Below are 68,900 nucleotides of genomic sequence, written 5' to 3'. Positions count from 1 at the left end.
TTATCGGCAGTTCATCCCGGACAGCTGTTAGACTTAGCGGCCCGGGTGCCCACTGCCCCCCTGCCCCCCCCCCCCCCCCCCCCCCCCGGTCCAGCCCGCCCCTGGTGTCAATGGTCTTGTGAAAGTAGCCAGACCCAGAGACAGATAAGATCTCTGAGTAGTTTGTGTATGCAGAGGAGTTAGCAAGGCCGAACGAGCAGAGGTGATAACTCAGGTCTTGTGAAATGCCAGGTCTCAGGACATCCATAATTTACTTCGAAAGCCCTGTGTCATTTTGGGCATCCATCTAACTTAGGTGAAAATAAAATTCCTAAGGTAGGGGTGAAGAGCCAACAAGAAATTGTTTATAAATCCCTTGTACCAGTAGTACAGTGTTCATTTCTTTGAGGGAGTCTTTCCAGACTGAACTCTGCCATCGTTCTCAACCGTGTTCCCTCACACTTCAGGGGGTAAATGTATCAATCTGCGGGTTCTTCAACACCCGCGTGTTCAGCCTTTTCCGCGATTAAATTTCAAGCGGCGCTGCATTGTAAAGGGTTAACTTCCCTTTACAATGCAGCGCCACTTGAAATTTAATCGCGGAAGAGGCTGAACACGCGGGTGTTGAAGAACCCGCAGATTGATACATTTACCCCCAGGTCTTAACTAGTAAGTAGTAACTCTGATTTTATTTCCTATTTTATTTTCTGAAACTCATTTTTGCAACATTTTATATGTCTTGTTATTCATTTTTGTAAATACGCCTTGAAAATATTTTTCAGATTAAACATATTTAATCTAGCGTATTTCTCCGTGATTCTTTGTGAATTTACGAAGACCAGGGAGGCTCAAGCTACATGTGTATGTGAATTAAGTGTGAAACATTAATAAGTGGTTCTGGTGAACTTAAGGGCACCATAATAAATCCTTTGTGATGGCAGAAAAGGTGTATTCATTGTTAAGTGACTAAGGTGACACTAGTTTACTCTTCCATCTTGTTTAACTCCAACCTTGAAAGGCTATACTGATATGGCTATATAAATTAACCTTGTGTGTGAGAAGAAAAGAAAAGTGTACAGATTCTGTCAATATCCTCCTAAAATTATTTGATTTTTGAATTGATGATTTGGGCTACAACTACATTTATTGTGTGTGAGCCACAGGGAGCAAACATGGCCCTTGGCTTCCTCTGCCCCAGAGATTGTACACCGTGTGTTCTTCATATCTGCTTAATTGTCATAATATTGCTCTCTGCAGCCATCAAATGTAATATACAGTTCTTCAAGCTTAATTATTATTACATATTGTAAAGTGGGACTCAGTGTTTCTTTAACTTCCATAAATACAATAACACATACAATAACTTCATTATAAATTAATGTTTCATTAACTTCCATAAATACAATAATATAGTGCTGCGGAATTAGTGGCGCTATATAAATAAATAGATGACGATAATGAAGTAATACCAATATTTAGAAATTCTCACTTGGGACACAATCTTTTGGATAATTTTTGACTGATTCTAATCAGACCATTCTGAATTTAATTTCCCAAGTAATGAGTATGGGGACCCCACCTTTCTTACGGCTTGTTTCATTACGGGTCGAACTGGACAAGTAATTCAACTGGTTTCTATTATTTGAAATTTGCAAATTTTCTTCACCGGAACGCAACATGAAACCTAAAATTTGCAATATATCATTTCAGTTAAGTTAGTTGTTCTGCCTGGTCAATTGTTCTTCTCTTTAAACACAATTAGAGCTCTATCCAGCACTGTTAATGTTTTCAATGTTCAGTAATGCTATGAATAGTGTGTTAACATTGACCCAGACTTGAAGCCCGTTAATTATTAGCTTCTGTGCCCTATGTCAAAAACATTTGCAGAAAAATCAATAAATGGAATATTTATATTGGCACACAACATCTCTTCACCCCCTCCCATTTACTAAGGTAAAATACATCAGGAAATTTGTAAAGCCATGCAGATCTTCTTCCAAAAGTGAACGCAAAATCAATAAAATCAATGTAATATATATATATATATATATATATATATATATATATATATATATATATATATATATATTCTCTATTTTCAAATGTTTAGTGCAAGTAAACAGAGTACCAAAATATGTAGGGGTGTCCTTCAACTCTATCCAATGGAACCGTGTAGAGGAGAAATTTATCTGTACCTGATAGGGTGGGCTTATTCATACAGAAGTGGTAATTTATTCTGTTGAACCATTCCGTGATAGAGGTGGGCGAGGAGGACCGCCACTGAGGGGGAATAACTGCCTTTGCCGCGTTATTCAGATATTTTAGCAGAGACTTTTTGTAAGTGAGTTTTGAGGACAGGGGTAGGCTGGGCTGGGGGTCACCCGGCCATCTGCATTTTTTTTCCTTAAAATGTTCCTAATAGGCTGCTGAGTCGAGTCTTGCCCCTCAGGCTGAAATTTGCCAGCCTTCCCCTGAATGAGAAGTTGGGAAGTGAGAGAAGCCGGAACACAGTGATCTCTGAGATCTCCGATCCTACAATTTCTTTAGATAGACTGAGCACCGTTTTACAATATGCACCAAGTTTAGGACAGTCCCACCAAATGTGTATGAGAGTTCCCAGAACGCAAGTTGCACCCCAACATGATGCAGAGATCTCAGGGGGAGAATTTGTGAATTTGGTTAGCCGTCAAATACCAACGTGATAGAATCTTAAATTTATTCTCAACTACTAATAAGCTGAAGGAGCTTGTATGTGTGGCCAGAAATATCTTCTGCCATCCATTATCCATAGGCCTAGGTAAATCACGGTTCCACGCATTTACAAATTGCGGAGCTGAGCTATCGGTGTAAATTTTAAATGGTCCTCTGTGCATATACCGAGGTGGGACAGGCAGCAGGATTGTTTGGTAGAGCACCTTACAATCATCTAGCTTGCTGCTAATATCTAAAAATCATTGAGGCTGATGCAGAGTTGAACACGACTTAAATTATGGCCCAAAAATCCACACACAAAATAAACACTTTTATCGGCCTATCAGCTATGCCCGACGCGTCTGAAGATGCCTCCAGCTCTGCATCTGTAGGGATATGCACCAGGTTTACTGCAGGCGTACTTACATAGACATAGACAGAACCAGGTCGTGAGCACAATAAAACTTTGTAAACTTTTATTTTCATAGGGAATAAAATGCATTTCCTATTAGGCTTCATATAATACAGCAGATATAACCTTCTTTCTCTTGCATGAATGAAAGTAAAAACATTTTTTTTTTTTTTAAATATACAAACAAAACCCTATAATATATGCAGGATCAATGAAGAAAGCACCTGGCAGGTTCAGAGGGGAAACCGCAATCAGCCAATCGGAAGACGTTAGCTAGAGGTAGCGATAGTCATTATCATCTGTGTGTATAGGTAGCAGCCCCTAGACTGTTCAAATAATACAGTTGTAAAAGGCGTATCTGCATCTGCGTGCGAGTCTTCATTGGCTCGTAATTCTGTGAGCACGCCCTTACTGTACTCCGCCAACCTTAGGATGCCCTTTCCTCCATCGTTCCGCTACTCCAGGTACAGGCAGGCGTAGGTGGCAAAATCACTCAAGTCTACTTAGTTGCCTAGGCCTGCACTCGCTTTCTGGGCATGACCAGTTCGAATTAAAGTTTGAAGGAGACTTGATGACAAGGAAAAGAGGGAGGAGCGAAAGGAGCTTAGATGGAAAAGGGAGGGATGGGATGTGAATGTATTAAAAGGAAGAGAAAAAACATAAACAGCTCTGCAAATTCTGCCCTGATGTTGTGATCCCTGTCTTGGAATGCAGGGAGTATTTATTGCAGTATGTTCAAAACACAACATTTAATCTATTTTCAGACACCCCTGTCATGCTTAATTTGTTGGTAAAAAAAAGTAGAACACACAAATAACATATATAATATTAAAGACTAATAATGTTAGGGACTTTCAATGATATTGATGTATTCGACATATATTGCTTACATGATAGAAACATAAGGCAATCACAAACCTGTTCATGCGACAGATCAGAGGTTCAGGCATTTTGACTTTTACATTGTTGGCAAGTTTTTGTTGTACACAGTACTATAGAATGTGGTTAACTGACATCTATGCTGATATGTTACCTAAGGGAATTTTTTAACTTCAACATTATTAGGCTGGGTACAGACTACAGAAAATTTCTCCTGATGCCATATCAGTAATGATTTTACCTATGACCCGATGAGCATGCCAATTCCTGTATACACACTATACATGTTTTAAAGATTTACCCTCAGATCTGTCATAGCCATCTGCTGAAAAGATCGTGCCTCTGTAGTCTCTGGAGTTCCTGATTGAAAGTGCATACACACTCAGGGCCATCTTTTCCATTGGGCACGATGGGCAGCTGCCCGGGGGCCCCACGGTCAAGGGGGCCCCATAGGCACGGCTCTTAATGAGAATAAATAATCCTGCAAAAGAAAAAAACCTGGAAAAAAAACCTACAAGGGTCACTGAGCAAGTACATCTATCTATCTCTATATATCTATATCTATATCTGTATCTGTATACATCGATATATTTATATCTATATCTAGGGGCCCCGGTGCACTGCTTTGCCCGGGGGCCCATAATTTTGTTAAGATAGCCCTGTACACACTGCAGAATTGGAACAACATTGTTCCATTGTTGAACGAGATATGCTTTAGAATGATAATCGGTCATCGTTTGAGTGTACACACTAATGCGATATCGGGCTAAACAGTCATTTATCATACGATTGGCACGATAAATGGCTGAAAAGCCTGTAGTGTATGTACCCAGCCTCACTTTTTGTCAATGCTATAAGGATATATTAACTATATAAACAGAGGGATTAGGTGTCACCACAAAGCTTCACCACAGACTGGAATATAGTATTTTCCCAGCTGTGTGTCTTAAACATAAACTGCAAGATTTTATCTTGACATGCGGTTCCTAACTATAGAAACTGTGTCTGCAATTTTTTTTTATCACGATAGCTAAATAAATGAGTTAATAAAAAAAAAACCTCTATACCTCTCCACGCTATTTGTAAATTGATACACCAATTAGTTAAGCGTTAGCAGCTGCCAAACTCTCTTTCAGTCTATGCGTGTATGTTTGTTAGGGAATTTAGACTGTAAGCTCCTTTGGGGCAGAAAGTGATGTGAGTGAGTTCTCTGTACAGCGCTGCGGAATTAGTGGCGCTTTATAAATAGCTGCTGTTGATGAAAATGGAGACCGTGTAATTTCCGCAGACAATTGTACCAGGAAAAGGAAACAATGGCTGCGCTTACACTCATCAAGTAAAGACTATCTCAGAACCCAAATTCAATATCAATTTATTTAAAAACATGCCTATATAAACATTCAATACAATGGATATACATACAAAAGCAGCTGGTATTTAAAATTAACAGATAAGCACAGTTACATTGCAGTCATATATAGCGTTAAATATGTATTTTCTAATACGAGGTTATTAACCATTATCTGGACTGCCGAGAATTCACAACAGATATAATGCAAGATTTTAAGGAGAACGTTTTTAGTTGGGGGTGGTTAAATAAACACAAATACTGAGAGAAATTTTCCAAGCACTCTGGCTGCCAAGGCAGAAAGTCTCACCGCTTGTTCACAAATCTCCAAATCAGTATCCCTCCAAGGGGTATATTTACTAAACTGCGGGTTTGCAAAAGTGGAGACGTTCCCTATAGCAACCAATCAGATCCGAGCTGTCATTTTGTAGCATGTACTAAATAAATGATAACCAGAATCTGACTGGTTGCTATAGGCAGCATCTCCACTTTTTCAAATCCGCAGTTTAGTAGATATACTCCCAAGTGTCAGTTTGTGTATAGTCTCCAACTTACATAGTAGGAAATCTGTTTTAGTAGAACCACATCAGATGAAAGTACAATAGAGCACAGAAACGCGTCAAGTCTATGTTTATTAGGGCAGCACAGTGGCTAAGTGGTTAGCACTTCTGCCTCACAGTGGAGGTCATGAGTTCAATTCCCGACCATGGCCTTATCTGTGAGGAGTTTGTATGTTCACCCCGTGTTTGCGTGGGTTTCCTCCGAGTGCTCCGGTTTCCTCCCACATTCCAAAAAATTCACCCTAGTCTCTCTCTCTGTCTCTCTGTATGTGTATGTTAGGGAATTTAGACTGTAAGCTCTAATGGGGCAGGGACTGATGTGAATGAATTCTCTACAGCGCTGCGGAATTAGTGGCGCTATATAAATAAATGGTGATGATGATGGTTATTATGCATGCTCATTAAGCTGAGTTTCTGGGCATGCTCAATTGCAAATTCTGGCATACAGTGGAAGTGCTTATAATTGTAATATATATATTTTTTGTTTGTTGTTGTTTTAATATGTTAATATGTTCAGTTTCTATTTTAATTAAAAACAGTTTGTTTTAAATCAGACTATTTCTTTCATAGACCTTCATATATTGTCCCTGCAGAACTTATACGATAGCCTCACAGGTCTGATGAAACCCAGAGTTTGTGGTGAAGGTACTGTACTGTATTTGAGATCCGTCAGTGTCCTTCCTGTGGACAAAAATTGTAGGGTAGCAACCAGTCACTGCTCTGCAGATATGGGTCTCCTTAAACCGGTGACCTCCTTCTGGGTGGGTGACAAGCTGGAGCAGCTCCTGGAATGTGGGGTCATTCATCCACAGGAAATTCCTGAAGTCATCGAGGTTGTTGTCCCGTATCTCCTGTAGCAGGGGCATGTGTGAAAAGGAGTCTGCACAGCAGCCACTCCTTGGTCCAACAAGTCCGATTCTTTCTTCTTCTTTCCCTCTGGTTCTGTGTTTCCAGTGTTCTTGCCATAGCGAGAAGCAAAAAACCACAAGCTTTTTGTTGATTTATAGTGGCCATTATATTAAAATAAATCTTCATAAGTGTGCAAACGGAGATGACGAACGTACGCTATACACAAAGCTGTACAATAGAATGAATGGTGATGATGTATTTCCTTTTCCTGAATCTTTGTTTTTGGGTGTGGTGTGTACTGAGGTTCAGCCTTTTATTTAAATTTATGGAGCATATTGCTGCTGGGAGGCCATACATTCTGTACAGTGTGTACGGACGGAGTTACAATCTTTTGAGACTATGGCTATGACAGACAAAAATCACAGCTCGGACGGTAAATTGTGTAAAAATCGTGTCAATCGTGTACAGTCATGGCCAATAGTTTTGAGAATGACACAAATATTGGTTTTCACAAAGTTTGTTACTTCAGTGCTTTTAGTCCCTTTGTCAGATGTTGCTATGGGATACTGAAATAAAATTACAAGCATTTCATAAGTGTCAAAGGCTTTTACTGACAATCACATTAAGTTTATGCAAAAAGTGTTGACCCGTCTTTTTATAGACCTCTGCAATTCGCCCTGGCATGCTGTCAATCAACTTCTGGGCCACATACTGACTGATGGCCGCCCATTCTTGCCTAATCAATGCTTGGAGTTTGTCAGAATTTGTAGGTTTTTGTTTGTCCACCCGCCTCTTTAGGATTGACCACAAGTTCTCAATAGGATTAAGGTCTGGGGAGATTTCTGGCCATGGACCCATAATTTTTGATGTTTTGATCCCAGAGCCATACCAGAGTATACTCCACAAGGTGTCTAAAGACTTCTGTAGCAAGACTTTGCCATCCCACCTGTATTTTGTAAGCAGGGGGGCTGGCTGGGCCGGGGGCACGTGCCCCTTGGGCCGGGCCCATAGTGGGCTACCTTGGGCTGGGTCACCGGGTTACTTGCATTATTTTGCTTCTAATAAGCTGCTGAGCCGAGTCCCCTCTCCCCACTCCCGGGCTAAAATTTGCTAGCCAGCCCCTGTGTAAGTCAGAGTGGCATGTCTGTCATTTCAGAATAGTCAAATTTAAATCTTTTAACTGCTTGGAAACGTGTTTGCGATACAGTCTTCAATTGTCCCTGATTCCAGGTTGTGGCTTAAAATTTGTGGTTTGCCATTCGCAGTTTGAGGGTTCCCATGTAGAGTAAAATTTGTCTTTTAAAATATTTTTATTATTTAATATTTGTTAAACACAATTTCATTAATAAATTAAAAAGTATCCACAAGACACTTGTATAAATTGAATAAAGTGTTTTTAACCAAAGCAAATCCATCATATGATGTACTTTGGGGGGAATGGGGAGGGGGGGTAGGGTTACTCTGACCCCATAACCCCCACTACAGGGCAGACTAACCTGACATTAGTTAATAGGTAACAGATCATGAAGGTCTGAGTTGTTACAATGTAATATCGATGAGTAAACATCGTCACTTACTCAGCAAAAAGATAATATATAAGTGTGGTGTAATATGAAGATTGTCTGAACACTCATTTTATATTCATCAGATCTGCATCGGAAAGTCAGGGTAAGACTGATTGTACTGTACCTACCATGCTTCAAATAAGAATGATCATTATATAATGCACAGATCATTAACAGCATATTATGTCATCAGTATAGTATAGGGGTCTATTTATTGCAGTGATAAAATATATATAGAATTGTGTACCATTACCCTAATTATTTTGCTTTCAGCTGGAATACTTTAATAGTAATTAATGTATGTTTTTAGAATTTCCATTATGTCTCCATTCCCTGGCTCTGTGTAATAGAGCAGTGTCCTATAACCTAGCTGCGAGCATGTGAATACCATCTACTTAAATCAAATCTCAATGCATTTTAGGAATCTTGTAATACATGTAAGGAAGAAATCCGCACCAGAACCGTCTTTGTGTAATTTACTTCCTACTGATAGTATATCCTAACTCTATATTATATTGGGTGCTCTCCTAGAACAAATTAAGATACGTCAAGAAAAGACAAAAAGGTTCTAATATTGGAGGTACATTGAGTTTATTAGCTACCAGCACTAAGACACAAGAATAATACGTTTATAGTTTGTTATTAAAAAGATAGTTTTTATTTCTCAATTTTAAAAACATACATATCCAATATATGATATAGTGTCATTCAGTCTCAAGCAAAATATTACAGTTTAAAATAGATTAGAAGAACGAAATTCTCTGTGAGCAATAGATTAAAATCAAGGAGGAAGAGATACCATACTCTCACAAATTGGTAGGTCCCTGTCTCCTGTGCTCATTTTACCTCTAACTAAACTCTGTAATCTCTCTCTCTCTACTGGTATCTTCCCGTCATTATACAAGCACGCAGTGATTACTCCTATTCTAAAAAAACAAAATTCTGATCCAAACCCTCTCTTAAATTACTGCCCCATCTCTCAGCTCCCATTTCCCTCCAAGCTTTTCGAGAGAATTGCCTGCACTTGCCTCACACGCTTTCTTTCTGCAAACAACCTGTTGGATCCTCTTCAGTCAGGCTTTCGCTCCCAACACTCCACAGAGACTGCGCTGAACAAGGTTGTCAATGATTTGATCACATCTAAATCTAAAGGCCATTACTCTCTTCTAATTCTCCTAGATCTCTCTACTGCATTTGACACTGTTGACCACTCTTTCCTTATACAAACACTACAAACCCTAGATCTTGAAGGCACTGTCCTATCCTAGTTCTCATCCTACCTAACTAATCGCTCTTTCAGTGTTAATTTCTCTGGTACAACCTCCACTCCACTTTCTTTATCAGTTGGAGTACCACAAGGTTCAGTCCTAGGTCCTCTGCTATTCTCTATCTACACCACTTCTCTTGGAAAACTAATAAGCGTCTTTGGATTTCAGTATCATCTCTATGCAAATGAAACACAAATCTATCTATCTTCTCCTGATCTTTCTCCATCTGTGTTGTCTCGCGTTACTGACTGTCTTTCTGCCATTTCGTCTTGGTTGTCTTCTCGCCAACTCAAACTCAATCTTTCAAAAACAGAATTAATAATATTCCCACCCAAAAACAGAAGCTTCCTGCCTGACATTTCTATTTCTGTTGACAACATGACCGCAAAAACCCACCGTTAGCCCGCTGCCTAGGTGTAATCCTTGACTCACAACTATCCTTTGTTCCCCACATCGACTCTATATTTACATCATGCTGCATACATCTAAAGAACCATTTCCAGAATACGTACATATCTTACAGAAGAGCCTGCAAAAACTTTAATTCATGCACTCATCATCTCCTGAGTCAACAATAGCAATTCCCTCCTTACTGGTCTTCCCAAAATCAAACTCGAACCCTTGAAATCTATTTTGCATGCAGCGGCTATATTGATTTTCCTTGCAAATCGTATTTCTTCTGCTGAGCCACTTTGTCAGTCTCTACATCTGATGAATTCAATATAAAATTCTTCTTCTAACATACAAGGCTATCAACAAAATTGCACCACATCTTTTTACTTGTCTTAAAATATATCTCAACTCAACACCTCCGTTCTGCACAAGATCTGTGCCTCTCATCACTTCCTCCCATTCTTGGTTACAGGACTTTTTCCGGGATGCATCCACTTTGTGTAATTGACGCTTGCACAACAAGACCTTCTTCTAGTCTTCAAACATTCTCTGAAAACCCACCTCTCCAGTCAAGTTTATAATATTCCTCAACCACCCTCTTAATCTCCCTAAATCAGGGCCATCTTTTCCATTGGGCACGATGGGCAGCTGCCCGGGGGCCCCACGGGCAAGGGGGTCCCATAGGTATGGCTCTTAATGAGAATAAATAATCCTGCAAAAGAGGGCCATCTTTTCCATTGGGCACGATGGGCAGCTGCCCGGGGGCCCCACGGGCAAGGGGGGTCCCATAGGTACGGCTCTTAATGAGAATAAATAATCCTGCAAAAGAAAAAAACCTGCAAAAAAAACCTTCAAGGGTCACTAAGCAAGTACATCTATCTATCTCTATCTATATATCTATATCTAGGGGCCCCGGTGCACTGCTTTGCCCGGGGGCCCATAATGTTGTTAAGATGGCCCTGCCCTAGATTACCCTATTACTACCCTCTACACAGCTAACACAAGACAAAAACCCTCTGACCAACTTAGTTGTGTGACTGAACAGACAGCCTACTAATTATTTTTTAACCTTTGCATTCTAGCTAGACAACTATGCAATATGATGTAGCACTTATCCTTGTGTATCAAACCATTGCCCTATAGATTGTAAGCTTGAGAGCAGAGCCCTCTTACCTCTCTGTATGTGTTTTATTACTGTTTGTTCCCAATTGTAAAGGACTAAGGAATCGGCACTATCATCATCATCATCATTTATTTATATAGCGCCACTTATTCCACAGCGCTTTACAGAGAACTCATTCACATCAGTCCCTGCCCCATTAGAGCTTCCAGTCTAAATTCCCTAATATAGACACACACTCAGAGAGGGAGAGACTAGGGTCAATTTAGATAGCAGCCAATTAACCTACCAGTATGTTTTTGGAGTGTGGGAGGAAACCAGAGCACCCAGAGGAAACCTCGCAAACACAGGGAGAACATACAAACTCCACACAGATAAGACCATGATTGGGAATCGAACTCATGACCCCAGTGGTGGGAGGCAGAAGTGCTAACCACTAGGCCACTGTGCTGCCCACTATATAAATAAATGTTGATGATGAGGATGAGGAAGTGAAATTCCTCTACTGAATGTCCAAAGGGCGTGACATGGTCATTTTGGTTGGGAACTTGATATACACCTTCCCTGTAACACATTTGGCCCCCTCACTTCTGTAACAAATCTCTCTCCCCACTCTTACTTAATTTATATTACACACAGAGCACAGATCAGGTGTATGTGTGTGTGTGTGTGGGGGGGGGGGGGGGGGGGGGGGCGGGGCGGGTCAATTACCAGTGCTGTGCAGCTCTCTTCATAACTGTGGTCCATTCATCTCGAGGGGGATTTTACATGCAGTGCTCAACTGCATTAAAATGAATGGGCCATACCAATCAATGGGAAAGATATAACACCACGCTGTTTAAACTCCTTATGTCTCGGTGGTTATGTACACAATCTGTTCCGTTACACATGTATAGACACTGAAATGAAGTAAGTAGCACCCAAAAAAGTTCCTCAATGCAACAGTGATGTAATACACATGCAGATGTAAGTATGGATGCGTGGGCTTTATTATAACCTGGTTGCATACATTGCAGTTGTGTTAAACAGCCTCGGAACACCATTGGGTAACAAGCTTAAGACTCAACCTGCAGCCTTGTGGTTTTATATGGTCACAGAAGCTTCTAACATCCCTTTAATTTACGTTAGACAGTGCATTATCCCATGTATAAGGTAATAATAATACATAAGTTATGCTTTGTTTTCAGTGTATATTTCTTCATTTTAACTGTTTTGTTTGTTTGTTTACAGTCACACGGTGTCATTGTGCCATAGAATAGAGAACTCTGCCCAGAAGGTGAGATCCTTAGATGAGTAGATTAAAGGAATATCATATATATATATATATATATCCATTTGTTGCAGAAAGTAGATGAACATATCAATTCCATCATCTAAAAAGCATCATTTTATTACTGTTTGTTTTGCTCTGACGCCCCTCTTGTTTATGCTGCTGTCTGTAAAATAATTTCTAGCAGTCTCTTAAGATTTAGTTTTGGGTGGTGACAAATAGACAATAATTTATTAGTTAGAACTTAACCTTGTAAAATCTCTCTGTATATATAGAGATTAACAGAGAACAAGAACATTTATGTAAACCCATCATAAGTTGGAACAGTAATAAAAAACGTAATACATGTTATGTTGATGAGATAGGGGCTAATTCCTTATGGGAAAGATAATAACAGATAAGGGAGTTTATATTTGCAGAACATTTCCCTTGGGGCAGCTTCTGTGTGAGGTCACCTCTCTCTGTGACTGAATGTTGAATGACCCTACAGGATGGACTTTCGGAAATAGTGTAGAAAATGATGAATTCATGAAGCTCTTGATTTTGTATTTGTACACGTTACGAGAACCCAGAAGTGACTTAGAGATAATGCTGCCATGTTTACCTACATTGCACTGTCCTCAATTAGGTATTTTGGATCCAGGACAGTTATTAGTTCTGTGTTCCTATCCAAGCAACTGGGAGTTAATAAATCCTATAATGTTTTTGTTTAGTTTTTTTTTTAAAAATCAATTGGTGTCTGTCTGGGAAAACTATTTCAAGATGAGGATCTCTGAACAACACATTTCAATGTTTGATTATAATGTTTTGTTCTCGTAATCATTTAATTTCATAATAAATGGGAAGTTTTCTGATTGTTCTTCTAAGAAGTGTGGGGAACAATTGATACATAAGGTAGTGAAATAATAATAAATAATTGTAGCTGCTAGTGGAGAAGGTGTATGTGGCTACTATACGGCAGAAGCAGTATCGGCTACCAATTAGGAGGGATTTAGAATTGGCTTCCCCCAAACACCCCTGTGCTTTGTACTACAACAGAGAAAATGCTGCTAATCAAGCAGATATTTTGGAGAGTGTGAGGAAACGTTACATATTAGCAGATATTACTAAATAAAATGATATGTGTTCTGTTAGTTATATTTACATATTTACCATAAATACATCAGTAACAGTGACATTAGAACATCCTTAAGCTTGTAAGTGTGGACAAGGGTGATGTTGTGTTATGGTGCAGAGCCATAGTTGTTGCAGTAAGTTGACCGACAGACCATCTCTATAGTGCAAAGTATAAACTCTTTATTTACACTCCTCCTCCAGCACCATACTTGGGCTGCAGATAATAAAGTAACTATATACATCTCCTTACTCCACCTGCACAGTACTTAAAGGGGTGACATGGTTATGGTAATAGGACAGTCACATTTAAAGTGGTGACTAAGCGGACATCACTAACCCCTCCTCTGTGGGGGTAACATCACTACTTCGGCTCTGCCACCGTTTCTGGCGCTCTCTCAGCCCTGCACACCCCTCCTCTGTAGGGTGACACTTCAATGTACACAACACTGCCTGTCTGCTCCCAGCAGGATGTCTCTGGGTTCATTAACTAGTACGTGACTTTTTCTACCAGACGCTTTGGTTTGAAACTAGAGTATTTCTCCAAGACCCTCCAGTCTCCATATAGGAGATTAATGTAAGCCTATCTTCTTTTTCTGGTTTCTCTGCACCTTGATGTCTGATGTTTTTTGATAGTTATTTGATATGGGATGGAGAAAATGTTTTTTTTGTTTGCTTTCGCCACTGGGGGATATTACAATTACAATGTCCTGCAAAATGATAAAGTTAATTTTGCTAAAAATTCAGAACTTATCTACGCTGGGAATATTTTTATTTGAGAAAGTTAAGATATTATCTATGTAGAGAAGAACAAGACCCAATATCGACGAGTCTTCCTGACTGCGCCCACAGAATATGTAATACTATATATGTGCATGTCTGTTGATCGTACCTGAAAATGATTGTCAATATGTGACAGCTATTATTATGTTATATGTATCCGAACTTCTTCAATAAAAATGTTCATAAAAAAATACTATAAGCAACAGATCATTTGTTATTAATTCCATGACTGTAACTCTCAGGCTGACAAAATATCTTCTCTAAAATGCTTCAGATTGTCCCAGCTGTCACCTCACCCCGTGTTCCTCTTCTCAGGTACCTCCAGCAAAGATGTCCTCAGCAGCAACATTTCTCATCATATTTGGGATCCTCTTCAACATCTCCCAGCTGTCCTGTCAAACATGGGACAGATTCCGTGCAAAGCACCTTACTACGTTACCACAGGCAGGCTTCGACTGTAACAGGGCCATGAGCGATCCAATATATATAGTAAATGGGCAGTGCAAGGCTTTCAATACCTTCATTCATTCCACTACTGGACCAGTAAAAGATATCTGCAAATCTGTCACTGGCACAAAAAATAAAGAAAGTACAACTGCATTTCCACTCACTTCATGTACAAAAGGCACCGGATGTAACTATACTGGACGTTCTCAGAATTCTGTAATATGTGTAACCTGCACTGATGGAAAACCTGTACACTTTGTTAAAATAGGAAAATGCTAAAATTTGCAAATTGTGGCTTTCCTCTTTCCTCCTACTCTCCTCTGTATAACACATAGGAAGCAATAGACTCTCCTCTGTATAACACATAGCTACAGATAGACCCTCCTCTGTATAACACATAGCTACATATAGACCCTCCTCTGTATTACACATAGCTAACGACAGACTCTCCTCTGTATAATACATAGCTACAGATAGACTCTCCTCTGTATAATACATAGCTACAGATAGACTCTCCTCTCTATTACACATAGCTACAGATAGACTCTCCTTTGTATAATACATAGCTACTGATAGACTCTCCTCTGTACAATACATAGGAAGCAATAGACTCTCCTCTGTATAACACATAGCTACAGATAGACTGTCCTCTGTATAACATATAGCTACATATAGACCCTCCTCTGTATTACACATAGCTAAAGATAGACTCTCCTCTGTATAATACATAGCTACAGATAGACTCTCCTCTGTATTACACATAGCTACAGATAGACTCTCCTCTGTATAATACATAGCTACAGATAGACTCTCCTCTGTATTACACATAGCTACAGATAGACTCTCCTCTGTATAATACATAGCTACTGATAGACTCTCCTCTGTATAACACATAAGAAGCAATAGACTGTCCTCTGTATAACACATAGCTACAGATAGACTCTCCTCTGTATAACACACAGCTACAGATAGACTCTCCTCTGTATAATACATAGCTACAGATAGACTCTCCTCTGTATAACACACAGCTACAGATAGACTGTCCTCTGTATAACACACAGCTACAAATAGACTCTCCTCTGTATAATACATAGCTACTGATAGACTCTCCTCTGTATAATACATAGCTACAGATAGACCCCTTTGTATAACACACAGCTACAGATAGACTCTCCTCTGTATAACACACAGCTACAGATAGACTCTCCTCTGTATAATACATAGCTACTGATAGACTCTCCTCTGTATAATACATAGCTACAGATAGACTGTCCTCTGTATAACACATAGCTACAGATAGACTGTCCTCTGTATAACACACAGCTACAAATAGACTCTCCTCTGTATAATACATAGCTACTGATAGACTCTCCTCTGTATAATACATAGCTACAGATAGACCCCTTTGTATAACACACAGCTACAGATAGACTCTCCTCTGTATAACACACAGCTACAGATAGACTCTCCTCTGTATAATACATAGCTACTGATAGACTCTCCTCTGTATAACACATAGGAAGCAATAGACTGTCCTCTGTATAACACATAGCTACATATAGACTGTCCCATGTATAACACATAGCTACAGATAGACCCTCCTCTGTATTACACATAGCTACAGATAGACTCTTCTCTGTATAACACGCAGCTACAGATAGACTGTCCTCTGTATAATACATAGCTACTGATAGACTCTCCTCTGTATAACACATAGCTACAGATAGACTCTCCTCTGTATAATACATAGCTACTGATAGACTCTCCTCTGTATAATACATAGCTACAGATAGACCTCTCTGTATAATACATAGCTACAGATAGACTCTTATCTGTATAACACACAGCTACAGATAGACTCTCCTCTGTATAGCACACAGCTACAGATAGACTCTCCTCTGTATAATACATAGCTACTGATATACAAAAGAGAGTCTAACACATAGCTACATATAGACCCTCCTCTGTATAACACATAGCTACAGATAGACTGTCCTCTGTATAACATATAGCTACAGATGGACTGTCCTCTGTATAACACATAGCTACTGATAGACTGTCCTCTGTATAACACATAGCTACAGATAGACTGTCCTCTGTATAACATATAGCTACAGATGGACTGTCCTCTGTATAACACATAGCTACTGATAGACTCTCCTCTATATAAAACATAGCTACAGATAGACCCTCCTCTGTATAACACATAACTACATATAGACTGTCCTCTGTATAACACATAGGAAGCAATAGACTCCCCTCTCTGTAAAACACACAATGAATATGTAACATTTCTGCTAATAACATAGTGATTGGTGTAAAGCAGCTCAGCCAGGTAAAGTCTCATGTTACACAGCTCAGAGTCTATGTATCACTATATAAACCTGCTTATTGTGATTATCATATACTGAACTAATAAATACCTAATTAATGCTGCTAATTGTTTGTTGTTTTTCAAGAATACTGTAAACACAAAATACCACAAGAGGTGAGGCCACGATTTGTGGGCAGGCCACGTAGGCCCATACTCTCAGATGCTCTCTCTCCTTCCTCCGGAGAAGAGAGTAATGTCAGCCCCAACTCTCACTCAGGTCATAGTTCACATGGTTTTTGGTTTAGTTAAGTTTATAAGGTTTTTCTTTTAAATCAGTGGTGAAGTGGGGGGTATATGGTGGTACGCCATACCGCCACTTCTCCTGCTGCAAATACCATTCACTTACATTCTCCATACCGCCACTTCTCCTGCTGCAAATACCATTCACTTACATTGTCCATACCGCCACTTCTCCTGCTGCAAATACCATTCACTTACATTCTCCATACCGCCACTTCTCCTGCTGCAAATACCATTCACTTACATTGTCCATACCGCCACTTCTCCTGCTGCAAATACCATTCACTTACATTGTCCATACCGCCACTTCTCCTGCTGCAAATACCATTCACTTACATTCTCCATACCGCCACTTCTCCTGCTGCAAATACCATTCACTTACATTCTCCATACCGCCACTTCTCCTGCTGCAAATACCATTCACTTACATTGTCCATACCGCCACTTCTCCTGCTGCAAATACCATTCACTTCTATTCTCCATACCGCCACTTCTCCTGCTGCAAATACCATTCACTTACATTCTCCATACCGCCACTTCTACATATCCACTCCAACCACTGTTTTAAATAGTATTTACTTATTTGGAATAGCTTTTAGTTTAAACAGATAAATTTTCACTTCAATAGCATTTATTTATTCATTCCAATTGTGTTATTATTATTATTATTATTATTATTTTTCTTTCTAATAGCACATTGTAATAATAAATAGGAAGGCAGTGAACAAACAGGGCAATGAGGGGAAGGGAACAGGACAACGGGCTTAAGGGATCAAAAGTGTACACCCGGCCCTGCAACTGACATAGAAAATATACATAAAGGAAATCAACAGGAAACTACAATGTTTATAGACAAGACTTTATGGGACTGATGCAGAGTTGAACTTACGTCAGTTTGCGTAGTGTAAACTTGCAATGCTCATGCCCACAATGCTTGTCTATGCGCCCCTACAGACATGCGCGTATCTGGCCTCCTTATAGCTGCATCGGTGGGAGGGGGCAGGCTGAGACCGTTGACACTGGCTGAAATACACATATCTGCCTGTGCGGAGATGTATGTTTCCCACCTGCTAGAGGGCAGCTGACAATGATAATTTTGTGTAAACCAGACGCATAAGCTGCCAATGCAGAGCCGGAAGAATATCAAGATGTAATAAACTGCTTATCGGCTGATGCCCCCCTTCCTCGTTACTTCCTACCCCTTTCCCTTGAAATAAAGACATGAGAATCGTTTAGGGAAAAAGAGGTCACAGCTTTATTTTAACAACAATTTTTTGCAAAGGTGGCCAGAAAAGCCGTGCACCCATCAGCTTCAGCCATCGCCAATAACTCACAACCTATAAGAGGGGGGCTTCCATGCCCCCTGACGCCTCCAAGCCCTGGGGATCCCACCTCCTTTTATCTTGGCTTCCTACCGGACCCCCCCTAAAGTGTGGTATCGAGCATATTAGCCGCACTTTCAAAGGGGGGTATCCTCCTGGCCGACACTTGCGCCCCTCATGGCCACTGATTGCAGTGCTATTCCACCAAAGCTAGGTTCCCCTGCCTGGAACCGCAGCCCGCCATCTTAAAACCCTGCTGTGACCCCTATAACGCCACCAAAAAACCCCAACTATGTTGTCAACTCTTATTCTCCACCTTGATTGGATGATTGCCCCATCTTGTCTGTGTAAATGTGTCATGATAAGTCTAATCCTGACATACTTGATCATACTTCCCCACTTGGGGTTACTGAGGCTCAATGAATGTCCCACCACCAAACTTGTCATGGATACTCCCCTGCACACACATGCAAAAGAACCACCTGCAACATTTGATACTTTTACTTGTCCATTTAGAAATTGAGACTAAACAAAGCGGGCCTATCGCGGCTATACAGGAAAGGGTAGAGTCAGATCCAGATGAAGGTAAAAACCATAAAAAAACCTCCCTGGACCAATTTGCCAATCTAGGCCCAGCTAAGAGGAAATTTAGGTAAAATCCCTTCATGCTCCCAAAATCAACGGTGGCAAGCAGTGTTCACCCTGGATACTCTCCCGCACGGAAGTGCAGAGCATTGAAAAACCGCATTACTTTTCCGGATGCACCCCTTGTACTTTTAACCAGTCCCAACCTCTTTACGTCTCTTCTGAGCAACCAAACTTGCAGCACCAATCTTAAAGGAGTGAGCCCCACATGCTTCCTCTTCTGATCTTACTGCCTTACACCTCCGCTTGACTTGTAGGGGTTGCACACAACAATGCTTCCTATATTTCTCCACCATGAGTGTATAGTTTTATATAAAGAAGACCGATCAGTTATGACCACTCTCTGGAACAAACCTTCCTCCACCCCTGGCACCCAAACGTTCCAATTTTCATCTTGAACACGTTGCAACCTTAATTTTCTTACAGACATAGCTCCCTTCCAACTATTTCCTACATTTGTTGACCTACAAACCAAATATGGCATCCCTTCATCTTGCTTCTTCCAATGTTTACAACTCCGCCATTTCTACAACACTATTAGATGCCAGGGATTGACCTTCATCAGACCTCCCCCTTAGTGTTCTTTTGCTCCTTGCGCTCGGTGACTCATATCCACTTTCTATCGCTAATCTTACAGCATAAACACCCCCCAAAGGAAACACATGAACTCAAATGGGAGGAGGACATGGGGGGGGGGGGGGGGGAAACGCTTTCACCGGAAGAATGGGTCAAATTTCGCCATCATATAGCTAAAACTTCGATCCGTGTTACAATTAGCGAAAAACGCTCAGAAAATATATTTAGATGTTATCTGGTTCCCCAAAGACCACATACGATCTACCCAAGCGCTTCCCCGCTATGCCGGCGCCAGTGTGGGCAAGCGGGTACCCTGTCCCACGTATGGTGGAGTTGTCCGAAATTGCATCCTTTTTGGGACTCTATACGCCGCCTCATTTCTAACATCACTTATATCTCTCTTCCTGCTTCTCTGTCTTACTCTCTACTGCCGGTCCCTTGCCCACATTCCTAACCATACGTGTTTGATAGAGCCATTGATGTTGTGCTTGTATGAGTGTGGGAAGGGGGGTCCTCTGGCAACCTACACAACCTTTTCCACTGAATCAATTTTATGACAGTCTCGTAGCCGGCCCCTCCGTTTTTCTCCTTGGCTACTGGTACCCCTAAACTCTGAAACAATGCTTGCATCGAAATTAATAACCCTCAACATCTTAACGTCCCCGTGCTGAAATTCTCAAGGTAGGCACAAGAAACTGAACACCACCTAGTTAAGCATCTGTCCAAAATAACCGCTGTCCAATTTAAACCCCATAAACCTAAAGCTCTCTAGGTGTATTGGCAGCAGCCTAAAAACAGACTCAAACAGACTCAATATCTATCTTGGCCCTCCGTGCTCCTTTCCACAGCCTCTTTACTATTGCTATTGTGTCTTCAAATGATTGATATATCACCCTGAGTGGGGATATGACTAGCCCTTTGATTTTATGGGGGGTTCTGTAAATGGTCCTACCATCCTCCCCAAGACGACCTACTGCCCCACTTTGTCCTTGACTACTTCTGGCCACTCTCCCGTTGACTTTATATTTTTAAACTTTCCCCTTTATTGGCACTTCCCCTTCGATGGGCAACCTAAACTCTTCTTGAATACCCATTGTACAAAAATTTTGCTGCTTCCTTATTTGGATACTAATTTAACCATTTCTGATTCTTCCTAAATTTACCCCGTTCCCTCTTTGCATGTTGCCTTTTTTTGCGAGTGCACTCCTTAACAGGGACGTCCCCCCACCAATGCATGCATTGGTGTCTAAATCTGCATGCACCTCCTCTGTCACATTGGGCATTGTTAAAGCCAAGGCATTTCCCTTTCGACTGCACGTGCACTCCGAATCTCCCATATGCTCCATTTGAGCTAGGCCTCCATTGACCTATATATCTTCCCCCATGCTCTCATCCTGCATTATTGGGTTTGTGACTCTTAGCTACGTCTCAATATCTTTAAAACCCAAACTAAAAATTCTACACCTGTCTTCCTTCTTTCTAAACTCTTTGTCGTATTCCCTCCAAATCTTTCCCTTGTTAGCCAGAAAAATGTTGTGTATCAAATTCATGTATTTCAACTAATTAATGTGCTCCTCTGGTCTAGTCTGCAAATAACACTCCCCAAACGCCTACATTCCAGTCAGCCAATTAGAGTAAGACTTGCATTCCTCTTTCGTTGCCGCTCCTCTACTCCTTGCTCTATCTGCCTGTTTCTTAGCTTCTTCTGTTATTGCAAATATATCCACATACCTACTCCTTTCTACCTTCTTTCTAATCTTCCTGCGAACCCCTCTATCTATAAAGGTGTCCGCACATACATATCTCTCGTTTACCCCTCTCGACTGTTCTTCTACCTTGTCTCTGTCTAGCGCTCTATTCTCTCCTCCTTTCTCCTTTCCCTTAAACTGCTTTTTAATTAATGGATAAATAATAACCACCGTAGGTGCTTAATGTACCAAAAAGGGCTGCCAAAAACAATGAAAAATTTGGGCACACAAACCTAATTACAAAAAAAAATGCATAGAAAAAAGTTTTCAGCTCCTAAATGTACCCAAAGCTTAGGAGATAACAGAACAAAAAAGAGAAAGGAATATATCACAATCAGTACAAAAGTCCACAGTTCTTTTTTCAATGTGATCTTCCTCAAAAGTTCTATTGGTGATGATGTGACATATAACTGTATATCTAGAAATCTGAAGTCCAAAGTGACAAACACCTCACCATCAACTCCGTGTTAATGAATAAAATGGATTCCTACCATATAGTAGGAAATCATAAGCATTGAAAGGTATCTTTACATCCTTCTTTCCAGATAATAAATGATCAGAGGGATTCAGGGATGTCTCTATAGTCTTCCTCTTTCGTCAATAAGCTCATAAGAGCAAGCATGTAAAAAAATAGGAGTGGACAACTCTAGCGTAATAAAGTCACTACTTCCAAATTTATTTCTATAAAATGGTTCTATAAAAGGATAAACATATCACACAAAAAGCAGCATATGGGTGTAAGGTAATGCTCCTACCAGAAAAACGAGGCTATAAGCATATTTCCCGAAGTTTAAAGATGTTAAAGTCTCCCGGGATACAAATATCACTTCATGTCCATATAACTCAAGTCTCGAGATGTAAAATCAATAGGATAGCACTCCACTCCCTCTGTTAGTTCAACCTCAATCCCCCGACCGATAAAAGGTCTTTGTCAAGGAGATCAAAGACCTTTTACCGGTCGAAACGCATTGTAGGATTTATGTCTTAAAAAAAACTAAAGTGTATTGTGACACAATAAAAAGCTTTACTAAAACATGAAACTCACATTTGTATATGTTTGTTTATTCTGGATTACCGCAGTAAGAACACATCTCCCAGCATTAAGAATCACAAAATCAGGACACAATTACCCCACCCCCTGCTGCTCCCACAAACATTAAAATATATATTAAAAATATGGGTAAAACTTCACCCACTTTTGGTTAAGCCCCCCCCCGAATCGGGACGTCCCACCAAAATCAGTATGTAAGATTTGTAAAGTTATTTCTTTTGTATAGATATGATATTATGTGCAGCTTTTTCAAACTTGCCAACTTTGGCAATCTGTTTTCCAGTAGGTCCGGGGTGCAGATGGATGTGTGGAGGCGGGACTTGTGGAATCACGTAATTGGCCCCGCCCCTAAACTGTCATTGCCACTTTTGGCCTATAACAGCAGGTGGCGGGGCCACGATGACGCATGAATCGCGTCACTAAGCCGAGCATCCTGGTTCTGCCCACCACAATCGCTGCATCGGGGACAGTAGACCCAACTACCTGATTTGCATGTAGCCACGCCCCCTCACACTCAGATTGAAATTGTTGGCAAGTATGTGTAATACCCCGTGTGGTGTTATTTAGAGTAATTCTTTGAAATTGCACCTTACCAGTATTAGATAGTTCTCTTTCTGGTTTTAACACTTCAGATTTTCTATGCACCAGAGAGGTCAGGAGATTTATCCAGAGATTTAAAATGACACAAGTGTATTCTGAACTAACTTCCTTTTATTATTATTAATTATTCTGATATTTATTTTAGAAGCAAACAATTATTTTTAAACAATATCTTATCACTTTAAAACTATTTACAATTGACAAACCTTTACATTCACCATACTAATAACACTGACATCTCTAATATTAATATATATATAACTTAATTTCTCAATACAACTTTAAGATCCACATCGAAGATTTCAATAACTATCTGAAGAAGTGGTGCACGTGGTTGGGGCCCATAAATTTCTTTTTTTTTTTTAGTAAGCAGTTCAAGTATATATAACATGTATCTAAGTAACTGCTGATGTTCTCAGAGTGTCAGTGATGTAATGGTGGGAGTTATGCTGCACTGTGTCTGCTTAACTGTTATTATACAACTCCAACTTGTCTCTGTATAGATATATAGATGTATACAGATACAGATATAGATATAGATATATAGAGATAGAGATAGATAGATGTACTTGCTCAGTGACCCTTGAAGGTTCTTTTGCAGGATTATTTATTCTAATTAAGAGCCGTGCCTATGGGGCCCCCTTACCCGTGGGGCCCCTGGGCAGCTGCCCATCGTGCCCAATGGAAAAGATGGCCCTGTCTACTGCTTAGTAATTTTCAGCACTTTCCTTTTTCCTCACACCTCTCTTTTGCTCACTTCTTCTCTTCTTACACTTTCTTCACTGTTAATCTGCTTATATATCACTTTGTCTGATTTTCATTCTGTTCCTATTTTTCACTCTCTGTTTATCAGACACAGGGATCTCTCTCAGTGGTCCTGAGTATCACACTCCTCTCTCCCTGTCACCCCCGGCAACCACCAACTACTCCCAATTGTCACCCCCGGCAACCACCAACCACTCCCCACTGTCACCCCCGGCAACCACCAACCACTCCCCACTGTCACCCCCGGCAACCACCAACCACTCCCCACTGTCACCCCCGGCAGCCACCAACCACTCCCAACTGTCACTTCTTCAAGAATTTTGTTTTAAATCTTTATAAACACTTATAACAATTAACAAATTAAATGAACAAATTAAAAACATATAGATACACCCCAGGGTACTCAGGTTTTGGGGTATCACATATGCGTTACAGAACCGTCTAAAAGCAGTGGCTGTGTGCTGATCAATGTCGATTCACAATAATGAACATTCGTTTTCTCTCACACCCCCCCCCCCCCTCTCCCCGCTGTATTCTCCCTGGTGCATACTGGACCTCTCCATCTACTGTACAAAAGAAGAACACTGGGATTTTCAAATGAACTGATACAGAGTATAATATCGATTTCAAAGCAACATCATATTAACATCCAGACACACTAGTACTCCTAGGGATAAATGTATCATAGTCCGGTTTTTTCAACTCGCCGGAAATCGGCGAGTTGACCACTATTTAAAGCTGCGCTGGCTTGTAAAGGGCCACTTTAAATTTTAGCGGTCAACTTGCCGATTTCCGGCGAGTTGAAAAAACCTGACTATGATACATTTACCCCCTAGTTGTTTAAACAAACCACAATATCATATTCCTAAACAAATGTTCTCCATTGTTCATCAGTGGGGTGCCTATGTAAAGTGTATTGTGACCAGTGGTGTTTCCTTTACTTCTATTCTCAGTTAGCGCAGTGCCTCCACCTTGGTCCAAGTGCAGTAAGTAGGCTTTTCGTTGGGTAGTGTTTTTGACAAGTAACACCAGAGAGAGACCAAGGAGCCCTCCGCACGCTGCTAACAAAACCACAGGCACACACAGGAAGAGACTGCAATAGGCAAATTGGTCTTTGAAAGCCACGCCGGCACTTTTATTGATTGGGCACTTGCTCTCAAAGGATTGTCATGTCTGTTTAGACTTTATATATGCCAAAATAGAATATTTCTTATATAAACTGTATTGTAAAAGTATGCCTTTAAAACAAATGAAATATAGTAAATGTATAAGAATACAATACATTAACCTTTCTTACATAGCCAAGAGGTACCTCTACCTTAAATGCTTATTTGCATTTATTCTCCAACTGTTATAGAGTCATTAAAGAGAGCAAAGCATCAAAATTGAGTAGCTTTACACCTGGGCAAAACCATGTGGCATTGGAGGGGGAGGTAAATTGAAAATGTGGGGACAGATTTATAGTCGGGGTAGAATATGTCCTAGATCAACTTTAAATTTCAGTGTAAAACTGTTAGAGATCGCGGCGGCCGCGGGCACCGCCGCGACTCTCCTGGATCCTCCAATGACGTCCCGGCCGTTGCGACGGTAACCAGGACGTCACTTCCGGTTTCCACGTCCTGGTTACCTGGGCAACAACCGGGATGCTACAGATTCCCTGTTGCCGCGCCCGGCCAGCTGGTTAATAGGCGGGCGCGCGCGCACAGGGCTAGTTAGGTGAGAGCCAATCATGGCTGTCCAGGTGCCTAGGAGGCAGCTTGTAGAGGAGTCAGTTATTAGTATGCAGCTGAGCACTGCATTACGATTGGCCACCAGCACTTCTATCTATTAGGCTTCTCCTGTGTGGGCTCCTCTCGAATTGGCTGCTTGAACTATTTAAGGCAATGAGGACTAAGCCTCATTGCCGGTTATAGCGTTCTGCCCTCAGTTCTGCTGCCTGCTTGTTCTCTCTGTTGGTTATTGCTACCTTGGATTGACTACCCGTGTTTTGACCTCTGCTTGTTCCTGGACCTGTGAACCTTCTCTTCTGACCTTGACCTTTTTGCCTTGATTCCGGATTTTGCTTCTTTGCCTGTGTGTCTGACCCTTCGCTTGTCCCTGGATTTTGTATCTGTGCTAGTGACCTTTGACCTTGGATTCCCTCTTCACTACAGCCCTCTAATCACTCCACTCCTGGGTGCTCCTTTAAGTCAGTAAACGTTACTCGACCCTCGGTCGGCCCGCAGCCAAGTCTGTCCCCACCACTAGGGGCTCCAGCGAACACCGGGCCTTCAGAGTAGTTCCCGAGTTTCACTGTACTGACTTGGGAGTTTCTAACAAAAACTAAAGCTAACAAGTATTTGTGTGCTACATGAAAAAGCAGGCAGTATTTAACTTATGTGCAAAATCATAAACTCAATTGCAACCCTTGCATTGTAACATGGTTTGTCCCAGAGAACATTTACTCCTTTTTTTGCCTTACTTTCCTTAATGACTCAGGCCCATAATGTCTTCCAACAATAGTACATTCTAAACTCAACACATATCCACTAACTTAACATGTTATACATCAATATATACATATTTAGCACTAAAATACAGTTAAGTGGTCTTATGAGAAAATTAATGACAAGCAAATGTCTCTCCACTTCTCTATCCCAGAAACAGTGGACTATGGTGGAAAAGGAGAATCAAGTCGCTGGTGTCAGTTCTCCTTATCTTTGTCAAACATAAATATCTTTTAATGGTGACTGTAGTATCTCTCACTTTTTTAATAAGCACCATCTGTAGTCTGTCTTTATCCCAGTGGAATATGACTTGAAGAAGTCAGACATGTACACACTTTCCTCCTTGTCTCATCCTATTACACAGGCCCAGTCCTGCAGGCAGCTACCTCTCCCCTGTACTTCACTGTAATGAATGTCACTGCTCTGAGGTAAATGTTGTTGTTTAGTGCAGATGTTCACAATATATCTCAGTCTCTGATCCCTAACTGTCTTCCCCTATCACTGCCCCTGATTGTTTATCACAGCCCTACTAAGGGGTGGACAAATTATCTTCCCACCAAGTCCCTATCTACCAAATAACAAGATTCAGAATACTCAGTCCCATCAAATAATAAATAAACATGGGTTACTTATCCATTTAGATTCCGTCTTCTCCTCAGACCTCTCACAGGAAGTTCAAAAGATTGTATAATGTCCTGCACAGAGCTAGGATATGCCTCAAAGTATATAGAAATCACAGTCTACATAAATGAGGGGGTGCTCCCTACCATAATAGAACATAAAAAAGGATCAGAAAAAGAAGGGATTTGGAAGCACTCCTGTCCACATTGAAAGGGTAACTCAATAATTACCACTAAATAGTTACGGGCGAAAGGCCTTTATTAATAAATAGAAAACATATCCATCTAGATGATGGTATACAACCTCATTGGTAAAAAAGTGAAATATTAAAAAAAGATAGAATATGGTGAAAAGAAAATAGAGCAATGTGTATTAAAATTAAGGATAGTGGAGCCAGGTAATATGAAAATATATTTCTCTAGGTGTCCATATCTGATAATAGGACAGAGTAGATCGTATATAATAACCTGGTATAGGCGCCCCAAATGACTGTGGCAAATGCCTAAGATTGCCTAGCTAAGATATGTATGAAGCGCTCTTGCCAAGGATATCCTAAAGTGTCAGCCCCATACTAAATGATAATTATTAATGGGGATTGGCAAAAAACCCAGGTGAAAGAATATCACAGATCGGTATATGCCATAGGATTGGTATTAGAAGTCCCTGAATAATTGATATAGTACCATCAATGTGAGTGTATTAACTGCTATAACGCATGCCATAGATTCCCTAGCCAAATATATATCAAGCGCTTAGTGAATTCAAAACAAAAGACACACAGTCAGTAGTAACAGAGCGCTAGCGGCACCACCGCTCGCTGGCTCCACTTCCGGGTATGACGTCAATGTTGACGTCAGTTACCCATAACTGTTATGGGTTATGGGTAACTGACGTCAACATTGACGTCATACCCGGAAGTGGAGCCAGCGAGCGGTGGTGCCGCTAGCGCTCTGTTACTACTGACTGTGTGTCTTTTGTTTTGAATTCACTAAGCGCTTGATATATATTTGGCTAGGGAATCTATGGCATGCGTTATAGCAGTTAATACACTCACATTGATGGTACTATATCAATTATTCAGGGACTTCTAATACCAATCCTATGGCATATACCGATCTGTGATATTCTTTCACCTGGGTTTTTTGCCAATCCCCATTAATAATTATCATTTAGTATGGGGCTGACACTTTAGGATATCCCTGGCAAGAGCGCTTCATACATATCTTAGCTAGGCAATCTTAGGCATTTGCCACAGTCATTTGGGGCGCCTATACCAGGTTATTATATACGATCTACTCTGTCCTATTATCAGATATGGACACCTAGAGAAATATATTTTCATATTACCTGGCTCCACTATCCTTAATTTTAATACACATTGCTCTATTTTCTTTTCACCATATTCTATCTTTTTTTAATATTTCACTTTTTTACCAATGAGGTTGTATACCATCATCTAGATGGATATGTTTTCTATTTATTAATAAAGGCCTTTCGCCCGTAACTATTTAGTAGTAATTATTGAGTTACCCTTTCAATGTGGACAGGAGTGCTTCCAAATCCCTTCTTTTTCTGATCCCTTTTTACTCTCACAGGAAGTGCCAGCTGTTTCTCTGACAGGACAGGGCTGACAAGTCTGACCGGGGTCTCCCTCCTGTCAGAGCTGATACTCCTCTGTCCCTCCCGGCTGTTTCCTCCTGGACTGATTTTCTTCAGAGACTCACAGGGCTTCTTCTGCTGATCACATGACAGGGTTCTTCTGCTGATCACATGACAGGGTTCTTCTGCTGATCACATGACAGGGTTCTTCTGCTGATCACATGACAGGGTTCTTCTGCTGATCACATGACATGGTTCTTCTGCTGATCACATGACAGGTTTCCCTGACATAGTGCACATGTAGGGGCCATCATGTCCGCCGGCAGTACACTGGTAATGCAAAATTGAGAAGTTTTCCCATCCCCAAAATCAGGACAAAATAGGCCCCACCCAGTTCAGCTCGAACACGCCCAATATGCACAGAAATGACCACTGTTGAACTAAACTCTGCATACTTAAATGCAAGCTCAGCCCCTTTCCAGGTCCACGAATTGGGAGGTTGAGAGGTATGCCTTGTACCACTGTTTAAATTACAGTAATTACTTAGAGGTAGATTTATCAAACATTATAAAAGTAAAAGTGGAGGTGTTGCCCATAGCAACCAATCAGATTCTAGCTATCATTTATCCAGTACAGTCAAGTAAATGATAGTTATTATCTGATTGGTTGCTATAGGCAACACCACCCAATTTTTCTTGTTAGAAGGTTTGATAAATCTACTCCTTATTATAATACTGTATGTTAGTATAATAAACATGGCATAGGACTGACCTGATACCATTAACATCATCATCATCATTTATTTGTAAGGTGACACGAAACTCTGAATTACCCTGGGATCACTGGAGGTGATAATTGCCATTACAGGTTATTGATCTTTTCCCATGTTTTAGAAGCCACTATACACCTCGTGCTGAACAGACTGACACTGCATCACATTGTTATGACAGGGGAACTAAAGAAATAATTATTTAAAAAAAATAACTGAACCAAAAGAACGTGTCAAGTCTACATTTATTACACGTTTACTACACTGCGTTTCTGGACATGCTCAATTGCATTTGTGTGTGTGAGAAATGTTTCATTCCTCTGGATCATGCTGAGCGCTTCTCCACACATGCTCAGAGTGATCTGGTGATCAGTGACCTGTTAGTTATACATTGCCTGCACCTCACTAGTAGACTATGCTGATGTATCTGCTCCCTTACCCCTGTTACTGACTATGTTTACTGAATCACTGAAGCCCTTACTGCTATATTCCGGCAGGTTAATTAGTATTGATGATATATATGTTTTGGTATGTGTGTGGCACAGTGGTTAGCATTGCTGCCTCACTGAGCTGGGCCATCCCAGAGAACCATCTGTGTAGTCTTCGTACGTTTTCCCCGTGTTTCTGCTCCAATTTTCTCCCACATGGCACAGGGACTGATGTGAATGATGGAAATCACTGTGTAATATGGAGGCGCTTTACAAATAAACAATAAATATTTGTGGCTGGGAAACAGGTAATTAGGTTATGTTGTAATTTATCCCGTGTGTGAGGACACCAAAGACTTATCTACCATAGGTGTAGGGGAGCAGAGCACATGGGCCATTGAGTCAAGGAAGCTGGTGCCATTCTCTTGACCTGTGGGCACCAGAAAATAACCCAGGAGGTCGGCATAACAGTGATAACTCCACAAGGTGTCTAAAGACTTCTGTAGCAAGACTGGCATTGCTTTGCCATCCAGCCTGTGGCATCTCTTTTATTTCAGAATGGAAAAATGTAAACATTTGAACTGCTTGGAAACATGTTTGCGATACAGTCTTCAATTGTCCCTGATTCCAGGTTGTGACTTAAAATATGTGGATTGCTATTCACAGTTTGAGGGTTGCCATGTGGAGTAAAATTTGTCTTTTAAAATATTTTTATTATTTAATATTTGTTAAGCACAATTTCATTAATATGTTTGAACAATTATAAAGTATCCTCAAAACACTTGTATAAATTGCACAATGTGTTTTTAACCAAAGCAAGTGAATCATATGATGTACTTTGCAGGCAATAGGGGGGGAGTTGCTCTGCCCCCATAACCCCCCACTACAGGCCAGACTAACCTGACATTAGTTAATAGGTAACAGATCGTGAAGGTCTGATTTGCTACAATGTAATGTTGATGAATAAACATTGTCACTTACTCAGCAATAAGATAATATATAAGTGTGGTGTAATATGAAGATTATCAAAACACTTGTTTTATTTTCAGCAGATCTGCAGCAGAAAGTCAGAGTAGGACTGTGATTGTACTGTACCATGCTTCAAATAGGAATGCTCATTATATAATGCACAGATCATTAACAGCATATTATGTTATCAGTATAGTATAGGGGTCTATTTATTGCAGAGATAAAAAAATGTAATTGTCTACCCTATTACCCTAATTATTTCGCTTTCAGCTGGAATACTTTATTAGTAATTAATGTATGTTTTTAGACTTTCCATTATGTCTCCATTCCCTGACTCTGTGTAATAGAGCAATTTCTTATAACCTAACTGCGAGCATTTGAATACCGTCTACTTAAAGTAAACCTTTGTTGTATTTTAGGAATCTTGTAATATATAGTATATCCCAACTCTATAATACATTGGGGTGCTCTCCTAAAACAAATTAATATAAGTTGAGAAAAGAGAAAAAGGTTCTAATATTGGAGGCACATTGGGCCTGATTCATTAAGGAACTTAGGCAAGAAACTGAGTAAGTTTTTTTACTTAAGATTTTTGGACAAAACCATGTCACAATGCAAGAGGTGAAAATGAGTTTATTATTTTGCACATAAGTTAAATACTGACTGTTTTTTCATGTAGCACACACACTTGATAGCTTATTTGTACACTGAAATTTAAAGTTGATATTTGTGTGCTACATGAAAAAACAGCCAGTATTTAACTTATGTGCAAAATAATAAACTAATTTTCACCTCTTGCATTGTGACATGGTTTTGTCCAAAAATCTTAAGTAAGAAAACTTACTCAAATTCTTGCCTAAGTTCCTTAATGAATCAGGCCCATTGAGTTTATTAGCTACCAGCGGTAAGACACAAGAATACTACATTTATAGTTTGTTATTAAAAAGATAGTTTTATTTTTTAATTATTTAAAAATACATATCCAATATATGATATAGTGTCTTGCAGTACCAAGTGAAATATTACAATTTAAATTTGTGATTAGAAGAATGAATTCTCTGTGTGCAATAGATTAAAATCAAGGAGGAAGAGATACCATACTCTCACAAATTGGTAGGTCCATGTCTCCTCTTGTCATTCTATCTCTAACTAAACTCTGTAATCTCTCTCTCTTTACTGGTATCTTCCCGTCTTTATACAAGCACGCAGTGATTACTCATATTCTGAGAAAACAAAATTCGGACCCAAACCCTCCAAGCCTCTTGAGAGAATGCCTGCACTCGCCTCACACACTTCCTTTCTGAAAACAACCTATCGGATCCTCTTCAGTCAGGCTTTCGCTCTCAACACTCCACAGAGACTGCGCTGAACAAGGTTGTCAATGATTTGATCACAGCTAAAACTAAAGGCCATTACTCTCTTCTAATTCTCCTGGATCTCTCTGCTGCATTTGACACTGTTGACCACTCTCTCCTCATACAAACACTACACTGTCCTATCCTGGTTCTCATTCTACCTATCTAATCTCTCTTTCAGTATTAATTTCTCTGGAACAACTTTCGCTCTGCTTCCTTTATCAGTTGGAGTACCACAAGGCTCAGTGCTAGGTCCTCTGTTATTCTCTGTCTATACCCCTTCTCTTGGAAAACTAATAAGCTTCTTTGGATTTCAGTATAATCTCTATGCGGATGATACACAAATTTATCTATCCTCTCCTGATCTCTCACCATCTCAGTTATCGCATGTTACTGACTGTATTTCTGCCATTTCATCTTGGATGTCCTTTCGCCAATTCAAACTCATTCTTTCAAGTTATTAATATTCCCACCCACCAATAGAAGCTTCCAGCCTGACATTCTGACTTGAGCCCCTACAATCTATTTTGCATGCAGCGGCTAAATTGAGTTTCCTTGCAAATTGTTTTTCCTCTGCTGAGCCACTCTGTCAGTCTCTACATCGGTTCCCTGTTTTTTAACAAATTCTATATATATTTTTTTTACTAACATACAAAGCTACTATCAAAATTGCACCAACATACATCTCCTCACTTGTCTCAAAATATTTCTCAACTCAACACCTCCGTTCTGCACAAGATAGAGCACATAAATCCAAATCAGGTGTGTGTGGGGGTTCAATTACCAGTGCTGTGCAGCCCCCTTGATATCTATGGTCCATTCATCTCAAAGGAAGATTCTACATGCAGTGCACAACTGCATTAAACTGAATGGGCTATAGAAATCAATGGGAAAGATGTAACACCACACTGTTTAAACTCCTTGGGGGGTATTCAATTGTTGCTTTTAACGCGCTAAAACAAAAAAAACGAGCGCTCTAAAAATATTAGCGTTAATACGGTAATATGCGCGTAAATACCATTAATAAGGTAGTTTACTCGCTGAATTTCATCTCGCAGCTCAGGGACGCTAATATTTTTAGAGCGCTCGTTTTTTTTTGTTTTAGCGCGTTAACGGCAACAATTGAATACCTCCCCTTATGTCTATGTGGTTATGTACACAATCTGTTCCATATGGTCACAGAAGCACATGGTAACTTCTAATATCCCTATAATTTACATTAGACAGTGCATTGTCCCATATATAAGGTAGTACTAAATAAGTAAGTTATGCTTTGTTTTCAGTGTATATTTTTCATTGTAACTTTATTATTTGTTTGTTTACAGTCACACGGTGTCATTGTGCCATAGAATAGAGAACTTTGCCCAGAAGGTGAGATCCTTAGATGAGTAGACTAAAGGAATATAATTTATATATGTAATATATATGTATATGTATATATATATATATATACATATACATATATGTATATATATATATATATATATATATATATATATATATATATACACACGAGGTATGTCTATTAAATAGCGAGACTGTGATTCCATCTAGTAAACAAAGCAGTCAGAACCGTTTATAACTGCATACGTAGTAACCTTGAACCTGTCTGAACCTGCATGACAAGCTGCAACACTCTAAGACGTTCAGCCGATTGTGAATCGCCATTTAATTTGGTTGTGTTTTCTGTAGTGTGCCGAAAAATGCTAAGTTTAAAAGTGGAACAACGTGTCAATTTGAAATTTTTAGTAAAATTGCACAAAACACCAACAGAATGTTTTCAAATGCTTACTACGGCCTATGGGAATGACTACATGTCTCGTGCGCGTGTATTTGAGTGACACAAAAGATTTAGCGAGGGATGTGAGAATGTCGAAGATGATGAATGCCCTGGACGACCTTGCACTTCAAGAACCGAGTAAAATGTAAAAAAAAGTCAGTCAGCTTGTTCGAAAAGGCCGTGTTCGAATGATAGCTGAATCCTTGAACCTTGACAAAGACACCGTATGTAAAAATTTTACGTGAGGATCTTAACATGATGAAAGTTTGTACAAAGATGGTCCCAAGAGTTCTCACACCAGAGCATAAAGAACGTTGCAAGGAATGTTGTGTTGACATTCTGCAGCAACTTGACACAGATCCAAACCTGTTTCATAAAGTAATCACTTGTGATGAGACCTGGATCTTCCAGTACGATCCTGAAACCAAAAGACAGTCAGTGCAGTGGGAAACACCGTCATCACCAAGAATGAAAAAAGCTTGTCAAAGCAAGTCAAAATTCAAAGCAATGCTCATTGGTTTTTTTTTATATCAAGGGTGTAATTTTGGAAGAATGGGTTCCAGAAGGCACGACAGCTAATCAGCATTATTATAAGGAAGTTTTGCAAAAGCTGAGAGAAAGAGTCCGAAAGAAACGGCCGCAACTGTGGAAAAATGATTTCTTTCTTCACCAGGACAATGCGCCTGCTCACACAGCACTTTCTGTGAAGCAGTTATTGACTGACAAACACATTACTACACTTGAACATCCTCCATATTCGCCTGATTTAGCAACTTGCGATTTTTATCTTTTCCCAAATGTTAAATCAGTGCTTAAAGGGACACATTTTGAGTCAGTTGATGCTGTAAAGAAGAAAAGGGCAGATTTGTTGAAACAAGTGACAGAAATTGATTTGCTCCATGCCTCCGACCAGTGGAAAACAAGACTACAGCGATGTATTAGTGCAAATGAGGAGTATATTGAAAGGGACAAACATTAAATTTGTAACATCAATAAATAAAAGTGAGTTATTTAATCAGACTCATTATTTAATAGACATACCTCGTATATACATATAAATTCATTTGTTGTAGAAACTAGATGATCATATCAATCCTGTAATCTAAAAAGTATAATTTTAATACTGTTTGTTTTGTTCCCGTTTATGCTGCTGTCTGTAAAATAGATTTCTGCCAGAAACTTAACGTTTACTTTTGGGTGGTAACAAATAGACAATAATTTATTAGTTAGACATTAACTTTGAAAATACTGTGTGTATATGTTTACCTACATTGCACTGTCCTCAATTAGGTATTTTGGATCCAGGCCAGTTATTAGTTCTGTGTTCCTGTTCAAGCAACTGGGAGTTAATAAATCCTATAATGTTTGAGTTTTTAAAAAATCAATTGGTTTCTCTCTGTGATACCTGTTTCTAGATGAGGATCTCTAAACAACACATTCCAATGTTTGATATTAATGTTTTGATCTCGTAACCATTTCAGTCCATAATGAATTAGAAGTTTTCTGATTGGTCTTTATGTATCTCTGTATCTTACTATAGACTATCTTTCTAATTGTTGTTTTCTGGTGACTGCACTTTGTCTGAGCGGTTCTGGATGTTCCTTTTTTCTAAATCTTTTGCTGTAAGTGATATTAAATTAAAATCCTGTTCATGGCTACTTTTCCATTTGTCTAAGTGACAAGTAATGTAGATCGCTATTGGTAATTGCTTAGGAATGCCCTGACACGAAACACAAGGGAAACACGGCCCTGCCCAAATGAGCTTACAATCTAATAGGTGAACCAGTAACGTCATCAACATTTATTTGTAAGGTGTCACAAAACTCTGAATTACCCTGATAATTGCCATTACAGGTTACTGATCTTTTCCCATGTTTTGGAAGCCACTATACACCCCGTGCTGAACAGACTGACACTGCATCACATTGTTATGACAGGGGAACTAAAGAAATAAGAAATTTACGCTGGGTTTCTGCACATGCTCAATTGCATTTGTGTGTGGGAGGAATGATAAACTCCTCTGGATCATGCTGAGCGCTTCTCCACACATGCTCAGAGTGATCTGGTGATCAGTGACCTGTTAGTTATACATTGCCTGCACCTCACTAGTCGACTATGCTGATGTATCTGCTCCCTTACCCCTGTTCCTGACTATGTTGCTGAATCACTGAAGCCCTTACTGCAATGCCCCTGCAGGTTAAGTAGTATTGATGATATATATGTTTTGGTATGTGTGTGGCATAGTGGTTAGCATTGCTGCCTCACTGACCTGGGCCATACCAGAGAACCATCTGTGTAGTGTTTGTATGTTTTCCCCGTGTTTCTGCTCCACTTTCCTCCCACAGTCCCACAGGGCGCAGGGACTGATGTGAATGATGGAAATCACTGTGTAATATGGAGGCGCTTTACAAATAAGCAATAAATATTTGTTACTGGGAAACAGGTAATTAGGTTGTGTTGTAATTTATCCCGTGTGTGAGGACACCAAAGCCGTATCTACCATAGGTGTAGGTGAGCAGAGCACATGGGCCATTGAGTCAAGGAAGCTGGTGCCATTCTCTTGACCTGTGGGCACCAGAAAATAACCCAGGAGGTCGGCATAACAGTGATAACTCCACAAGGTGTCTAAAGACTTCTGTAGCAAGACTGGCATTGCTTTGCCATCCAGCCTGTGGCATCTCTTTTATTTCAGAATGGGAAAATGTTAATATTTTAAATGCTTGGAAACGTGTTTGCGATACAGTCTTCAATTGATTCCAGGTTGTGACTTAAAATATGTGGATTGCTATTCACAGTTTGAGGGTTGCCATGTGGAGTACAATTTGTCTTTTAAAATATTTTTATTATTTAATATTTGTTAAGCACAATTTTCAATAATATGTTTGAACAATTATAAAAGTTTCCACAAAACACTTACACTCTGCCCCCATAACCCCCACTACAGGGCAGACTAACCTGACATTAGTTAATAGGTAACAGATCGTGAAGGTCTGAGTTGTTACAATGTAATATTGATGAGTAAACATCGTCATTTACTCAGCAATAAGATAATATATAAGTGTGGTGTAATATGAAGATTGTCAGAACACTCGGTTTATATTCATCAGATCTGCAGTAGAAAGTCAGGGTAAGACTGTGATTGTACTGTACCATGCTTCAAATAAGAATGCTCATTATATAATGCACAGATCATTAACAGCATATTATGTCATCAGTATAGTATAGGGGTCTATTTATTGCAGAGATAATATATATATAGAATTGTGTACAGGAGTCTAATTATTTCGCTTTCAGCTGGAATACGTTAGTAGTAATAAATGTATATTTTTAGACTTTCCATTGTGTCTTCAATTCCTGACTCTCTATAGCTTGTTATTAGAAAAAATTCTTAATTTTTTTTAAACTACATATCCAATATATGATATAGTGTCGTGTAGTCCCAAGCAAAATATTCAAATTTAAATTTGTGATTAGAAGAACAAAATTATCTGTGTGCAATAGATTAAAATTAAGGTGCCGACACAGCATTGGAACGTCATTAGGTAACAAGTCTAAAGACTCATCCTGCAGCCTTGAGCTTTTATATGGTCACAGAAGCACATGGTAACTTCTAATACCCTTATAAATTACATTAGACGGTGCATTATCCCATGTATAAGGTAGTACTAAATAAGTAAGTTATGTTTTGTTTTCAGTGTATATTCCTTCATTGTAACTTTATTGTTTGTTTGTTTACAGTCACACGGTGTCATTGTGCCATAGAATAGAGAACTCTGCCCAGAAGGTGAGATCCTTAGAAATATAAATATAAATAAATAAATATACCCCATGGTATCTGTTCTAAACTTGTGAAACTTTTTTAAATGATAGATTGTCTTAGTATAACTACCAAATGTTCTTTAATATAGATTGCCATAGTATAGATTTAATACAGAATGATTGATTTCTTAATTTAAAAAACTATAAGTGTTACATAAACATTTAATAAATAACCTGTATTGATGATGAACAACTATTCACTTTACGTTTACCCGGAATTTCGTGCGGTGGATCCAGTAACAAACAGGAGATATAGCAATTTAAATTTATAGCACAAACCATAACCAGTGAGGCAGTGATTATAGTGATTAAATGATATTAGCCTGTCAACGAAATCTGAATAAAAACTAGGTTAATGAAACATGTACATTTTTAAGATGAACAATTGAATTTATCTGTGTTTCTAACTGCTATTGTACCAATTGGTAATAAATTGTAATAATAATATTTATTTAATAATGTATAAATACATTTTTGACCAACCCCTGAAACACTGCCAAAAAAACCATAAGATTGGGAGTCTTTGTATATCTACAGTCACTGCTACAACTGTCGCAAAATGAGACATCAAATGCATGAAAAAGAGGCTCCAAGCCCTAAAGTAGTCCTTTGCCTTTTGCCCCCCCCCATTGAAAATGTTTGTTCCTAAGCCCGATTGCCATAAAGTCCTCAAATTGCTTAGCAATGCCCTGACACGAAGCACAAGGGACAGATGGCTCTGCCCAAATGAGCTTACAATCTAAGAGATGTGGGGAACATTTGATACATAAGGTAGTGAAATAATAACTGTAGCTGCTGGTGGAGAAAGTGTATGTGACTACTGTATGGCAAAAGCAGTATCAGCTACCAATTAGGAGGGGTTTAGAACCGGCTTCCCCCAAACACCCCTGTGCTTTCTAAAGCACTAGAGAAAATGCTGCTAATCAAGCAGATATTTTGGAGAGTGTGAGGAAACATTACATATTAGCAGATATTACTAAATAAAATGATATGTGTTATGTCAGCTATATTTACATATTTCCCACCCCTAAATACATCAGTAACAGTGACATTACACCATACTTGCCAACTCTCCCTGAATGTCAGGGAGACTCCCTGAAATAGGGGTGATCTCCCTCACTCCCTGAAGAGTCTGGCATTCTCCCTGATGCTGAGCCAGTACAAGACGTGGTTGGCTTCGCCATCTGTGACATGATGACACAGTTCAGAAATTGTGTCCTATGTCCATGTATTGATGCCTATTTATCATTTTCATGGAGACCAAGATTTAAATTTAAAGAACGACAGGTAAGACAACATGACTTCAGTAATGGAGACAGAAATGTAAAAGACATTTCAGTCTCTAGAGATTCATTAGCTGCTTTTCTTTAACGCATAGTTGCCTACTCTTCAGCAATGTCCGGGAGACTCCTGTATTTCCCGGGAGAGCAGGTGTCACACGCCGGACTCCCGCTGTCTCCCCGGGAGCCGGCATGTGTGTCCGCTGATCCCGGAGGCCTTCCCCACCAAGACTCTCTCTTTTTTTCACTTACCTGGTCCACGCCGCTGCAGCCATCCAGCGCTGTCTCTCACATTCTTCCGTTCGGCGCGCAGTGGTTCTACGCATGCTCAGAACTGTCTAACTGTTTTATGTGTTCTCACTGCCCTCTATTGGCTGTCCAATAGGAACTGCACTATATCTACCTCCTCTGACCAGAACTCAATGCTGGTTCTTTCAGTCAGTCCCTGACTTTAAGATTGGAAACAGCTCCTGTGTTTTTGCTATTTCTTCAGCTCCCAAGCTACATCTCTCCGGGGAATTCACCTCTAGGTGGCTACGCTGCTGAGATTCCAGTGAAAGCACTTCCAAGTGGCGACACTATCTTTTCCTGCTAACCAGCTCCCTAGTGACTACGTCGCTGAACATCCCAGCTATATTTCCTCTCCCAAGTGGCAACGCTGCCAAACTTCCCGGCTAAACACCACTATCAAGTGACAGTACTACTTCTACCTGATTCTACGCTCCGTCTGTTGTGGTTCGCTGAGAACTTCTCCAGGGGACCGCGACCTGCAAGTGGAAGCCGCAAAAGCCCATATTCCCTTGCGGGAATCACTGGTGAACACCTTTCACTTGTTAGACTCCGCGCCCCTCGCTGAAGTAACGTCAATCTTGGCTGAACTATCAGGATCCAGTTGAAGTCTCTCTGGTAACGTGACAGCAGGGCAACCTCCCGGTTCTCGTCGCTGCAATAGATAAGTGGCAGGACGGGACATAATGATGCAAATATCGTGTCATCTTAGCCTCTCCCCCTGCTGTAATTGGCCAAAATTGTGACAATCATTTAGCGGTGTGGCCAACATTATGCGATTTGTCAAGTCCCGCCCCCACACGCCCAACTCCCCTGGGATCTCCCTGAAGCCAACGATGAAAAGTTGGCAAGTATGCATTAGAACATCCTTAAGCTTGTAAGTGTGGACAAGGGTGATGTTGTGTGATGGTGCAGAGCTACAGTTGTTGCAGTAAGTTGGGCGACAGACCATCTCTATAGTGCAAAGTATAAACTCTTTATTTACACTCCTCCTCCAGCACCATACTTGGGCTGCAGATAATAAAGTTACTATATACATCTCCTTACTCCACCTGCACAGTACTTAAAGGGGTGATATGGTTATGGTAATAGGACAGTCACATTTAAAGTGCTGACTAAGCGGACATCACTAACCCCTCCTCTGTGGGGGTAACATCACTCCCTCGGCTCTGCCACTGTTTCTGGTGCTCTCTCAGCCCTGCACACACCTCCTCTGTGGGGTGACACTTCAATGTACACAACACTGCCTCTCTGCTCCCAGAAGAATGTCTCTGGGTTCATGCACTCAGGTGCTGTGTCACTCAGTCATACCGTTATATTCTGAGGTAATGCAGTATAGTCCCCCTGACTGAGCTCTCCCCTCCGTCACACAGCCACATTCAGAGGTAAATCTGTAAATCTGTCCCGTTTCATTCATACTCTCACTGTCATGTTGTACTTTGTCCCTCGTCGTAGCAGTCCATGGACCAGCTCCCCATACTGTGAATTGCTGTAATCAGTGGCTGAGGCTGCATTTCTCCTCCAGCACCTCCCCTATTAATAGGGACTCTATATTGAATAAGTGATGCTGGTGGCCCTAGCCAAGACTGACACCTCTCCACCGGGGCCCGTACAACCAACACAATGTGCGCACAACCACAGCGGCCACTAAGTCCTTCCCCAGCTATGTGAGTATGGGAGGTACAGGAATAGATAAGTCCGGCTCTTCCTATAGAGAGGGAGCATCTCACAAGTCACATCTGTAGCCCATGGTCTTTCCACATTATACCCCTGTATCGGACAGGTCTGCTTCAGGACAGTATGGAGGGAATGTGCTACATATTGGAGATCATTTACAGTTGGATCCGAGTGTTGGTGGTAAAGATCTTTTGTAAAACTTGTATTTACGTGTATATGTTATGTAGTATGCAGCTCAAGATACATCCAATTAGTACTTCTGCCTCTTGTATACACAATCCTTATAGTTAAGCCTCACAATAGGGTTCAGATGCAGTTGACAGTGTTAGTAGTAAAAGTTGCATCACGTTATGTGTACACAATATAATGTGATCAAGTATCATATACACAACAGAATATTGTATTAACGGTGGTTTTAATAAATGCGAAAGTTGCATTGTTCAAATAAAATGTAATGAAATACAAACACCCCCACACCCGTCTTTTAACGCTTTATTAACCCAATTGGTAATCCAAATAGATGGACGCGACTTAATATAATATAGTCGGAAATCTAATGAATGTAGTTCTATCAGGTATAGGCATCAATATGCAACCAGCCAATCAGAAGCGGAACTGTAGTGATGCTGATGTCATCATCATCATCACCACCACCTACCTTTATACCAAGCCTCCGATACCTGTAAAACATACGTCTCCTAAGAAGTGTATCTGGGGATATGTCCAAGTCTCATTAGGTCGCATCTCTGGGGGACGTGCTACACCCTTACCTATATGTAACTTACACCTGCCCACCTGTAAGTCTATAATATACACAAATCTAGTTTTGGCTGTATTGTGATACACATGCCTAGTAGAGAAAATGTATTTTTATGGCATAAAAACAACACTTGTCCAACCCTAAATGAAGCCCTTTGTATTACTTTACATACTATGTATGTTTTATATATATTTTCTATATAAAACGTATCCATATTAGGTTATTAGGTGCAGAATGATAAAATGTAATGTATTCCAATGGGAAACTAGGAAATAAAAGTGGGGGTGTAAATAATTTGGGGGTGTGCAGGGCGCAACGTGGGATCTGCATAGAAGTACCAGCCACGCTGACATAAAGGTCCAGAGGGAACCAATCTAGAGGCGCAGGACTTACCCCACTAATAGACGGCAAGTATTGAGGAATAGTATATGGGTTGGGTACAAAACTGACAAAACTGACAGCATATAACTTATGTGCAAATTAGAAAACTAATTTGCACCCCCTTGCATTGTAACATGGTTTTGTCCAGGAGACTACTTACTCATTTTTTTTTTACTTAACTTTCATTAATAAATCAGGCCCATAGTGTATATTCTTATCTCTAATACTGTTAGTGAATTAAAGACACGGACAACTACTGAGTTTGGCTAAATATGTCACAGTATATTGAATGGATTTTATATAATGGTGACAGCGAGAGCAATTGCAAGTCAGCTAACAACTAATAGCAAAACCACAGGCACCACTGGTACCAGGGCGTCCCTTATGATTGACCGGTGCTAAGTCTGGCGTCATTGTAACTACTCCCCCTCTGTGCTCACAACGACGTGCCCACACAAAGCAGGTCAAGGGATCCCCCACACAAAGGAACCAAGAGCTCCGAAGGGGGCAGTGACCTGCGGCCAATCAGCGATAGCACTGGGTGAATTATTCGCCGACTGTAAGAGTTCACTTTCCAAAATATGCCTCCCCTGGAACCGGGAAAAAGAAAATTGGTTAGCATAGCAATTATAAATGTAGGGCAACAGGGAGGGGATTTGTACAGCAAAACAGAGACCCAGCATCCTTTGTGGTAGGAATATATATGACAGAATCCGGCACCTCCCCCAAGTACTCTATTGGCTGGAAAGATTAACAACTTAGCCCTTAATAGGTAAGTTCCTGACTCATGAACAAGAATATGAGTTTAAGGTCGTTTGGCTTTATGTGCCTCACTCATCAGAAACACAACTCTTGGTAAAATTACAAAATGAAACAAATATTCGTACACACTGGGAGTATTCACTTCCCTGAGTTCTTTGAAAGAACAACGCGGGTTGGCACAATTACCGTTAGTATTGTAATTTGCACGCTGTATTTACAATCTGCTCAAATCCTTTGTAGCACCCTCTGACACTCTCTCTTCATTTGATCCCACAAATGAAGAGGAAGTTTCTACTCTCTTCTCATCTTCCTACTCTACCTCCTGTCCTCTTGATCCCATTCTCTCACAAATGGGTATGTCCCTGTCTCCTGTGCTCATTCCCCCTCTAACTAAAATCTGTAATCTATCTCTTTCTACTGGTATTTTTCCATCTATTTTCAAGCATGCAGTAATTACTCCCATTTTAAAAAAACAGAATTCTGACCCTAACTCTCTCATAAATTACCGCCCCATCTTCCAGCTCCCATGCCCCTCCAAGCTTCTTGAGAGAATTGCCTACACACGCCTCACACACTTTCTTACAGCAAACAACCTATTGGATCCTCTTCAGTCAGGCTTTCGCTCTCAACACTCCACAGAGACTGCGCTGACCAAAGTTGTCAATGATTTGATCACAGCAAAAAATAATAACCAATACTCTCTTCTAATTCTCTTGGATCTCTCTGCTGCATTTGACACTGTTGACCACTCTCTCCTCATACAAACGCTACAATCCCTAGGTCTTGAAGGCACTGTCCTATCCTGGTTCTCATCCTACCTATCTAATCGCTCTTTCAGTGTTAATTTCTCTGGATCCACCTCTGCTCCGCTTCCTTTATCAGTTGGAGTTCCACAAGGCTCAGTCCTAGGTCCTCTGCTATTCTCTATCTACACCACTTCTCTTGGAAAACTAATAAGCTCCTTTGGATTTCAGTATCATCTCTATGCGGATGATACACAAATTTATCTATCCTCTCCTGATCTTTCACCATCTGTGTTGTCTCGCGTTACTGACTGTCTTTCTGCCATTTTATCTTGGATGTCTTCTCGCCAACTCAAACTCAATCTTTCAAAAACTTGAATTAATAATATTCCCACCCAAGAACAGAAGCTTCCTGCCTGACATTTCTATTTCTGTCGATAACATGACCATAAATCCCACCCCGCAAGCTCGTTGCCTAATTGTAATCCTTGATTCACAACTGTCGTTTATTCCCCACATCAACTCTATATCTAAATCATGTTACATACACCTAAAGAACATTTCCAGAATACGCACATATCTGACACAAGACACCGCAAAAACATTAATTCATGCACTCATCATCTCCCGCATCGACTATTGCAATTCCCTCCTTACTGGTCTTCCCAAAGTCAGACTTGAACCCCTACAATCTATTTTGCATGCAGCGGCTAGACTGATTTTCCTTACTAACCGTTATTCCTCTGCTGAGCCACTCTGTCAGTCTCTGCATTGGCTGCCTGTATTTGAACGAATCCAATATAAAATTCTTCTACTAACATACAAGGCCATCAACAAGATTGCACTGACATACATTTCCTCACTTGTCTCGAAATTACTCCCTACTCGACACCTCCGTTCTGCACAAGATCTACGTCTCTCCTCCACTCTCATGACATCCTCCCATTCTTGGTTACAGGATTTTTTCCGGGCTGCACCTACTTTGTGGAATTCCCTCCCACGCACAGTAAGACTTTCCTCTAGTCTTCAAACCTTCAAGCGTTCACTGAAAACCCACCTCTTCAGACAAGGTTATGATATTCCTCAACCATCATCTAAATTTCCCTAGATTACCCTATTGCCATCCTCTACAATGCTAACGCAAGACAACAACCGTCTGACCAACATTGCAACACACACAGCCCACTCAGTACTTTTACCTTTGCAGTCTGGCTGGTCCATTGTGCAATATGATGTAGCACATGCCCTGGTGTTTCTAACTCCCATTGTCCTATAGATTGTAAGCTTGCAAGCAGGGTTCTCTTACCTCTCTGTCTGTATGTATTACCCAGTATTGTCTTATTAATGTTTGTTCCCAATTGTAAAGCGCTACGGAATTTGCTGGCGCTATATAAATAAATGTTGATGATGATGATGATGATTACTACGGTAAGCAACAGATCATTTGTTATTATTTGCAGAACTGCAACTCTCTGGCTGACAAAATATCTTGTCTAAAATGCTTCAGATTGTCCCAGCTGTCACCTCACCCCCGTGTTTCTCTTCTCAGGTACCTCCAGCAAAGATGTCCTCAGCAGCAACATTTCTCATCATATTTGGGATCCTCTTCAACATCTCCCAGCTGTCCTGTCAAACATGGCAAAAATTCTCTGAAAAACACCTTACTACGTCATCAGCAACAGGCTTCAACTGTACCAGGGCCATGGACAATACAATATTTATAGTAAATGGACAGTGCAAGGATTTCAATACCTTCATTCATTCCACTACTGGACCAGTAAAAGCAATCTGTAGATCTGTCAGTGACACGAAAAATATATTAAGTACAACTAAATTTAAACTCACTACGTGCAACAAAGTTGTAAAATGTACCTATAAAGGGGATACTGAGGAGTCTAAAATATGTGTAACCTGCAAAGGTGGAATACCTATACACTTTGTTAGAGTAGGAAGATGCTAAAATTTGCAAATCGTGGCTTTCCTCTTTTAACCCTGAGTGCATAACACTCAGGTACACACGCCCCACCCCCCCCCTGTATAACACATAGGAAGCAATAGACTCTCCTCTGTATAACACATAGCTACAGATAGACTCTCCTCTGTATAACACATAGCTACATATAGACTCTCCTCTGTATAACACATAGCTACAGATATACTCCTCCTCTATATAACACATAGCTACATATAGACTCTCCTCTGTATAACACATAGCTACAGATAGACTCTCCTCTGTATAACACATAGCTACAGATAGACTCTCCTCTGTATAACACATAGCTACAGATAGACTCTCCTCTGTATAACACATAGCTACAGATAGACTGTCCTCTGTATAACACATAGCTACAGATAGACTCTCCTCTGTATAACACATAGGAAGCAATAGACTCTCCTCTGTACAACACATAGCTACATATAGACTCTCCTCTGTATAACACATAGCTACAGATAGACCCTCCTCTGTATAATACATAGCTACAGATAGACTCCTCCTCTGTATAATACATAGCTACAGATAGACTCTCCTCTGTATAACACATAGCTACAGATAGACTCCTCCTCTGTATAACACATAGCTACATATAGACTCTCCTCTGTATAACACATAGCTACAGATAGACTCTCCTCTGTATAACACATAGCTACAGATAGACTCTCCCCTGTATAACACATAGCTACAGATAGACTCTCCTCTGTATAACACATAGCTACAGATAGACTCTCCTCTGTATAACACATAGGAAGCAATAGACTCTTCTCTGTATAACACATAGCTACAGATAGAGTCCTCCTCTGTATAATACATAGCTACAGATAGACTCTCCTCTGTATAACACATAGCTACAGATAGACTCCTCCTCTGTATAACACATAGCTACATATAGACTCTCCTCTGTATAACACATAGCTACAGATAGACTCTCCTCTGTATAACACATAGCTACAGATAGACTCTCCTCTGTATAACACATAGCTACAGATAGACTCCTCCTCTGTATAATACATAGCTACAGATAGACTCTCCTCTGTATAACACATAGCTACAGATAGACTCCTCCTCTGTATAACACATAGCTACATATAGACTCTCCTCTGTATAACACATAGCTACAATTAGACTCTCCTCTGTATAACACATAGCTACAGATAGACTCTCCTCTGTATAACACATAGCTACAGATAGACTCTCCTCTGTATAACACATAGCTACAGATAGACTCTCCTCTGTATAACACATAGGAAGCAATAGACTCTTCTCTGTATAACACATAGCTACATATAGACTCTCCTCTGTATAACACATAGCTACATATAGACTCTCCTATGTATAACACATAGCTACATATAGACTCTCCTCTGTATAACACATAGCTACAGATAGACTCCTCCTCTGTATAACACATAGCTACAGATAGACTGTCCTCTGTATAACACATAGGAAGCAATAGACTCTCCTCTGTATAACACATAGGAAGCAATAGACTCTTCTCTGTATAACACATAGCTATATATAGACTCTCCTCTGTATAACACATAGCTACATATAGACTCTCCTATGTATAACACATAGCTACATATAGACTCTCCTCTGTATAACACATAGCTACAGATAGACTCCTCCTCTGTATAACACATAGCTACAGATAGACTGTCCTCTGTATAACACATAGGAAGCAATAGACTCTCCTCTGTATAACACATAGCTACATATAGACTCTCCTCTGTATAACACATAGCTACATATAGACTCTCCTCTGTATAATACATAGCTACAGATAGACCCTCCTCTGTATAACACATAGCTACATATAGACTCTCCTCTGTATAACACATAGCTACAGATAGACTCCTCCTCTGTATAACACATAGCTACAGATAGACTGTCCTCTGTATAACACATAGGAAGCAATAGACTCTCCTTTGTATAATACATAGCTACAGATAGACTGTCCTCTGTATAACACATAGCTACAGATAGACTGTCCTCTGTATAACACATAGCTACAGATAGACCCTCCTCTGTATAGCACATAGCTACAGATAGACTGTCCTCTGTATAACACATAGCTGCAGATAGACAGACCTCTGTATAACACATAAGAAGCAATAGACATCCACTCTCTATATAACACACAGTGATAATGTACCATTTTTGCTAATAACATAGTGATTGGTGTAAAGCAGCTCAGCCAGGAACAGTCTCATGTTACACAGCTCAGTGTCTATGTATCACTATATAAACCTGCTTATTGTGATCATCATATACTGAACTAATAAATACCTAATTAATGCTGCTAATTGTTTGTTGTTTTTTTCAAGAATGCTGTAAACATACAATACCACAAGAGGTTAGGCCACGATTTGTGGCCAGGCCACGTAGGCCCATACTCTCAGATGCTATCTCTCCTTCCTCCGGAGAAGAGAGTAACGGCAGCCCCAACTCTCACTCAGGTCATAGTTCACATGGTTTTTGGTTTTGTTAAGTTGTTGAGGTTTTTCTTTTAGATCAGTGGTGGAAGTGGGGGGTATATGGTGGTACGCCATACCGCCACTTCTCCTGCTGCAAATACCATTCACTTACATTCTCCATACCGCCACTTCTCCTGCTGCAAATACCATTCACTTACATTCTCCATACCGCCACTTCTCCTGCTGCAAATACCATCCACTTACATTCTCCATACCGCCACTTCTCCTGCTGCAAATACCATTCACTTACATTCTCCATACCGCCACTTCTCCTGCTGCAAATACCATTCACTTACATTCTCCATACCGCCACTTCTCCTGCTGCAAATACCATTCACTTACATTCTCCATACCGCCACTTCTCCTGCTGCAAATACCATTCACTTACATTCTCCATACCGCCACTTCTCCTGCTGCAAATACCATTCACTTACATTCTCCATACCGCCACTTCTGCTGCAAATACCATTCACTTACATTCTCCATACCGCCACTTCTACATATTCACTCCAACCACTGTTTTAAATAGTATTTACTTATTTAGAATAGCTTTTAAAAAGATGTATTTTCATTTCAATAGCATTTATTTATTTACTCTAATTGTATTTTCATTATTATTATTTTTTTCCCAATAGCTCATTTTAATAAGGAAGGCGGTGAACAAGTTGGGCAATGAGGGGAATGACATAGGACAACGGGCTTAAGGGACCAAAACTGTATACCCGGCCCTGTGTAACGGGGCAAATGGTTGGCACTCCAAAAGTAGTGTAAGGAAGGATTCTACAGGCCTAGAAGTATGGTAGAGAGGCGAGGGTCCCCCCCAGTCATTTTGGAATAAAACAAGGAACACAGGGCTACAACTGCATAAACTCATGGTTTATTCTCTTTGCTTGTGGAATAAGGCTTTACCACAGCAGCAGATAAGTAGCGGTAGTGTAGAAAAGTAATAATAATAATAATAATAACATGTCATAAAATAAATAACATTTTAGGATTCTTGGTTCAACAATATGCAAACATAAATCGACACAACACATCACTGAATAAAGATATACCACTTTAAACTTAGGCACTGTGCTTCAGTGAAATGGATTTCACTGGATAGATACTTTAGGAGACAACTGGTTGCTACAAGTTAATTAGACCATTGCACTAAATGCTGCGGCAGCAGATAATATAGACCAATCAATCACAATACTTTTAGTGCAATTATACACAATCAAACTTATCACACAAAAATCAGTAGAGATGCAACAAGGAGTAATCCAGCTGATTCAGGTAAGATGCTTTCTAGTTCACTTTATGATATACAGAACCCAAGGGGGTAAATTATAATCCAGAGGTTTAAGCGAAGTTTTCAGCTGACATATGAAGCTTATTTACTTATACAACGTGAAGTCAGTAGTCAACTTGATGCATGTGTGACTCCTAAGCTCCATAAACAACAGCAATTCTGCACAATAAATGATTTTGATTTCAAAGGACAGTCTCCACTTAGCAATCCGTCTAATGGAATAAGCAGCTGTCTCCCAGCAACTGTAGGGTCAAGCAACTTGCAATTCTCACATCAGCGACCATTTTAGGCAGTTTCACAATAAAATCAAACTTCTGATTCACTATAGACAAACTCTTGTGATAAATGATTGCTCTCTATGTCCCATTCAGCTTGCAGATAACTTTAAATACAGCATATTTGGCTGAAATAAACTCTTCCTTTAGCTAGCGCTATAACACCTCTCAACAGCAATATTACAGTCCCGGTCAGAGGTTTTCGTAACACAGTTTGATGTATCACTTAAATAATTTAAACATAGCAAAGAAAATAAATTTATCTGTCTTCATATGAGTCCTGCTGATATCTCATGGGCAGTGGCAAGTTAGGCCTTTTCCCACACTGCAAAGGTGCTTCTTTCTTGGTTGGCTGCAAACATACCTCAGGACAACAATTCAGCCATAGCATTCAATGGCTTTTGATGGGATGAGCCATTGAATGTGTGACATCACTTCTCACTCTAGCCAGTCCGTTTCTTGCTCCTCCCCTTTTCCCCAAGAATCTTCTGGAACCTTCTAGTTCATTCACTGCAGTTTGACCATCCCAAAATAGCGGATGCAATTTGCATTAAACTTCCCAGAGGCACTCTGGGGAACTGTAGCTTTTTGAATGATTGCATTCAGTAATATACCTGTGATTTGCAGGGTATTACACCTGCATCTGATATAAAAAAATAATAGAAAAGTACAATGTTTATATGCAAGACTTTATGGGCTTAATGCAGAGTTAAACTCATACTTGCCAACTCTCTCGGAATGTCCGGGAGACTCCCGGAAGAGTGTGGCAATCTCCCGGATCTGCCCACTTCACTAGAAAGTGCCCACTTCCTAGTGAAGTGGGCAGAATTAGGTCCAGGTGAATCGCGGCGTTTGGCCCCGCCCCCCGCTGTCAAATGATGCGTTTGCATCATTACGTCATGGGGCGGGTCCAAAATTACGCACATTTTGGAGCCCCGCTCCCCGCCACACCCACCTCCCCCGCAGGCTCCCGGAATCGAAGATTATAAAGTTGGTAAGTATGGTTAAACTTACGTCATCTTGCGTAGTGTAAACTGGGCAAATTTGCAATGCTCAAGCCCACAATGCTTGTCTATGCGCCAATACAGACATGCGCGTATCTGGCTTCCTTGTAGCCGCAGGGGTGGGAAGGGGCAGGCTGAGAACATTGACGCATATATGCCGCCATCAGGGGGGTATGGGGCCCAAGCTCACCAGGGGGCCCAGGCCCGCGCTGCACACCTCCATTTTTTTCCCCGCTTCTTTATGCCTGGTGGTCCAGTGGGAATGCTGTGCAGCCAGCCTGTTCGATCTGTGTATTGGATGTCACATCGCATACTATTTACTGTGGCCACACCATTCATTCATAGAACAGAATTCTATGAATGGATTGTGCGGCTGCAGTGAGTACTATGCGATGAGACAGCCTGTGCATACACTGCTGTCTGCATAGAATCACTGTCGGTAGAGCTAGATCCTCTTCACCCTGTGACATCACAGGTCATGTGGCTGCAGTAGTCACATGGTACACCATGCAGGAGCTGCTGGAAATCTTTCTGTTCCTGTACTTTCATCCTCTCTCTGCACACGCCCGAAGGACCTCTTCCTCAACACCGCCACCGATGAGGTGTCGCCATACAGCTCACCCAGGATCTTGAAAATTGCCTCCATGTAATTCCTGTGTCCCTCCGGCCGGAGGAGAACAGTCCTACTCGAGTCTCCTGCCAGAGCATTTAAGGCGAGCTCCACCTTCATGGCGCCCACCTGCAAGTCTAATAACCTAATTTATAGAGTGTTCGAAAAAGTATTTTATAGGGTGTCAATTTTAATTTCCCCATTGGAGTGTTCCTGACAGAATGTAAGGCTAATGGTAAACAGTCTAGACAATTTTTCCCTGTTTCTGCCTTCAATTTCTGCATTTTTAATTTTAATGTTCCATTCAGTCTCTTTACCCGCCCACTACTCTGGGGGTGATGGGGGATATGTAATGCCAATGTGATGACCACTTCCTCCAACACTTGTTGAAGTTTCTTGCCTGTAAAATGGGTACCTCTGTCACTTACAATTACTTCCAGGACCCAATATCTGCATACCACCTCTGACATCAGTTTTTTGCAACGGCTCTTTTAGTTGCTGTACTACAAGCCCAGGCCTCAGGCCAGTGACTGAACAGATCTGTGCACACAAGAACATACTCATAGCCTGCAACTTTGGGCAATTGTATAAAATCAATTTGTAGCTTCTGGAAAAAGTACAGTCTGTTTGGTGGGACTTTTACAGTATTGCCAGGGTTATGTAAGGCACATATCACACAAACAGATACATATGCTTGTGCAGCCTGTGCAAATCCAGGTGCTACCCAGTTTCTCTCCAGGTCCTTTACCATAGTGTCCTTAGAACTTCCCATGTAGGGCTTGTGCCATCACTGGGTACAGTACCTTTGGCAAACAATAGCGGCCTTCTCCGCGGCCTTTGACACAGTGGACCACCCCCTCCTGCTGCAAACTCTTCTCTCTCTCGGCCTCTCTGGTTCTGTCCACGGCTGGTTCACCTCATACCTTGCTAACCGCTCCTTCTCTGTATTCACGTCTGGGTCTTCCTCCTCCCCCTAGTGTCCTTAATTAGGTATGCCCTATTATAGGTTTTATTTGATAGACTTAGGAGTACTATCTTAAGTCCAATTGATTGTGGATTACTGACAAGTTTATTAAATGCATTGTTAAATTTACCTGGCAATTTGTCAATTGAATCATTTTGCTCGACAGGAGATCCTCCGCAAACTGTGGTGTTTATTTAGCCAATATTGATTTGCTTTTTTAGCAGCGCGACCTTCATTTATTGTTGTTTGTGCTTCCTCCTCCCCCTACCCTCTCGCTATAGGAGTCCCACAGGGCTCCGTTCTCGGCCCTCTACTCTTTTCGCTTTATACTTCCTCCATGGGTGCTCTTATCTCCTCCTTTGGCCTTCAGTATCACCTTTATGCTGACGACATTCAACTCTACATCTCTTCACCTGATCTTTCCTCCACCCTCCTCGCTCAGGTATCTGACTGCCTCTCCGCCATCTCCTCCTGGATGTCGGAGCCCTTTCTCAAAATCAACATTTCCAAAACTGAACTCATTGTCTTTCCTCCTCCCAGCCTCCTATCCCACCATGACCTCTCCATTGTCGTTAACAACACCACCATCTCCTCTGTCACCCAACTCCGCTTCTTGGGTGTCACCCTTGACTCCTCTCTCTCTTTTGCCCCCCACATTCATTCCCTCGCCCAAGCATGTCGCTTCCAACTACGCAACATCACCAGCATACGTCCCTTTCTCTCTCAGGAGGCCCCCAAAACCATCATCCAAGCACTCATCATCTCCCGCCTCGATTATTGTAACCTCCTCCTCACCGGCCTCCCCCACTCCCGTCTCTCCCCCCTTCGCTCTATACTCAATGCGGCTGCAAGACTCATCTACCTCTCACGCCGCTCCTCTTCTGTCTCCCCTCTCTGCCTTGTCCTACACTGGCTCCCCTTCCCTTACAGAATTCTTTTCAAACTCCTCACCACCACTTACAAGGCTCTCTCCCACTCTACTGCCCCTTATATCTCTAACCTCCTCTCCATTCACACTCCCGCCCGCTCCCTGCGCTCGGCCAATGACCGCCGCCTCTCCTCCACTCTGATCACCTCTTCCCATTCCAGAATCCAGGACTTTTCCCGTGCAGCCCCCCTTCACTGGAACGACCTCCCTCGCTCCATCCGCCTCTCTCCAACTCTGTGCTCCTTCAAATGTGCACTCAAAACTCACCTCTTTCTCAAAGCCTACCAACTCTTGTGCTATATCAAACAATCTCTCGGGGTTTGGTCTCAATACCCCTTTTGTTTGGGACACATTACATGGTTTACATCCTTCATTCCATGGAGTCTGACAATTTTTACAAACAGTGTCACCAGGACTGTTACAAAATCTACAATTTAAACATTCCCATCAGCGATATAAGTTTGCATCTACACTCTGTGGACTCAATCCTGACATACCTCCACATGCATTTCCACTTTCCCTGTCGTTTCATCCACACGTACTGACATTATCCATAGCATCCACCATTTCTGCACATTCATGTTCATAAATCAATTTTTCTGTGGTATCCAGCAACGTTTCACATTTTTCTCTTAAATGTTTTCTTTCAATATATTCTGACATAGTTTTCATCATATGTTGTATCTTAATTGGGTCAAAAGTACCATCCTTAGTCAAACCGTACTTCTTGAACAATTCACCCATTCTTTCATTATATCCATGGGTGTTCCTGAAACATTTGATTCTGTACTGTTGCTAGTTCCCATGATCAAAATACCTTATGATCTAGTCAAAATAATTTATGACTGAAATATCAACTAATACAATTTCAACCCGTACCTGGGTCTCAAAGAATTAGTTTCTATTCACCTTATGTGTTTTATGGGTTTATAAGTTCAACACTCAGTTTTGTTTATCAAACCTTGATACAGAAACAAACAATACTATGATATACAACTATGCAATATGGTATACCTTTTTCAATGATTGTCTCTGTTTGGCTCTTTATGATACTAGTACAGAAACACACGGATTTAGCCAGATGTTAAAGAAAACACAGAAACTTGAACAGAAAATCTACTCACCACGTGGTTTTAGTGTCTGTGTCCTCTCCTTCAGCCTGCTGTTGCTCAGTGAGTCATTGGACATGTACCATCTCGCTGGGAACTCCAAGTAAATGTCGGATCCAAAGTAGGCTATCAATGGACCGATACTTGATCCATACACAGAGAGGATGATATCCTTTTTACGGCCGGAGAACGAGAATTACACAACGCAGTCAGTGGTTGAATATTTTGCTCTGTTTTAATGCATAACAGGTTACACATTTTTATAGTACTTTTGAGGAACTTGTTGATGTGCAAAAACAGTTGATGAATCACAAGATCAGTTTCCCGACAAGCCTGCGGCTGTAATTGTTCTAGCATCATGGTGCAATTTTCCAAGAAGCCTTAAGGTAGTACGTTATTTGTAATCAGCTACTTCTGCAAATGCCATCTTTACTTCTGCTTCTAACATCCTCTGCAAAACTTCTTACAAATTCTAGAATATATCCCTGAGCACGTAGGCCCATACTCTCAGATGCCATCTCTCCTTCCTCCGGAGAAGAGAGTAACAGCAACCCCAACTCTCACCCAGGTCATAGTTCACATGGTTTTTGTTTTTGTTAAGTTGTTGAGGTTTTTCTTTTAAATCAGTAGCGAAAGTGGGGGGGGGGGGGGGGTATATGTTGAAATGCCATACCGCCACGTCTTTTACTGCAAATTCCATTCACTTACATTGTCCATACCATTACTTCTACATATCCACTATTTTAAAAAGTATTTACTTATTTGAAACAGCTTTTAGTTTAAACAAATATATTTTAATTTCAATAGGATTGATTTATTCATTCTAATTGTATTATAATTATTATTATTATTATTATTATTATTATCTAATAGCACATTTTAATAATAAATAGGAGGTCAACAAACAGGGCAATGAGGGGAAGGGCATAGAACCACAGACTTAAGGGATCAAAACTGTATACCCGATCATGCATCTGACATAAGAAAATATACATAAAGGAAAATAATGGGAAAGTACAATGTCTACAGACTAAGAACTGTGGGATGAAATAAGCCTGAAGGCAATTTAAAAGCTGAGGCTGTATCTTCAAACTGGATTATTCTCTGGGTTAATAGTTAACTATGAAGTACGCCCATCTGTTGTTATAGTTCTTTCGTCTAGTTTTTTCCCTTTCCTTATTTCTATAACCCTCCTGACTTTTCTGTTTTTCCCCTCTTTTTAGTTCACATATCTGTACTTTTGTAAATTGCCTTTTTTAGCTGACTCTTATCCCTTAGTGATTCACCTGTCCCAGTCTCGTCCTCCTTCCCGTGACACCCCCCCCCTCAGTATATTTTTACAGACATGGAGTGCTCGATCGAGACCTCTGCCACGGCGCCGCCCGCTTCTCAGGTATCCCGCTCCCCGCACCAGGAGGGCGAGCAAGCGGGTGAGGGTGTCCCCGGTGCAGACCATGACAGAGGGGGACGCCGCTGCTCGGGTTTTGTGCTGCCGAACCGGAAGCGAGGGCTTGTAACTTCCGGTCACGGCATCCTAATGCCTGCGTGTCTCTGAGTGGTGCAGGGACTCGTGGCGCGCAGGCGGTATTGCGGCTCAGTCACTGGTCACCTAGGGGCAGCAGGGCAGACTGGGGGGTGGCTCCCCCCACCGCGCAGAGGGACGATAAGTCCTGCGGCCATTTTTCTGCTGGGGGGAGTTGGAGTGCCCCCTAGCTTAGTTTTCACAGACCAGAGTTCCTCTATTCTCGCAGTTGACACTGTGCATGCAGACCTAGTAGGTACAAAGCCGTTAGGGGCACACTTCTTCCTGGGTATAGCAATTATCGCATTCTACTTTTACCTATAGCATTCAGTTGATTGTGGGAAGCACCGCCCCGGGCTCCTCCTGGTTCACTTATTAGGTATATGTGGGATTGTTCTTGCACGTGCGTAGGTAGTACACTATTCTGTAATACTCTACCAGCAGAGGCCATACAGGTTTATTGTGCCAACCTGGGCCATTTTAATTTTGAGTGACGTTTTGGGGGCGATCTGGGATCCATCTGTTGTGGATACAGATCTACACATGAACTATGTTACTCCCAGGAGGTTCTGTTTAAGAGAGTGACCAATGAAACAGTATTTACATACGGAGGACTAATTACTGGAGCGCTATCCCAATGCGCTGGAGAAAGACATTTTGTGTCATCTGTGTTGATAAAGGAGATAATCTTGTAATACATTTCCTAACAGTAATTCTCAGCGGATTTACTATATTTGCTAGGTGTTCTATGGTCCATGCGGTAACGGGTTATCCTTTATTAAAGATAGTTGCATCCAATATATCACCTTAGGCGCCACGGTGCTATTCGCCCAATCTAAGTTTCTTCAGCTACTCTGGCCGAATATTCTCAGGACGTGTCAAGGGGCCTGATTCATTACTGATCTTATCTTGTGCATAACTTGCTTTGAGTACTTTAAGAACAAATGGGTAGATAAGAAATTTGCATTTCAACAAGGAACGGAAGTTCAAAGACATGCCCATCTTAAGTCATTTAAGCAATGGAAAATAAGATGCAATGGATCTTAAGCAGTCCATCGTAATATCCTCATCTTAAGATCCAAATGTGGAAGGTATGAAGAGTTTGTTTACAAATGTTAAGACACAATCAATCATGTGTATGGTGGCTAAGGGGTTAGCGCTTCTGCCTTACAGCATTGGGGTCATGAGTTCAATTTCCGACCATAGCCTTATCTGTGTGGAGTTTGTATGTTCTTCCTGTGTTTGCCTGGGTTTTTTCCTACAGTCCCAAAAACATACTGATAGGTTAATTGGCTGCTATCAAATTGACTATAAATAGCTGATGATGATAAAATTCTTGTTACCTTAGTATTTGCGTTAGCATTTATATAATTAGATTACCTTTGATAAATGATTTTAAAGTGTTACGTTAAATCAACACACCTTTTTAATCACCGACATGAAAGATCGTATAATGTGTTTGAGTGGAACTGAGCGCATGTAGATGCAAATACATGTAATTCGTTAGCATAAATAAATATGCATATTAATTTAAAAAAATAATATATGCTTTAAAATTGTATCCCAAACGTTGCATGTGTGAAATAATGGTGTCAGGCGCCGTCTCCGCACTGATTCTTGGTGCAGGAGACAGACGCCTGCACCTTATCGACGGCTGCTTTCCATTGCCTAGCACGGGACGCTATCTCCGCTCACCTGTCATACACGGAGGAAGCAATCAAAGGTTAAACACCAATAAAGCACAAGAGCAGGCAGCAGTACTGGGACAGAACGCTATAACCGGCAGTGAGGCTCAGTCCTCACTGCCTTAAGTAGTGCCAAGAGCCAATCAGGGGGGAGTCCTGAAGGTGTTCTCAGGACTTGCCTAACTAATCACTGCCACTGCCAGCCAATGAGGAAACAGAGTGCCAGCTGCATATCTAATTAGCCATGAATGGCTAATCCTTTAACAGACCTGCGCACGCGCGCCCAGCTGTCAGACAGCTGGCCGGGCAGCGGAAGGAAACCTCCAGCATCCCGGTTGTTGCCCACAATTCCAGATTTTCTGGGGTTAAGAAGACCATTGCTCTTTTGTCCCGCAGCTATTGGTGGCCATCCTTGAGAGCGGACGTTCACAAGTATGTTGCAGCTTGCGGAGTATGTGCTCGTCACAAGACACCTAGGCGTCCACCAGTAGGGCTTCTTCTTCTGCTCCCGGTTTCAGACTCACCTTGGGCAAGCATCAGCATGGATTTTATTACTGATATCCCCAATAGTCATGGCTTCAATACTATTTGGGTGGTGGTCGATCATTTTTTCAAATGGGCACATTTTGTTCCTCTCAAGAAATTGCCATCTGCTGCTGATCTAGCCACTCTTTTCATTAATAATATTTTTCGGATGCACGGTTGCCCCGTTGAGATCATCTCTGACAGAGGTGTACAATTCATTTCAAGATTCTGGAGATCCTTTTGCTACAATCTAGGAATCAAGCTAAAATTATCATCGGGATACCATCCCCAGACCAATGATCTGACTGAGCGGGTCAACCAGGATTTGGAGACGTTCCTCCGTTGTTACTGCTCTGATCACCTACCCTCCTGAAGTGATTATTTACCTTGGGCAGAATTTTCACATAATATCCATCAACATGAATCTTTTGGAACATCTCCCTTCTTTACCATCTTTGCCATACATCCCATACTTCCCACCTTTTCAGAAGTTCCCAGTGCATCAGTACCTGCAGCTCATGAGATGGTCGGTGACTTTTCGAAGATTTGTACAATCTAAACTTTTACAGTCCTCTGAACGCCATAAACACTTTGCTGATTGTCACCGTAGGAAGATTACAGTTCTTCACGTTGAGGACAAGGTGTGGCTGTCCACGCATAATTTCAGGCTCAAGCTACCTTCAATGGAATTTGCTCACCGATATATTGGTTCCTTACACATTTCTAATATAATTAATGTGGTTACCTATAAGCTCCATCTACCTCCTTCACTCCATGTGATTATTAATTTCAAATATCCTTATTAAAACCTTTAGTTCTTAAAGAATTATCCAACCTTCAGCCTCCGCCTCCTCCCATCAAGACGGCCTTGGCCAATGAATATGAGATTGAACGCATCTTGAAATCCCGATCCATTCATGGTAAGACTCAGTTCCTCGTCCACTGGAAGGGTTATGGTCCTGAAGAAAGGTCCTGGGTGGATAAGAAAGACCTACATGCCCCCCATCTGCTTTCAAAGTTTTTGAAGAATCAGATTTCCTCTTCTTCTGGGGAGGGGGGTACTGTCAGGCGCCATCTCCGCACTGACATTTGGTGCAGGAGACGGACGCCTGCACCTTCTCGACAGCCGCGTCCCGTTGCCTAGCAGCGGGACGCTATCTCTGCTCACCTGTCGGCAGTTAGCATGTCTGACCACCAAAATCTCTCTAACCCAATCAGGATGCACCTTATGGTATATAAAGCAGCCCCAGACACATGTCTACTGCCAGAGTATTGGTTCACTTCTGCTCCAACGCTTCCTGAACTTCTGATCTAGTCTTCTTCGTTTCTAACTCGGCTTCCTGTTACTATTCTCCTGTGTTTCGTTTTGGTACCTCGCTGCCCGGCTGGTTTGACTATTTGGCTTGACCTGACTTCTCTCTGGATCCTCCTTGTGCACTGCACCACTCAGTTGGCTCTGACCTGGATTGCCTGACTACGCCTGTCTACTACTGTCACTACACCAGTGACTGTCTTGGAGAACCGCAACCTGCGTACACTCTGCAGCTAAGTCCAAACTCCCTTGCGGGCGATCCCTGGTGAATACCGGGGGTACGTTACACTCCCCGCCTCCCTGTTCAGCTGCGCCAATACCGGTTAGCGGCCATCTCTGAAATTCCGTGACAAATGTTTTTTTATACAGTACAATGGACGTCTAAATGTTAGAAAATTATGTCGGACTTCCGGTGGGCGGGGCATCTGGAATGGCCGCTTTTTAGCTTGGCTCCGTGCAACCGTTAACTATCTATTGGCATCTGGAGACCAGACATCCTTAAAAATACCAGAATTTGGCTTATAGTAAGCCCAGGAGCCTAGGTGAGCCCTATATAGTTGCACGGAGTGAATTCCCAGTATATCCCCGGAGTCCGGCTCTGAACGAGAGCCACGCTACAATTTTCCCGCCACATGGCGGATATCCCATAAGGAGACAGAGAGTGGGGAATAATATCGCAGGCCCCCAGGAGCAGAGTGAATAAAAGACAGAACCTCTCATATAAACTCCTGAAAGGTGAAAGGTGACAAACGGTCCGGCGAGACTAACAACACGGACAGACACCTACCTATAATTCTTGCTGGAAGACTCTGTCGGGGCAGCGGAGGACAGGTGAGAGCGGAGCCATCGGTAAGTTTCTGGCGGAGAGAGCTGGTGGCCGAACTGGGAGAGGAGGCGAGGTTGGCGATACTGTCATCTGGCTGGAGACCGTGCTGGAGGGTCTGACCCCGGAGAGGAAGAGCGGTGACCTCATAGATGCGCTACTGAAGGCGGCGGCACTTACCTTGGAGCCGAAACAGAGAATCTTGTCCCTGTGGTCGGGTGGAGGGTGTGTGACCTCAGACTGGATCTCTGTGGAGAGTGCCGAGGGTTTGCGCCGAGCACATAGAGTCCTTGAGGGGAACAGATACACTGCACTGCTTGGAAGCACTAGACGTTCCTACACCTTCCCTCAGCGCCACGGATGGTCTGGACAAAGTCAAATTATTATAATCAGCAGTATATGCCTTTCCAGAGGAGCCTCAATTGGAGCTGAGAAGTAGCGGGTTGACAACGTGGAATTTATTGAGAGAGGTTTTTTTTTCTTTTCTCTCTCTGCTTTACTTTGATTTACTTTTGCTTTCTGTCTCACTCTTTTCTCAGTGTGATTTAAGTGGGAATGGATATTTGAGGCTGGAGAGTTTGCATTGTGCATGTGTGCAGCGAACATTTATATTTGTGCTGATTTCAGTGTATAGTGGTTTTGCCTCTACACGGGTTACTGAGTTAATTCTAACATTTTGTGATTCTGCTGCCATCTGGTGGCAAAAGATATCCAGTGTTTTTGAAGAAACCTATATATCTATAGATGCACCATTTAACTAAAGTAATGCAATTGAAATATCTCTAAAGCGAGAGGAAAAGACAAACCTTTGCTTATAATTAACAACCTGGACAGGTTGCCCTGGTAGAAATCTCATTAGATCAATTTAACCCATAAAAAATTTGTGCACAAACAAACACTGTGAAAAGTGATGTTAACAGGCTGCTATATACATACGTGGTGTTTTTTTTGTTTTTTTTTTGCGGCTACTGTGCTAAGACATATCTAGAACAACTAAAAGGTCATCTAACATATCGTTGAGCTATATGGTATAACTTAATTGAATAAAGCGACTTACTGACTCAAATAAACAATGTAAATGTAATCTCTCAAAGAGAGAAGCAAATGTAAACCCTTATCTTAAATTGACAACCTAGGCACAACACCTAAACGGGGGTCTCCCTTCTCTATTTGTCCTGTTCAGCCCATGGAAAAATACTTACATAAACAAAAAACAGTGACAAGTGCACCCAAAGTTTCTCTTTCCACAATGGGAAAACCAAAATCACAAACTAATAAATCTGTACCCTCTCCACCGCCCCCCCCCCCCCATTGTCAGATACTGCTGCTCAACCTAGTAACCCTGACGTTACAGTGGCCCTTTCACAGAATATTTCCCCTTCCATCTCAGCAATGGAATTCTCGGCCATATTCATGCCCCAGATTGATAAACAATTTAATGCTTGCGTGATACGGTTGAGAATGTCCTAACTACTATTGCGGCCAATACGACCCGCATTGCTGAGTTGGAACAAAGAACTAGCGACGTAGAAGACAAAAATCAATCTTTAGAAGTTAAAGTAGATGGCCACTCCCAAACTTTACAACAACTAATTGATAAGATTGATGATCAGGAGAACAGAAACAGAAGAAACAATCTCCGGTTCATAGGTATCCCAGAGACAGTAAAGGGTCAACAACTTACTCATTACCTAAGTGTTCTGATCCCCCTGGCGCTAGAGCTTGAGGAAACAATGGAGAAACCCCAAATTGAAAGGGCACATAGAATTGGTCAAGAAAGAGAAGGAGACAGGCCCAGACGCCGCCCAGTCATAGCCAGATTTCTGGACTATAGAGCAAAAGAATCAATACTTGGGGCAAATAGAAAACAGGGGTCACTGATAATTAAAGGCACAAAAATTCTGATATTTCAAGACTTCTCAGTCATAGTATCGCAAAAACGCAAAGAATTTTCAGCTGTATGCAAACACCTAATAGACAACAATAAACGCTTTGCCCTACTCTTCCCAGCCAAACTTCGGGTAGTAGAGAATGGAAAGACCCTGTTTTTTGAAGATCCAGCAGAGGCCACTAGATATTTCTTACGTAAGTCACCATCACAAGGGACACCAACTGGAGACAGAGTGTCCCCTCACCGCTGAGACATTGCATACACAAATAATGCTCTAGATTTTTGGCCACTTTAATAAATATTGTGCCTCTTTAATGTTAATAGGTTGTGTTATGTTTTACACTAATATAATAGTTACATTTCTTCTCGTTATGGTTATGAATAACAAATTTATTGAAATGTTCATATCTTTGAGGATGAGTCCCGACTACACGTCCGGGATTCACCCTAGCTTGTTATTGGAAAATAGGAAAAATAGAAAATGGTGGATGAAGACTGTTCAGACAATAATGCTTTTATCTTTTTTAACATGTATAGAGATCCAAAATTTGAAAATACATGGGTGGTGCGGAGGAGACCAGAATCTATTTGAAAGGTTGGAGACACGCCTGCTTCCTGTCACCTTAAAACTACATCAAGAAAGACTGCAGTTCGTAAGTAGCCAATCCCCAAGTGTCATCCAAGGAAAAAATGTAATTATACCCATGTACATTTATATTGACTGTATTTACAATGGAATGTTTCTCTTCTTTTGTGAAATGAACAGCATTACATAATTGATGTCTGAATGTCTTCAATAAAAATGTTTTGAAAAAAAAAAAAGAAAATTATGTCAATCCTTTTATCTCACTACTTACCATCTACCAAGTCATCTGTGTCTTGGGTGTCTGCTGCTACCTCGGCTTCCTCCAAACACATTATACTCGAAAATCAGCTAGAGAATCTGAGGAATTTCCTTCATCATCTATAAGCTCATCTGCCATCCTCTGTTTCTTAACTGGCAATGCTGTTTCCAAAGAGTCAACTTCCCAATGTTTGATTTTCATCCATATTCAGCTGTGAAATCTTGTCATTACATTTATTTACAAATTCCAATGCCTTGCGGTGAACGTTATCAAATGTTCTTTTTTGTTCCTTCAACTTTGTTGTAGCTGAACCTACTAAACTCCATGCAGTAAGCCTATCTAAACCACTTGTTTGTAAATAACTTGATAACAGGGCTGTAGTTTTAAATATTTACAAGTAACTAAATGCTGTCAATATTGTTTCAAATTTTAGAAAACTTTGAATAAAACATTTGCTTCTTGTTTTTGTTTTTGCATCAAACTTTTCTCCATCTTGTATCATTGATGAGCATGTTAATCATCATCATCATCATCATCATCATCATCATTTATTTATATAGCGCCAACATATTCCGTAGCGCTTTACAATTGGGGACAAACATAATAAACTAATAAACGAACTGGGTAAAACAGACAAAGAGGTGAGAAGGCCCTGCTCGCAAGCTTACAATCTATGGGACAATGGGAGATTGACACATGAGGTTAAGTATACATTTTGCATCTTGGCCCAGCCAGACTGCAAAGGTAGGGTGACTCATAAGCTAAATGATCCTGTCACACAACAATGTTGGTCAGGGGGTAGTTGTCTTGTGTGAAATTGTGTAACAGGCTAAAGGTAGTGAGGTTAAGATGGTGGTTGAGGAATATTATAAGCTTGTCTGAATAGGTAGGTTTTCAGAGAACACTTGAAATTTTGTAGACCAGAGGAGAGTCTTATTGTGCGAGGGAGAGAGTTCCATAGAGTGGGTGCAGCCCGAAAAAAGTCCTGTAACCGGGAATGGGAGGATGTAATGAGGGTGGATGAGAGACGCAGATCTTTTGCAGAACGGAGTTGCCGAGTTGGGAGATATTTTGAGACAAGAGAGGAGATGTATGTTGGTGCAGCTTTGTTAATAGATTTACAAAAGTACTGACAGCGGCATCATCAAAACGTCCAAATATAGCTGTTGCTGCATTGGACTTTCCTGACCATCTTGTCTCACTTATTAGATTTAATCATTTCATTTTTTTCTTGCCCTAGATGTTTTCCAACAATTTCTATCCATACTGTACAACCGTTCTCTTGTATGATGTTTTCACAAAAGTTGCTAAATTGTGGAGCAACTTGAAAACAGAAACTGCAGGTACGCAACGTTTCGCTTCAGTTTTCACCAAATTCAAGACATGGGCATAGCACTATACATGGACATGCTGATCGGCCACATCAGTAATTTTACTTTGTAAACCATTATAACGGTCATGGTAGCTTACAGCTCCTTCTGTACTATCAGATGACCAATTATAAGATGCTGTAATGTTTCAATCAATAGATCAAAAAGTCCCTGTCCTGTACTATCATTACTTGGCATTACTTCGGCTGCCATTGTAAAGCGGTGTATTCTCCCTGGTGCATACTGGACCTCTCCATCTACTGTACAAATAAAGAACACTGGGATTTTCAAATGAACTGATACAGAGTATAATACTGGTTTCAAAGCAACATCATATTAACTTCCAGAAACACAAGTACTCCTAGTTGTGTAAACAAACTACAATATCATATTCCTAAAAAAATCAGCACCTGGTAACAGAAGAAAATCTCCACAGCGAGACTCACGATCTCCCCTTTAGCTAGCTATGCAGCTGTAAGAAGTTTTCCTAGTTATACACTGCAGTGCTGCGTGTGACACCTGTATGTTATATAGCCCCTTACATACCTTCCGACATTTAGATATGCAACAAAAAATCGGGACAAAATAGGTCCCGTCCAGATCTGGTCAAGCACGCCCCAAAATATGCACAGAAATTAACCACTTTTGAACTAAACTCCGCCTACTTTCATGCAAGCTCAGCCCTTTTCAAGGTCCACATATTGAGAAATTGAGAGGTATGCCTTGTTTAAGTTACAGTAATTATTTAGAGGTAGATTTATCAAACCTTGTAAAAGAAAAAGTGGAGGTGTTGCCCATAGCAACCAATCAGATTCTAGCTATCATTTATCCAGTACAGTCAAGAAAATGATAGCTATTATCTGATTGGTTGCTATGGCCAACCCTGCTCAATTTTTCTTATTGGAAGATTTGATACATCTGCCCCTTGTTATAATACTGTATGTAAGTATAATAAACACGGCATAGGAGTGACACGATACCATTAACATCATTATCATTTATTTGTAAGGTGGCACGAAACTCTGGGATCACTGGGAGGTGATAATTGCCATTACAGGTCACTGATCTCTTACAATGTTTTGGAAGCCGCTATACGCCTCGTGCTGAACAGACTGGCACTGCATCACAATGTTATGACAGGGGAACTAAAGGAATAAAAAAATGAAAAATAACTGAGCCAAAGGAACGTGTCAGGTCTACGTTTATTACACATGTTCATTACGCAGGTTTTCTGAACATGCTCAATTGCATTTGTGTGTGGGAGAAATGTTTCATTCCTCTGGATCATGCTGAGCGCTTCTCCACACATGCTCAGAGTGATCTGGTGATCAGTGACCTGTTAGTTATACATTGCCTGCAACTCACTAGTAGACTATGCTGATGTATCTGCTCCCTTACCCCTGTTCTTGACTATGTTTGCTGAATCACTGAAGCCATTACTGCTATGTTCCTGCAGGTTAAGTAGTATTGATGATATATATGTTTTGGTATGTGTGTGGCACAGTGGTTAGCATTGCTGCCTCACTGACCTGGGCCATCCCAGAGAACCATCTGTGTAGTGTTTGTATGTTTTCCCTGTGTTTCTGCTCCACTTTCCTCCCACAGTCCCCCATGGCGCAGGGACTGATGTGAATGATGGAAATCACTGTGTAATATGGAGGCGCTTTACAAATAAACAATAAATATTTGTGGCTAGGAGATAGGTAATTAGGTTATGTTGTAATTTATCCCGTGTGTCAAGACACCAAATCCCTATGTACCATAGGTGTAGGTGAGCAGAGCACATGGGCCATTGAGTCAAGGAAGCTGGTGCCATTCTCTTGACCTGTGGGCACCAGAACATAACCCAGGAGGTCGGCATAACAGTAATAACTCCACAAAGTGTCTAAAGACTTCTGTAGCAAGACTGGCATTCAGGGTAGGACTGGCACTTCTGGCAAATTACAGAAGGGCTGGTTCCAAAATGGGCTGGTGGAGGGATTGGCGATTACTTTCTTCTTCCCAGTTTTCTAAATAGTGCCTCCAACATTCCAGGATCAAAACAAGCAGCAACTAAAGACACCAGCAGCCACAGATGGTGAAATTGACAAGAAAAGGTAGGAGATCGCAGAACAGTCCTGAATCTGGTGGGGCAGTACTGAGTTTGGGTGACTGTCTTGCTTAGTCAGGATTTGGTTCAATGACAGTTGGGAGGTATGTTCCTTTTCACACTGTGCTGCTCTTGAAGGCAGAGCTGGGTGCACCTAACACTAGTGCACACAGCTTTGCCTGTGTATTTCCCTAACATTTGTCTAAAATGATAGCATGTTACACAATAGGGGCCCCCGAGCATTAATCCAGCTCTGGTTAGGGGAAGGAAGCTGATAACTGCTCCCAGTCCCTGAATAGGACACAGCCTGCAGAGCAAGCCGAGGAGCTCTAAGTATCTCAAGATTTGGTAATCTCGTGAGACTAAGAGCTTCCCTGCACACTCTACAGGAAGTTCCCACCCTGATGAATGTCATCAGCACCAGAAGCATAGATAAGTACAGTGGGCTGGGGGTGTCATAATGTGGTGGGGGTGGCATGATGTGGTTGAGGAGGGAGTGATAAATGTAATGTTTTATTATAATGTATGTATCAATGCCCCATATTGACCACATCCCCAACACAATGTGGTCATGCCCAGGGTAGGACTGGCCTGCCGGGTAGCCGGGCTACCCCCGGTAGGCCCCAACCCCTGTAAACTCTGCCCCCTTTTTGATGGGGGAAGAAGGTTTTTTTTAAACAAAAATAAATAAATATATATATATACTTACCATGTCGCGGTGCCAGCGCCCCTCCTCCCTCCTCTCTGCTCCATTCGCATTGAAGGTCGGGGGTGACGTCATCAAGTCACACCCGACATTGAGTGAGGAGTGGCGCAGAGAGGACTCAGCACGTAAGAAAGAAGGCAGAAGAGAAGAAGAGAAGAAAAGAGATGAAAGAAGCCAATAGGAAGATAAGTAAAACAACGGAGACAAGGGGAGGGAAACAGATAGGGACAGAGTGATGAAGAATAGGGCGGTCACAGAGTGATGAAGAAGAGGGGGGGAGGCACAGAGTGGTGAAGAAGAGGGGGGCACAGAGTGATGAATAGGAAGAGGGGGGGCACCGAGTGATGAAGAAGAGGGGGGGAGGCACCGAGTGATGAAGAAGAGGGGGGAGGCACAGAGTGATGAAGAAGAAGAGGGGGCGAGGCACAGAGTGATGAAGAAGAAGGGGGGGAGACACAGAGTGATGAAGATGGGTGGGAGGAGAAGGCACAGAATGATGAAGAAGAGGGGGGGCAGAAAGGCACAGAGTGATGAAGAAGAGGTAAGGCAGAAAGGCACAGAGTGATGAAGAAGGGGGGGCAGAAGGGGACAGAGTGATGAAGAAGAGGGGGGGAGGCACAAGTATTAATCGTGGGTCCTATTGATTTAACGCTGGGCCTGTTTTGTAATTTTTGAAATTTAACCATTTTTTTCTCCAATTAGGGCCCCCAACATTCCAGGATCCAGACAAGCGGCAACTAAAGAAACCAGCAGCCACAGGTGGTAAAAGTGACAAGAACAGGTAGGACAGTCTGTCAAATGTTCTGATTCTAGTGGGACCATTCCGATTTTTGGTGACTGTTCCGCCCAATCTAAAGCGGCAGGTCAAGACCGTGTACTCTTTATATACACACTGCATTCTTTATATATTACACTATGGTGCTAGCTGTCTTTCGTGGGCTGACCACTTCCCCTCTAGTGTCTGGTCTTGCCTCTATGATGGCTGGCCACACCTCCTCTGGTGGGCCCTTAGAGTTGCAGTCCCCCGGTGGGCCCTTCATGCAACAGTCCAACAATGGTCATGCCTTTTCGACGATGACAACATTGCACAGCTGCACGCAGTTTATTTCCTACGCATCTATGGGTGAGGGCCCCAAAAATTCACTGTACCCTGGCCCCAAATCTCTCTTGGCGGTCCTGTACATACAATAGTCTGGTACTATGCTACAAATAGACAGTCCAGCTGCACATAATACATTTGTATCTCACAGGCACTGTATAACAGCCTTCGTTTCCATAGTGACCATGGTGGTAATACCTGGAGAAGGCCAGCGCAGGGCAGGTAACAGACAGCAAACAGCTGAACCACAGAGCACTATAGTAACATTCCCCAGCACCCTGTAGCTCTCCAGATGCTGTTGCACTAGACGTCTTCGTATACCTGAAAGCCAATTGTGGGGCATGCTGGGACTTGTTGTTTCACATAAACTGGAGAGCCACAGAAAGCGTAAGGGCAGGGCCGTCTTTCCCATTGGGCATGCTGGGCAGGTGCCCGGGGGCCCTGCAGCCCAGGGGGGCCCTCCGGAGGCAGGAAAAAAAAGAAAACCCTGAAAAAAAGAAGAAAATACTTACCGTGCTGTCAGCTGGTGATCCGGCTCCCTCTCTGGTCTCCTCCTCCGTCGCGCTGGCAGTGCATGTCGGGCGTGACGTCATCACGCCCGCCCGACATCCATTGCGGAGCGCGACGGAGGAGGAGAACAGGGAGGGAGCCGGATCGCCAG

The 68,900-nt window shown here is 41.3% G+C and overlaps 2 long non-coding RNA genes across 3 annotated transcripts; both read left to right on the top strand.

Annotated features, from left to right (window-relative positions):
* The first annotated feature begins 8,352 nt into the window (after positions 1-8,352).
* On the top strand, positions 8,353-14,765 carry LOC142101453 (uncharacterized). Its single transcript, XR_012679017.1, has 3 exons — positions 8,353-8,386; positions 12,295-12,340; positions 14,546-14,765. It is a non-coding gene; the product is annotated as an uncharacterized LOC142101453 (long non-coding RNA).
* A 16,178-nt stretch (positions 14,766-30,943) lies between these two features.
* On the top strand, positions 30,944-45,402 carry LOC142101452 (uncharacterized). 2 transcript variants are annotated; one of them, XR_012679016.1, is made up of 3 exons: positions 30,944-30,973; positions 37,744-37,789; positions 45,265-45,402. It is a non-coding gene; the product is annotated as an uncharacterized LOC142101452 (long non-coding RNA). The 2 variants fall into 2 exon arrangements; XR_012679015.1 differs by lacking the exon at positions 30,944-30,973 and adding an exon at positions 37,089-37,132 and having other exon boundaries at positions 45,265-45,401.
* The last annotated feature ends 23,498 nt before the right edge of the window (positions 45,403-68,900 follow it).

The sequence above is a fragment of the Mixophyes fleayi genome, chromosome 9, assembly GCF_038048845.1.
Source record: "Mixophyes fleayi isolate aMixFle1 chromosome 9, aMixFle1.hap1, whole genome shotgun sequence".
NCBI lineage: Eukaryota > Metazoa > Chordata > Amphibia > Anura > Limnodynastidae > Mixophyes > Mixophyes fleayi.
This window is presented reverse-complemented; position numbering and strand designations above follow the sequence as displayed.